The sequence below is a fragment of the Drosophila suzukii genome, unplaced genomic scaffold, assembly GCF_043229965.1.
Source record: "Drosophila suzukii unplaced genomic scaffold, CBGP_Dsuzu_IsoJpt1.0 scf_12, whole genome shotgun sequence".
In the NCBI taxonomy this organism is placed as follows: domain Eukaryota; kingdom Metazoa; phylum Arthropoda; class Insecta; order Diptera; family Drosophilidae; genus Drosophila; species Drosophila suzukii.
The window spans coordinates 125,517-197,605 of record NW_027255899.1 but is presented as its reverse complement, the minus strand read 5'-3'; the positions used below and the strand labels follow the sequence as shown (position 1 = coordinate 197,605).

The window sequence follows — 72,089 nt, the reverse complement described above, 5'->3', positions numbered from 1 at the left end:
CTTTGAACGGAAAAGTTTGGGCTTCGAACGGAAGCTTGTGTTTACTTGTTTAAACAAAGGCAAAGGCAATGTCGCTGAAGGCAAGGGTAACATAGCTGAGATTGAATTCAAAAATTTGTTTATAAATTCCATAAGTGGAACCGTTTTACGGGTTGGATAACTTGCATGTGCGACAAAGGGTGCACTGTTGCTTGCTTGTATGTGCGACAAAGGGTGCACTGAAAACAGATCCTTTCTCTTAGTTCATTGATGTTTTAGGGTGTATATGAAAAGCTGATGCTGACGACAATCTGGGCCGAAGTTTTCCTGACTTAGGCCACGTGAAACAGTACACTCGACTTTCAAAAACGTACCTGTAAAGCGCAAATTTTATAAGAATCGAGGTTTTTCCACGAAATATTAGTAAAACTTACTTTTTTAGTCCACAGCAACCTACTGGTAACAGAAAACCTTAACAAAGGCCGAGGATGTCTGTTATTTTATTTAATACTGAGGTCGGGTTTAATTACTGAAGAAAATTTCTTCAGAAGTGAACGATCCTCACACGGCCAAGGTCCAAAACGGACGTTGTAAGACCAGAATTACTCAGGAAACTTCATCACACGCGTTTTCCAGTGTTGTAAAGACGGAACTTAATTTTACGGCAGTTTTGAATGCTGGCGGAAATTTTAAAGTATACTTAAAATTTTGCAGTTGAAAATTTTAACGACAAGCTCCCTGCAAAAGCCCCTCGCCAAAATCACTTTTGGGGATGTAATCAATTAAGAGATATTCGCTCTTGGAATATTAACTGTAGCGAATATTTATTGTTTCAAGTCCTTCGCGTGGAACTTTCCAACAAATCTTCTTTTCGAGGAACAGGGAAAGAAAAGTGAGGTTGGCACCTGGGTAGAGTTTTCAAAGAGGTTTCACGTTCAAGAACCAGTGCTCTTAATTGAAAAACTGTTCCTGTTGACTCATACAGTATTTCCTGTAGAATGTCTGGAAGGCGATTAGCTCTAAGAATTTCGAACAAGGCTGTTTCGGACAACAGTTCGGTAACTTTATCCGGTAGTGCGGCGATAACAACATAAAAGCCGTCAAGAGACTCGCTAGATCGCTGTTTGCGTTGTTCGATCCCTGATCGTAAGTTCTGATCGGTCCTCGAATCCTTAAATTGAGCCTGAAGAGCCATGCAAAGGGGTTGCCATTTAACGCAACGCACCTTCTTCCATCAAATAAATTACTAGCAAAGCCAGCTAGTATGTAAGTCTAAGCCACCATTCAAGAATTGCAATGCAATAGCCTCAACACGGTGAAGGATATCGTCTATAGACGAAGAACCCTTTCCAGGAAACTTAAGTATCCAATTGGCTATTGTCTTAATTTCGACAATATAATTTGCGATCTTCGACCATTTTTGGAAGCACCAGACTTGCAAGATAACCCTGAGTTATCCAAGTTATTCTAATACTGAAGATAATGTTGTGGACTGTTCGAATTGACATTGTGTTAGCTTATCATTTGATCTTTCAAGAACTTAGCTAAAATGATTCACTTCTCTGACATGGTTGCAGGCATCGCTTCCACTGTAGCCCTTTAAGTTACCCAGCCATGCTTAGCTAGCTTAAAAACCGTTACTGGGGGAATGGGAGTTATAGCTACTCCTTTTGGAGTAGATGCACTAGAACCAGATGCACACAGGGCACAAGGTCCTTCCTGACTTGTCAAGTTAATGGCATGCTCATTACTGGCATTTCAACACAAAAGTACTTAATTTAATTACAGAAAAATTATTTAAACCTAATTGTTAAAAAAGGGAATTATTTAATTTTGTAAGTGAAAGAAGTGGAATATAAATGTGAATATAAAGAGTTAATCAATCATTAAAGTTTGGAAGCCATGTAGTCAATTCAAAAGATAAGAGTCAAACATCAGCCGAGTATTACAAGGGATATGAAATGTAGAAAACAAAGGAGTGAGGAGTAGAATAACTCCCCACAAATTGCAGCGGCAATTATACACGGTGGCCTGCACCTACCAGAAACGCGCGAATTAGAGCGTAGAAAGAGAGTTTAGAGAATGCTATAGGAGTTTCAGCAGGACAGAGCCAAGACATAGGACTCCAGGTGGTAGCCGTGGGTCTAGGACAAAGAGGCCAAACAGGATCCGGAGTGGAGGGTACCAGCGGGACGTGTGCAAAAGAGAAATGACGTTTCCCGGATGCCCTATATAAGGCCGCTGAGCTCTGGGAGATGCATCAGTCGATCACGAGTAGTCAATCCGTCAAGATCAGTCAGTTATCGAAGTCAAAGAACCAAGTCAACTAGCAGTACGTGAACAACAAGGCAAGTCGTCTTAAGCACCGCCGTGGAAAGCTTACAAGGAGGAAAATCGGTACGTCGAGGCGTTCGGGATTGTGATTTCAGGAATCTCCGAAGTAAGGCACTGGTAGCTGAGGTCCAGAAGGCATCACGTAGCGACTCGTTTCATACTTTGTCACTACCGCACCCTGGCACATCGCCCGGCGGGTCCGTCAGGGTCAAGCACTAGAGTCCTGCGACGAGGAACCGTGAGCTCGAGGGCAAATTTGTCTGTGTGCCTTGCATCGATTTGTGGTTTCAAGAGGCGTTGTCTTGGAGATCCCAGCAATTACCGTCGAGGTCCGGGAACAGCATCCGAACGAAACCCCGAGTGCCAGAGAACCACACTACCAGCCAGAAAGGGCGAGCAGTCGACCGGTGGAGGCATTCAAGAGGCGTTGCCCTGGAGAGGCCCAAGAAGAAGGCAAGAGACAACATCTTTCTGTATCTCACGATCGCAATGTCAATGAAAATTATAAAATACTCAAGCAAAAGTGAAAAAAAATGTTCTCTATTGGACGCGAAGCACAGCCAAAGCTGAAAGGCAAACTAACTTTCCGTCACTCACTCAAATTAACTTTTAGGGTATGCCAGCTAAATCACTGTTAGAAGACGGGATAGCCGTAGCACTTACATCCACGTAAAACCAACAAACAACGCCTCCTAATCACAATTAGCCTAAAAATTTTTGTTTGTGGGCGTTAGAGTGGGCGTGGCAAACTTTTTTTGGATCAATCGATAGGTATTAACAAGATTAATACATTTCAGTTAAAAATTGGGCGGTTTGTGGGCGTCAAAGTGGGCGTGGCATCTTCGCGTAAAAAACTTGCACTGCGTACAGGGCTACGGAATCTAAATCTGAAATTCCAATTCTGTATCTTCTATAGTTTCTGAGATATCTGAGATATCTGTGGGCGTTACAGTGGGCGTGGAAAACTTTTTTTTGGGTTAATCGATAGGTATTGATGAGGACAATACATTTCAGTTACAATTTTTGTTCTATCATCAAAACTGTAGGAGCCACAGTTTTGGGCGGCTTGTGGGCGTGAGAGTGGGCGTGGCACATTGCTGAAACAAACTTGCGCTGCGTAAGAAGCTCAGCTCATGCCAAATCTCAATAGCCAAGATCTTATAGTTTCCGAGATCTCAGCGTTCATCCAATCGGACAGACAGACGGTCAGACGGACATGAATATATCTACTTTATGGGGTCGGAAACGCTTTTTTCTGCCTGTAACATACTTTCCAACGAATCTAGAATACCCTTTTACTCTACGAGTAACGGGTATAATAATGTTCAACTGCTAGTGTAGGCAATAAATAAATTATTGAATCCACAGAGCTATACAGCTAAACAAGAAAAAGGGAGAAACAAAAAACAGTACGAACTTCAAAGTCTGAAATATAAGCCTAGTCACGTGGAAGTGACTGTCCTCTTCAAAATATTTTGTAATCGGGCTATGGCGGTTTCGTCCCATTCGTTGGGCGCCAAAATAAGATTATTATGATTTAAGCAGCAACGAAAGATGGTGGGTGCAGCTTCCAGTGGGGCACGCGCTAGTTCCGGCTCTTGTTTTCGTCGGTAAAGGGAGTGAGTTTCCAATTTAATCCAGAGTGCTACTTGCTCGCATATGCGACGAGGAACCGTGAGCTCGAGGGCAAATTTGTCTGTGTGCCTTGCATCGATTTGTGGTTTCAAGAGGCGTTGTCTTGGAGATCCCAGCAATTACCGTCGAGGTCCGGGAACAGCATCCGAACGAAACCCCGAGTGCCAGAGAACCACACTACCAGCCAGAAAGGGCGAGCAGTCGACCGGTGGAGGCATTCAAGAGGCGTTGCCCTGGAGAGGCCCAAGAAGAAGGCAAGAGACAACATCTTTCTGTATCTCACGATCGCAATGTCAATGAAAATTATAAAATACTCAAGCAAAAGTGAAAAAAAATGTTCTCTATTGGACGCGAAGCACAGCCAAAGCTGAAAGGCAAACTAACTTTCCGTCACTCACTCAAATTAACTTTTAGGGTATGCCAGCTAAATCACTGTTAGAAGACGGGATAGCCGTAGCACTTACATCCACGTAAAACCAACAAACAACGCCTCCTAATCACAATTAGCCTAAAAATTTTTGTTTGTGGGCGTTAGAGTGGGCGTGGCAAACTTTTTTTGGATCAATCGATAGGTATTAACAAGATTAATACATTTCAGTTAAAAATTGGGCGGTTTGTGGGCGTCAAAGTGGGCGTGGCATCTTCGCGTAAAAAACTTGCACTGCGTACAGGGCTACGGAATCTAAATCTGAAATTCCAATTCTGTATCTTCTATAGTTTCTGAGATATCTGAGATATCTGTGGGCGTTACAGTGGGCGTGGAAAACTTTTTTTTGGGTTAATCGATAGGTATTGATGAGGACAATACATTTCAGTTACAATTTTTGTTCTATCATCAAAACTGTAGGAGCCACAGTTTTGGGCGGCTTGTGGGCGTGAGAGTGGGCGTGGCACATTGCTGAAACAAACTTGCGCTGCGTAAGAAGCTCAGCTCATGCCAAATCTCAATAGCCAAGATCTTATAGTTTCCGAGATCTCAGCGTTCATCCAATCGGACAGACAGACGGTCAGACGGACATGAATATATCTACTTTATGGGGTCGGAAACGCTTTTTTCTGCCTGTAACATACTTTCCAACGAATCTAGAATACCCTTTTACTCTACGAGTAACGGGTATAATAATGTTCAACTGCTAGTGTAGGCAATAAATAAATTATTGAATCCACAGAGCTATACAGCTAAACAAGAAAAAGGGAGAAACAAAAAACAGTACGAACTTCAAAGTCTGAAATATAAGCCTAGTCACGTGGAAGTGACTGTCCTCTTCAAAATATTTTGTAATCGGGCTATGGCGGTTTCGTCCCATTCGTTGGGCGCCAAAATAAGATTATTATGATTTAAGCAGCAACGAAAGATGGTGGGTGCAGCTTCCAGTGGGGCACGCGCTAGTTCCGGCTCTTGTTTTCGTCGGTAAAGGGAGTGAGTTTCCAATTTAATCCAGAGTGCTACTTGCTCGCATATGTATATAAAAAAGCGGTCGGCACACACCTTCACTAGTCAGCTTTGCATTAGCGTGCGTGTAAAAACACGAAGTTGGCGCGGAGCGCGCTGAAGCGTGACGTTTCTCAGCTTTGCACTGAGCAAAAATAGTTTGAACAAAATTAAGGGGAATATTTCTTTCAATTATTTTAAAACGTAAGAAAGAGCATAAAACAAATAAAATACAAGATAACAAAAGAAAACCCATGAATTAAGAACCATAAAATCAGAGAATTTAACAAATTATGAAACAATACACAAAAATAATAATCGGAATTATTTTTTATTTCATAAAATAAAACATAGATACAAACTAAACAAGAAAGGTTATTTCCTTGCAGTTCTATTTATTAAATTTAATAATACAAAAATGATGTTCCCAATATTATACATATATGTCAGAAAACACCGAAGATATAATTTGTTTCATATTATTTTCCCACCAATTTTTCGATCGTTCCTATGGCAGCTGTATTATATAGTCGTCAGATTTTGATAAAACTAAATTCGAAATTCAAAACTAATAAAAAAATGTTATTTCCAAGCGTAGAAGTTTATATTTTAAAGAACACCGAAGATATAATTTGTTTCATATTATTTTCCCACCAATTTCCGATAAGATAAGATAATGTTGTGGACTGTTCGAATTGACATTGTGTTAGCTTATCATTTGATCTTTCAAGAACTTAGCTAAAATGATTCACTTCTCTGACATGGTTGCAGGCATCGCTTCCACTGTAGCCCTTTAAGTTACCCAGCCATGCTTAGCTAGCTTAAAAACCGTTACTGGGGGAATGGGAGTTATAGCTACTCCTTTTGGAGTAGATGCACTAGAACCAGATGCACACAGGGCACAAGGTCCTTCCTGACTTGTCAAGTTAATGGCATGCTCATTACTGGCATTTCAACACAAAAGTACTTAATTTAATTACAGAAAAATTATTTAAACCTAATTGTTAAAAAAGGGAATTATTTAATTTTGTAAGTGAAAGATGTGGAATATAAATGTGAATATAAAGAGTTAATCAATCATTAAAGTTTGGAAGCCATGTAGTCAATTCAAAAGATAAGAGTCAAACATCAGCCGAGTATTACAAGGGATATGAAATGTAGAAAACAAAGGAGTGAGGAGTAGAATAACTCCCCACAAATTGCAGCGGCAATTATACACGGTGGCCTGCACCTACCAGAAACGCGCGAATTAGAGCGTAGAAAGAGAGTTTAGAGAATGCTATAGGAGTTTCAGCAGGACAGAGCCAAGACATAGGACTCCAGGTGGTAGCCGTGGGTCTAGGACAAAGAGGCCAAACAGGATCCGGAGTGGAGGGTACCAGCGGGACGTGTGCAAAAGAGAAATGACGTTTCCCGGATGCCCTATATAAGGCCGCTGAGCTCTGGGAGATGCATCAGTCGATCACGAGTAGTCAATCCGTCAAGATCAGTCAGTTATCGAAGTCAAAGAACCAAGTCAACTAGCAGTACGTGAACAACAAGGCAAGTCGTCTTAAGCACCGCCGTGGAAAGCTTACAAGGAGGAAAATCGGTACGTCGAGGCGTTCGGGATTGTGATTTCAGGAATCTCCGAAGTAAGGCACTGGTAGCTGAGGTCCAGAAGGCATCACGTAGCGACTCGTTTCATACTTTGTCACAACCGCACCCTGGCACATCGCCCGGCGGGTCCGTCAGGGTCAAGCACTAGAGTCCTGCGACGAGGAACCGTGAGCTCGAGGGCAAATTTGTCTGTGTGCCTTGCATCGATTTGTGGTTTCAAGAGGCGTTGTCTTGGAGATCCCAGCAATTACCGTCGAGGTCCGGGAACAGCATCCGAACGAAACCCCGAGTGCCAGAGAACCACACTACCAGCCAGAAAGGGCGAGCAGTCGACCGGTGGAGGCATTCAAGAGGCGTTGCCCTGGAGAGGCCCAAGAAGAAGGCAAGAGACAACATCTTTCTGTATCTCACGATCGCAATGTCAATGAAAATTATAAAATACTCAAGCAAAAGTGAAAAAAAATGTTCTCTATTGGACGCGAAGCACAGCCAAAGCTGAAAGGCAAACTAACTTTCCGTCACTCACTCAAATTAACTTTTAGGGTATGCCAGCTAAAACACTGTTAGAAGACGGGATAGCCGTAGCACTTACATCCACGTAAAACCAACAAACAACGCCTCCTAATCACAATTAGCCTAAAAATTTTTGTTTGTGGGCGTTAGAGTGGGCGTGGCAAACTTTTTTTGGATCAATCGATAGGTATTAACAAGATTAATACATTTCAGTTAAAAATTGGGCGGTTTGTGGGCGTCAAAGTGGGCGTGGCATCTTCGCGTAAAAAACTTGCACTGCGTACAGGGCTACGGAATCTAAATCTGAAATTCCAATTCTGTATCTTCTATAGTTTCTGAGATATCTGAGATATCTGTGGGCGTTACAGTGGGCGTGGAAAACTTTTTTTTGGGTTAATCGATAGGTATTGATGAGGACAATACATTTCAGTTACAATTTTTGTTCTATCATCAAAACTGTAGGAGCCACAGTTTTGGGCGGCTTGTGGGCGTGAGAGTGGGCGTGGCACATTGCTGAAACAAACTTGCGCTACGTAAGAAGCTCAGCTCATGCCAAATCTCAATAGCCAAGATCTTATAGTTTCCGAGATCTCAGCGTTCATCCAATCGGACAGACAGACGGTCAGACGGACATGAATATATCTACTTTATGGGGTCGGAAACGCTTCCTTCTGCCTGTAACATACTTTCCAACGAATCTAGAATACCCTTTTACTCTACGAGTAACGGGTATAATAATGTTCAACTGCTAGTGTAGGCAATAAATAAATTATTGAATCCACAGAGCTATACAGCTAAACAAGAAAAAGGGAGAAACAAAAAACAGTACGAACTTCAAAGTCTGAAATATAAGCCTAGTCACGTGGAAGTGACTGTCCTCTTCAAAATATTTTGTAATCGGGCTATGGCGGTTTCGTCCCATTCGTTGGGCGCCAAAATAAGATTATTATGATTTAAGCAGCAACGAAAGATGGTGGGTGCAGCTTCCAGTGGGGCACGCGCTAGTTCCGGCTCTTGTTTTCGTCGGTAAAGGGAGTGAGTTTCCAATTTAATCCAGAGTGCTACTTGCTCGCATATGCGACGAGGAACCGTGAGCTCGAGGGCAAATTTGTCTGGTCCGGGAACAGCATCCGAACGAAACCCCGAGTGCCAGAGAACCACACTACCAGCCAGAAAGGGCGAGCAGTCGACCGGTGGAGGCATTCAAGAGGCGTTGCCCTGGAGAGGCCCAAGAAGAAGGCAAGAGACAACATCTTTCTGTATCTCACGATCGCAATGTCAATGAAAATTATAAAATACTCAAGCAAAAGTGAAAAAAAATGTTCTCTATTGGACGCGAAGCACAGCCAAAGCTGAAAGGCAAACTAACTTTCCGTCACTCACTCAAATTAACTTTTAGGGTATGCCAGCTAAATCACTGTTAGAAGACGGGATAGCCGTAGCACTTACATCCACGTAAAACCAACAAACAACGCCTCCTAATCACAATTAGCCTAAAAATTTTTGTTTGTGGGCGTTAGAGTGGGCGTGGCAAACTTTTTTTGGATCAATCGATAGGTATTAACAAGATTAATACATTTCAGTTAAAAATTGGGCGGTTTGTGGGCGTCAAAGTGGGCGTGGCATCTTCGCGTAAAAAACTTGCACTGCGTACAGGGCTACGGAATCTAAATCTGAAATTCCAATTCTGTATCTTCTATAGTTTCTGAGATATCTGAGATATCTGTGGGCGTTACAGTGGGCGTGGAAAACTTTTTTTTGGGTTAATCGATAGGTATTGATGAGGACAATACATTTCAGTTACAATTTTTGTTCTATCATCAAAACTGTAGGAGCCACAGTTTTGGGCGGCTTGTGGGCGTGAGAGTGGGCGTGGCACATTGCTGAAACAAACTTGCGCTGCGTAAGAAGCTCAGCTCATGCCAAATCTCAATAGCCAAGATCTTATAGTTTCCGAGATCTCAGCGTTCATCCAATCGGACAGACAGACGGTCAGACGGACATGAATATATCTACTTTATGGGGTCGGAAACGCTTTTTTCTGCCTGTAACATACTTTCCAACGAATCTAGAATACCCTTTTACTCTACGAGTAACGGGTATAATAATGTTCAACTGCTAGTGTAGGCAATAAATAAATTATTGAATCCACAGAGCTATACAGCTAAACAAGAAAAAGGGAGAAACAAAAAACAGTACGAACTTCAAAGTCTGAAATATAAGCCTAGTCACGTGGAAGTGACTGTCCTCTTCAAAATATTTTGTAATCGGGCTATGGCGGTTTCGTCCCATTCGTTGGGCGCCAAAATAAGATTATTATGATTTAAGCAGCTTCCAGTGGGGCACGCGCTAGTTCCGGCTCTTGTTTTCGTCGGTAAAGGGAGTGAGTTTCCAATTTAATCCAGAGTGCTACTTGCTCGCATATGTATATAAAAAAGTGGTCGGCACACACCTTCACTAGTCAGCTTTGCATTAGCGTGCGTGTAAAAACACGAAGTTGGCGCAGAGCGCGCTGAAGCGTGACGTTTCTCAGCTTTGCACTGAGCAAAAATAGTTTGAACAAAATTAAGGGGAATATTTCTTTCAATTATTTTAAAACGTAAGAAAGAGCATAAAACAAATAAAATACAAGATAACAAAAGAAAACCCATGAATTAAGAACCATAAAATCAGAGAATTTAACAAATTATGAAACAATACACAAAAATAATAATCGGAATTATTTTTTATTTCATAAAATAAAACATAGATACAAACTAAACAAGAAAGGCTATTTCCTTGCAGTTCTATTTATTAAATTTAATAATACAAAAATGATGTTCCCAATATTATACATATATGTCAGAAAACACCGAAGATATAATTTGTTTCATATTATTTTCCCACCAATTTTTCGATCGTTCCTATGGCAGCTGTATTATATAGTCGTCAGATTTTGATAAAACTAAATTCGAAATTCAAAACTAATAAAAAAATGTTATTTCCAAGCGTAGAAGTTTATATGTTAAAGAACACCGAAGATATAATTTGTTTCATATTATTTTCCCACCAATTTCCGATCGTTCTTATGGCAGCTATATGATATAGTCTTCAGATTTTGATAAAATTTAATTCGAAAATCAAAACTAATTAAAAAATGTTATTTCCTAAGCTAGGTTATATGTTAAAAACACCAAATTTTTTAAAATATTTTTTCCGAATATTCCTATGGGAGCTGTAAGATATAGTTGTCCGATCCGGCTGGTTCCGACTTTTATACTACCTGCAAAAGATATACGACTTTTGGGAAAGTTTCAGCCCGATAGCTTTAAAATTGAGAGACTAGTTTGCGTAGAAACGGATGAATAGACGGACATGGCTAGATCGACTCGCCTAGTCATGCTGACCAAGAATATATATACTTTATGGGGTCGGAAACGTAGCCTTCACTGCGTTGCAAACTTCTGACTGAAATCAATTTACCCTCTGCAAGAGTATAAAAATCCACAAAAACGTAAAAAGACCAAATTTATCTGGATTGGGGCATCAGGAATCTCCGAAGTAAGGCACAGGTAGCTGAGGTCCAGAGGGCATCACGTGGCTACGTCATTGAACACGAAGCACAGCCAAAGCTGAAAGGCAAACAAATTAACTTCCTGTCACTCAAATAAACTTGTAGGGTATGCCAGCTAAATCAGTGTTATTAGACCGGATGGCCGTAGCAATTACATCCACCTAAAACCATAAAACAACGCCTCCTTATCACACGTTGCCTACACAAGATGATTATTTAGTTAAGTTTCAGTGTTATAAAATTAGCTATATCGCATTCAGATAACCCAACAAAAAAATTATGTTCAACTGTTAGTGTAGGCAATAAGTAAATTATTGAATACTCAGAACCATACAGCTAAACCAGAAAAAGGGAGAAACAAAAAACACTCAGAGCTTCAAAGTCTGTAACAGAAACCTAGTCAGATGGAAGTGACTGTCCTTTTCAAAATATTTGGCGGTTTTGCCGCATTCTTTGGGCGCCCAAATAAGATTATTGTGATAAGAACAGCAACGAAAGTGGGCGTAGCTTTAAGTGGGGCACGCGCTAGTTCCGGCTGTTGTCTTCGTCGGTAAGGGGAGTGAGTTTCCAATTTAATCCACAGTGCTACTGGTTTGCATTTGTGTATAAATCATTCATATTTAAATTCTCTGGCGAACTGACTTTGAGGGTAACTGTAAGGGGAACAGAACTTAGAATGGGGTAAAGAGGGAAAGAGTACCTCAAAAGAAGGGTGCTGCTTAGATGAACTGGCAGCAGCTGATGTGTGTATGTCGGTGTCAGCAGCGAGGATGTTATTTGCCGCTGACATTGCCCACCCTATCGTGATCACCGTAGCCGCATAACGATTAACTCCTAATCATCTTCAATAATGAGAGCTTCCATTGAACAAAATTTAGCATATCATGTTTATAATATGATAAATACGAGGGCAGTCCGATAAGTACTTAGCTTTGTACATTCTCGTAGACGGCTACTGTCGAAATTTCGTAGTTACTCGTTTCGTTTACTCGTAGAGTAAAAGGGTATACTAGATTCGTCGAAAAGTATGTAACAGGCAGAAGGAAGCGTTTCCGACCCCATAAAATATATATATTCTTGATCAGGATCACTAGCCGAGTCGATCTAGCCATGTCCGTCTGTCCGACTGTCCGACTGTCCGTCTGTCTGTCTGGATGAACGCTGAGATCTCGGAAACTATAAGAGCTAGGCTATTGAGATTTGGCGTGCAGATTCCTTAATTTCTTACGCAGCGCAAGTTTGTTTCAGCAGAGTGCCACGCCCACTCTAACGCCCACAAACCGCCCAAAACTGTGGCTCCTACAGTTTTGATGCTAGAATAAAAATTTTAACTGAAATGTATTGTTCTCATCAAGTCCTATCGATTGACCCAAAATTGCCACGCCCACTTTAACGCCCACAAGCCGCCTAAACCTGTGACAAAATTTTCATGCTAGATAAAAAATTTTAACTGAAATGTATTGGTCTCGCCAATACCTATCGATTGATCCAACAAATTTTGCAACGCCCACTCGAACTCCCGTAACGCTTAAATCTGTCTAACGCCGGTAGGTGGCGCAAATCGCGCAGCGAAATCAAAGAGATCTTGGATGCTTTACGATTTTCAACGTGGTCGCACGTCGGTTTTTGATGAGACACGCCCAGGTGCCCCGAAGACGGCTACCACGGAGGATAACTTGACAAAAATCCACGATCTCGTATTGGCAGACCGCCGATTGAAGATACGCGAGATAGCTGAGACAGTAGGCATGTCAAAAGACCGCGTGGGTCATATCCTGCATGAAATGTTGGGCATGAGAAAGCTGTCGGCGCGATGGGTGCCGCGTTTGCTCACTCCGGACAACAAACGCAACCGTGAGACCACTTCAGAGCAGTGTTTGACGCTGTTGTAGCGCAATCCGAAGGAGTTTCTGCGTCGTTTCGTGACTGTCGACTAAACATGGATCCACTGGTACACACCAGAGACCAAGGAACAGTCGAAACAGTGGACTTCACCCGGCGAACCAGCTCCGAAGAAGGCGAAGACTGTCCCATCGGCCGGAAAGGTGATGGCCACCGTTTTTTGGGATTCACAAGGTATGATCTACATCGACTACCTGGCGAAGGGCAAAACGGTCACAGGGCTGTACTATGCCGAATTAAAGGTCCGATTCGCCGCAGAATTGCAGAAAATACGGCCCTATTTGGCGAAGAAAAAAGGGCTCTTCCATCATGACAACGCACCGGCCCATACTTCCGCCCTCGCCAAGGCCAAACTGGTCGAATTGGGCTACGAATTGGGCCACCATATTCTCCAGATTTGGCTCCGTGTGACTTCTTCTTGTTTCAAAACTTGAAAAATTCACTCGCTGGACAGAAATTTGACTCGAATGAGGATGTTGTCACCGCCACAGAGGCCTATTTTACAGACCTCGAGAAAACGTATATTTCAGACGGGTTAAAGAAGTTGGAGCATCGCTGGGTCGAGTTTATAGAGCTAAAAGGAGATTATGTTGAGAAATAAACCACTTTTCCTAAATTTTCGTTTTTCTTTTGGATGCTAAGTACATATCGGACCACCCTCGTATAGGAAAAGTAGTACTAACAAAGATGATAATTCAAGTTACAAAGTTGTGTATCACGTTAAGTTTATATTGAGGCTAAGCTCATATTGAAGAGGTATATATAAGTTAAAGCAAGCAAAATAGAATTTAAGCATTAAAACATTATAAGAAGTATCAGATTTAATATATTCCCTGAGCAAGTATATAATGGAGGAATTCGTTTTATAATATCAAGATCATTGGAATATTATTGTATATAGTCAATCAAAACATGTAGGATATCGAACGGTGCCGATCACTTACCCACCATATCTAACGTTGAAAGCGCTTTCAATAAATTGCATTATTGTCTGAAATTTTGTATATAAATTTAAAAAACTTCACATCAATTAACTGTGGGTAGTGCATAATTATTTCCTTGATTACACTAGGTCTTGGATAATTTACTTTAACTTCTTATTAGATCTTTTATTTTAGTTAATTAACTTATATAAGAATTTCATTTAGCTTAGGTATATGAATTTAGTTGATAATAATTTGTTTATTTATGTTGTTTGTTGCTGGTTTGGGCCTGCCCACTTGTTCACTTTCAATAACGGGTGCACTGTGTTATAAGACTTCAAAGTGGTGCACTATGTTGTTTTCATGTAAGTGTGAGAAAGGTGTTACTGTTGTTTGTATGTATGTGGCCCCATTAATTCCGCAGTGATGCAAATGTTCTTGGGACAACGACGTGTTCAATTATTATGTGTAATGTTTATTTTATATTATTATTTGGAATCAGAAATACAAAAACTTAAGTTGTAGTGTTACATTTGATGATGTACAAAGGGTATGCTTATTGGCATGCGTAGCGCATGAGATCTTGGCACCGACTGACTTTATTAGAGTTTTATTCTCTCTCGCGCTCTCTGGATCATTAAAAACGACGACCACTCCTGGTCTCTCTGATTGCTTGCTCTTCTGGTATTTTGCGACCATCCCTGTTTCCTACATGTGTGAACAGCGCCTAATATAGTATATACCAAACCTTCAATATTAGTGTAGAGTAAGTCCTTTTTATAATGTTACCAGACTCTACAAATGTAAAGTAGTCGAGACAGAGTCGTACTCAAGAGCAGAACGTGCGCAGAACACTTATAGATATAATTTCTATATGTAACCTTATATCCAACACAACTATCCTAAAATAAACCTACACCACTCGAAAAGCTACCCTTCTCAGTTCAGAAGTGGGATCAGTGTGGTTGGATATGTGTGAAGCGGAGGAGTTGGGCCAAGAACTCTAAGAAAGCAGCAAGAATCGTTGGCGTGGAAAGTTTGCAATGGGATGTGTTCCCAGGTCTATGTGACAGCTTAAATTGCAAATTACGGATGTGTTCCAGTTCTACGTGGCAGGCGGATTCAAGGAAAGCAGATCGGGAATCTTAGTGAACCCGTGGAGTCAAGCACATCAGTTAGATCAGGATTCTTAGTGAGCCTGTGGCCGCAGAAGTCTCAAGAGCAGCAGAAGTCTCAAGAGAAGCCAAAGCACATACACACAAAGCGGTTGTGAGTATTGGTGAATTTTACAAGTCGATGCAAGTCAGAATTTTCTAGAAGCCGGAGCACATACATGCATACAAGGAGTTTGTGTGTATTGGTCAAGGGAGAAAGCAGATGCAGAACTTTGTGACGTACAAAGAGAACTGCCAACCTAGTCGCTAAAACAACATTAAAATGCCGAAAATAGCAGAACTTAAAGGCGACGTGTTAAGATTCCTGCTGAAATCTAGAAACGTGTCAGTTTCGGGCACCAGAGCCGAATTGGTTCAAAGACTAATACAGTTTGAACAATCGGAGGACGTAGAACCGCCAGCAGCAGTGGGTATCAACATGCAGCAAGAAGGAACGATGTCAGCACAGTCAGCGGCAATTTCACAATTGCAAAACGACATGTAGGAACTAAAGGACATGTTAGCTCAATTAGTTACCGTTCAAATGGGAAACGCAGCACCAGCACATGCAGGAAATCAGCAACAGCTCCAAATAATCGATTTGGATATCAACGAGGTTAACAACGAGAGCATTCCTGTACAGGCTACTAGCAACGTGAGGCAAGCTTCAGTCAAGGAAATTGCCAACACCTTGCCAGAATTTGATCCCAACGACGACAACGCCATTTCAGTCAACCAGTTCATCGATCGTGTCAACAAAGTGGTTGATGCCTACCAGTGGGACGAGAAGTTCCTGTTACTCGCCATTTATACAAAGCTTAAAGGTCCAGCCAAGATGTGGCTTGATTCATCACCCATTCTACACACTACGTGGAAAAGCTTCGCCGAAGCTATACAGGATGAGTTCGGAGCAAATCCAGACGAAGCAGAAGTGCATTTCAACATGGCCAATGCAACCAGGCGACCAAAGGAGACGGTAAAGGAGTACTGTTTCAGGATGTCAGCTCAGCGAGGCAGCGATCATCAGATATGTTCGCGCGGGTCTACAGCATCGTGAATTGCAAAACAGTATTGCAGCAATTCATTTCGCCACAATGAAACAGCTTCGTGATGCAGCCGAATTGTATTTCGTTAATCGAGGTCGGTCAAGTACGAGCAAGAAAGAGTATTCAGAGAAAGCCAGCAACTTCGAGCAGAAGCCAGAGAGCGATCTTAAACCACCAAGGTCAAAGGAATCCGTAATATGTTACAACTGCGGAGAAAGGGGACACTTTGCTAATTCGTGTCCAAAGGAGAAGAAAAAGTCACGATGTACCAAATGCAACAAGTTCCACGAGCCAAATGGAAGTTGCCAAGCCGCCAATGTCATGCGTTTAGGAGCCGCAAATCAGGACAAACTTTTCACGAGGAAAATCTGCGTACACTCGCACGATTATAGCGCCTTCATCGACACAGGTAGTCAAGCCAGTCTCATCCGACAATCGGTTGCCGAGCAAATTAACGCCAAGCGCCACAAGTGCTCTATGAAGATTAGAGGCATTTGCGGAGGTTCATGTATCCTCACAGAAGCGATGACTGTGGATATGGATATCGATGGGAAGACGATTACAGCGAAAGTGTATATAGCAGACAACGATCTATTGTAGGAGGACTTTCTGTTGGGACAGGACGTCATCATCTCCGCTCATCTCGAGCTCAACTTTGAGTCAGGCGATTCTAAAATCGAACGAGCAGTCCATCAGCCAACAACCCCTGTAAGCACCAATATCGGGAAGCTGCTAGAAAATTTAACTTAAAATAAGAACGACAAAGAATGTAAGCAAATGCGCAGCTTACTGGAGAACTTCGCCGATGTTTTCTCGACAGGATTGGAAGGCATAGGAAAGACAAGCGTGGTCAAAGCAGACATCACCGTCGAAAGCAATCAGGTAGTAGCGCAAGCCCCATACCGAGTATCCGAGCCAAAGAAAGAAATCGTAAGCAGCATGGTCGACGAGCTGCTAAAGCAGGATATCATCACGTTGTCAACATCAGAGTACGCCAGCCCGGTGGTGCTCATCAAGAAGCCGAATGGTAGCGATCGAATGTGCGTCGATTACCGTCGCCTAGACAAGCTGATCAAGAAGGAGAATTTTCCAGTGCCGAACATCGAAGAACGTCTGCAGCAGGCGAAAAGGTTTAAGTACTTCTCATCCCTAGACCTCAACAGTGGATACTATCAGATAGAGATAGTCCCAGAGAGCCGAAAGTTTACTGCCTTCATCACCACAGATGGATTATACGAATTCAAGCGACTTCCGTTCGGATTGAAGAACGCACCTGCGGTTTTTAATCGACTCATGGCAGAGTTACAAAAGAGAGTGCAGAAAGGCGACATGATACACTACATGGACGACATCCTTATTGGCAGTCAAACATTTGATGATATGTACGAGAAGCTTGAGAGGATCCTAAAAGTTTTAAAGGAGTGCGGATTAACGCTAAACCTGGACAAATGTGAGTTATATAAGCAGTCAATAACATTCCTTGGTCACCAGATACACGCAGAAGGAAGCAGTCCTGCAGAAATTAAGACGAACGCCATCAGAATGTTCCCAAAACCAGCCAATGTTACCGATGTGAGAAAGTTTTTGGGTCTCACTGGTTATTTCCGCAAATTCGTTCCTGGGTATGCCATCATTTCAGCGCCATTAAGAATCCTATTGCGCAAGGATCAGCCGTTTTCTTGGAAAGCGCCACAAGAAGAAGCCTTCGACGAATTAAAAAAATGTCTAATATCAAATCCAGTTGTCACCAGCTATCGTCTAGACGCAGAGCATGAACTACATACCGATGCCAGCGCCGTTGGTTTAGCCGGAGTTTTGCTACAACGTGAGGAGGACCAGCTGAAACCTATCGCTTATTATAGCCGAGCTACTTCTAAGCCGGAGAAAAATTACCACAGCTACGACTTGAGGCTCTAGCCATCGTGGAATCGTTGGAGCGATTCAAATACTACATTTATGGCAAAAAGATAAAGGTTATCACCGACTGCAATGCTCTAAAGACGTCGATGGAGATACCCCGGATTGCAAGATGGTGGTTACGCATTCAAGAATTCGACATAGATATCGTTCATCGAGCAGGAACACAGATGAACCACGTGGACGCACTCAGTCGAGCTCCGTTCGAAGATGCTCGAGAGATGGATACCGCAAGTCTGAAAATAGCAAAAACGATAATCGACGAAGAGGACTGGCTATTTTCCATACAACTACAGGACGAGAAAACACAAAAAATTGTCGCAAACATGAAATTGGAAAAGAAATCTGAAAGCGACGAGTATGTGATCGAGCAAGATCGCTTGTTTCGAAAACATGGCAACAATTTATTATGGGTTGTGCCGAAGCAGTTAAGATTCCACATTTTACATGAATGTCACGATAAGGCCGGACATATGAGCACGGATAAGACTATGGCAAGAATTCTAAACTTATTTTGGTTTCCCCGAATGCGAAACTATGTCAAAAGCTACATAAAATCCTGTGTGGGCTGTACGTTTTATAAAACACCAGGTGGAAGTCAGGAAGGTCAGTACCACTACGATGACATCAAGCCGATTCCCTTTTCCACGATACACATGGACCACCTGGGGCCATTTCCAAAGAGTTCCAAGAGAAACGAGCATATTTTGGTAATAGTCGATGCATTCACCAAATTCACCATTGTACGAGCGGTCAAAAGTACAGCAACTAAACACGTCCTAGATGTCCTGCAAGATGTAACCAGCTACCTGGGAATGCCAGATCGAATTGTAACAGATCGTGGTACAGCATTTACATCAAAAGATTTCGAGAAGTACTGCAAGTCAAACAATGTGAAGCACATTTTAAATGCTGTAAGAACACCCAGAGCCAATGGTCACGCAGAGCGCACAAATCGCATCATTTTGTCAATGTTGTTACCTTCCAATGACATCGATAAGCGTTGGGATGACAATATCCGATCAATCCAGTGGAGCATTAATACCATGGTAAATAGTACTACTAAATGCTCTCCCTTTCAGCTCCTGTATGGGTATGAACCTCGAGATATCCTAAAGAACGCGATAACCAACATTATTCAAAGCCAAGACCAAAAGATGCTAACCGATGCGGAATTGGATCAACTTAGAGCAGATGCTGCGAGAACTGTCAACGATCACCGAGCTGCCGCCAAGAAACGCTACGATGCCAAACATGCGAAGCCAACTGTTTACAGCCTTGGAGACCTTGTGCTGGTCGAGAATGAGCCATTCAGCACGGGCACATCACGCAAATTGGAGCCGCGCTACAAAGGACCTTTTATAATCACCAAGGTCCTGCCGAACGACAGATATCTTGTAGAAGATATCCCTCACGCACTACGAAAGCAGAGACACTACAAGTCGGTGTATTCGTCCGACAAGATGAAGCGCTGGTGTGAGCTGCCACCGGAGGAGCCCGATGAAGATGACGACTTTGAAGATGATCCACCCCATGAATCCTGCGAGGACGCAGAGATTTGTCAGGAGAGGCCGACTGTGAACAGCGCCTAATATAGTATGTACCAAACCTTCAATATTAGTGTAGAATAAGTCCTTTTTTATAATGTTACCAGACTCTACAAATGTAAAGTAGTCGAGACAGAGTCGTACTCAAGAGCAGAACGTGCGCAGAACACTTATAGATATAATTTCTATATGTAACCTTATATCCAACACAACTATCCTAAAATAAACCTACACCACTCGAAAAGCTACCCATCTCACATGTATGAGCGACAAACGATGGACTAAGTATATTGTGTGCATCTGAGACAAAGGGTGCACTGAGAATAGAGCCTTTCACTAATTGCACGGACGTACATGAACTTGCACAGGTATGTATGTTTAGGTTTTTCAGAGTGTATGTTGAAAAGCTGATGCTGACGATAATCCGGGCAGAAATTTTCCTAACTTTAAGCTGTAGGCTTACCTGTACTGCGCAAACTTTTATGAGAATCGGGGTTTTTAAACGAAATATTAGTAAAGCTTACCTTTTTAATCAACAGCAACCTACTGGTAACAGAAAACCCTAACAAAGACCGAAGATGTCTGTTATTTTTGCCGATATAATTTTGGTAGATCACTGAGTTTGGGTTTAATTACTGAAGAAAATTTGTTTAGGAGAGAACGAACCTCACACGGTCCAAGGTCCAAAACGGAAAGGCCGAGTAATCTATATGCGCAAGTCAGCAAGTCTGGCTTATCGAAAAATTGTAGGAACGCGTTTTTCAGTATTTTAAAGACGAAACTTGGTTGAATTTTATTCGGCCATTTTAGTTTCTAACGGCAATTTTGAATGCAGGCGAAAATTTTAAATTGTAGTAAAAATTTTGTCTGTTGAAAATTTTAACGACAAGCTCCCTACAAAAGGCCCCCCACCAAAACCACTTGCGGGGATGAAACTTTAAAACAAATGTACTTTTTGAGGAACAGGGAAAGAAAAGTGAGGTTGGGACTTGGGTAGAGTTTTCAAAAATGTTTCACGTTCAAGCACCAGTGCTCCTAATTGAACAACTGTACTTGTTGACTCATACAGTATTTCCTGTTGAACGTCCGGAAGGAAGTGAGCTCTAAGAATTTCGATCATGGCTGTTTTGTCCAACGGTTCAGTAACTTAATCCGCTAGTGCGGCGATAACAACACAAAAAGCCGTCAAAGGACTCGCTAGATCGTAAATTCTGATCGGTCTTTGAATCCATAAACTGAGCCTGAAGAGCCATGCATAGGGGTTGCCATTTAACGCAACGTATGTTCTTATGGTATCGCCAACACCACTCACTTGCTGTTCCCTCAAATAAATTACTAGCAAAGGCAGCTAGTAAGTCTAAGCCACCATTCAAAGTTTCAATGCAACAGCCTCAACACGGTGAAGGAAAAGGTCTATAGACAAAGAACCCTTTCCAGAAAACTTAAGTATCCAATTGTTATTGTAGTTATTCCGACAATATAATTTGCGATCTTCGACCATTTTCGGAACCACCAGACTTGCAAGGTAACCCTGAATTATCCAAGTTATTCTAATACTGAAGATAATGTTGTAAACTGTTCGAATTGATGTTATTTTTTCTTTTTCTTCTTTCTTGGACGTTAATGCACTATGGTCAGTACAAACAAGTGGCCCTACGATACCAACCAATGCTTGTTACGCACGGAGCCCTTCACCGTTTTGGGCGCGTAAACGAAATCGCGGACAAAAAAAAAGACAATGTAACAATAGACAATTAAAAATACAGGTCAAAATACGAATAGACAAAATACATCAAGTAAAACTAATTAGTTACTAGGGAGGATAGTTTTATTGATTTAAAGATAGGAAGTGAGTCGGCAGTAGATATTAGATGATACAGTCTATTATAATCATTGCAAAGTACTCTAAAAGGTTCATGCATTGCATAATTAGAGATACAGTGATTTAATACTAAAGGAATATAGTTTCTAGTGAATCTATTTGGCACATTAAAATGCATGCGACACAGTAACGCGGGACCCTTTACATCACCATGAATAAGATTTCTAATAAACGAAATACCAAGCATAGTTCTACGGTTAGCATACGATGGTAAGTTAATTAGAAGTAGTTTACTAGAGAAGGATGGTACTATTAGGCTTGTATCCCAGTTAAGTCTCCGTAAGGCAAATATTAAGAAGTTTTTTTGCACAGACTCAATCCGGTCTATATGCACCCCATATTGGGGACAATATTGTTAAGTCCTGTTGTGATAGATTGTGTTAGCTTATAGTTTGATCCTTCATGGACCTAGCTAAAATGACTTACTTCTCTGACATGCTTGCAGCCATCGCTTCCGCTCTAGCCTTGCCTCAGACTCAGCCATGCTTAGCTATTTTGCCTGCAGCAGTGGAGCTGTGTTATTTCAGGACTTACCATGTTCAGACTTGTATCCTCCAGGCGCTTACTTTGTGATCGGGTCAAAACCGATATTGGGGGAATGGGAGTCTTAACTACTCCTTTTGAAGTAGGTGCACCAGAACCAGATGCACACAGGGCACAAGGTCCTTCCTGGTTTGTCAAGTAACTGTCATGCCCGTTACTGACATTTCACCATCAAAATACTTAATGTAATTACAGAAAAATTATTTTAACCTAATTATTGGAAACAAAAACGAATTATTCAATATTTTAAATGAAAGAAATGGAATAAAAATGTGAATATAAATGTTAACCAATCATAATAGTTTGGAAGCCATGTAATCAATTCACAAGATAAGAGTCAAACATCAGCTAGGTATTACAAGGGATTATGAAGTGTAGCAAACAAAAAAGTGAGGAGTAGAATGATTCCCCAAGAATGGCAGCTACCAGATACGCGTCGATTTTGGGTGTGGTAACGGCACGGCGAAGGGAGTTTGAAAAAAGAGAAGTTGGAGAAAAAGAGTTTGGAGAAAGAGAGTTTGAAGAACCAGAGAACGAGAGGTGGGGGAGAGATAGAGAGAGTATAGACTTCGATGGCAGAGACTTTGAACCAGGAGATGAAGCGCCACATCTCAGCAGCAGGAAGGGCGCGCCAGCGTCCCACATGCCACAGGAGGATTAGCAGGACAGAGCCAAGACATAGCACTCCAGATGGTAGCCGTGAATGTAGGACAAAGAGGCCAAACAGGATCCGTAAGCTTTGTATCTGGAGTGGAGGGTACCAGCGGGACGTGCGCAAAAGGGAAATGACGTTTCCCGGATGCCCTATATAAGGCCGGTGAGCTCTGGGAGATGCATCAGTCGATCACGAGTAGTCAATCCGTCAAGATCAGTCAGTTATCGAAGTCAAAGAACCAAGTCAACCAGCAGTACGTGAACAACAAGTCAACAACATCAAGGAAAGTCGTCTTAAGCACCGCCGTAAAAAGCCTACAAGGAAAAAAATAGCTACGTCGAGGCGTTCGGGATTGGGATATCAGGAATCTCCGAGGTAAGGCAGAGGTAACTGAGGTCCAGAAGGCATCACGTGGCTACGTCATGGCGACTCGTTTCATACTTTGTCACTACCGCACCCTGGCACATCGCCCGAAGGATCCGGCAAAGTCGAGCAATAGAGTCCTGCGACGAGGAACCGTAGCCTCGAGGGTAAAATTTGTCAAAACCCAGTGTGCCTTGCATCGATTTGTGGTTTCAAGAGGAGTCGTCCTGGAGAGCCCAGCGATTTCCGACAAAAACACCGGGTGACAGAGAACCACACTACCAGCCAGAAAGGGCGAGCAGTCCTGGAGAGGCCCAAGAAGAAGGCAAGAGACAACACCTTTCTGTATCTTACGATTGCAATGTCAATGAAAGCATTAAAATACTTACGCGAAAGTGAAAAAAACTGTTCTCTATTGAACAAGAAGCACAGCCAAAGCTGAGAGGCAAAAGGCAACAAACTAACTTTCCGTCACTCACTCGAATTCACTGGTAGGGTATGCCAGCTAAATTAGTTTTAGAAGACGGGATGACCGCAGCAAATACATCCACGTAAAACCAATAAACGACGCCTCCTTATCACAATTAGGCTACACACGATGATTTTTTAGTTCCATTTCGGAGTTTTAAAATTAATTATACCACATTCAGAAAATTCAACAAATTCAAGTTCCGGCTCTTGTCTTCGTCGGTAAAGGGAGTGAGTTTCCAATTTAATCCAGAGTACTACTTGCTCGCATATGTAAATAAAACAGCGGTCGGCACACACCATCACTTGTTTGCCTTGCATTAGTGTGAGTGTAAAAAACACGAAATTGGCGCGGAGCGCGCTGAAGCGTGACGTTCTCAGCTTTGCACTGAGCAAAAATAATTTGAACAAAATTGGGGGTTGTTGAAAATATTAGTATATGCACCACTGTATATCTTATTCTTCTTTGGTTTTTTGCGCGAAAGTAACGGTGCGTTCTTTTTCCTTCTCTTCCTTAAGTTATCGTTCTGCCTGCGTGCAGCATTTTTAAGTTCAGTCTCTAATAAATCGTCAAACTCAATAGGTTATGGGCCCAGCAAGCTTATAAAACTTGCGCGTAATAATCGAAGAGATTAAATATTTAGAGATTCGGTGGTGTTTCAGTAAAATAAACAAAATGAGTTCACAATACTCAATAGAAAAACTGGATAGTGAAAATTATAGGTCATGGGCAGTGCAGATGAAAAGTTTGCTAATACACTCGGAACTTTGGTCAGTTGTGTGCGGTCGTGAAATTAAAAACGAAAGTGGAACAGTAGAACAACAGACAAACTTTGATATAAAAGATGAAAAGGCCCTCGCGAGTATTTTGTTGTGTATTAAGCCGTCGCAGATTAACTATGTTAAACACTGCACATCATCAATGGAAGCTTGGAAAAAGCTGGCTAGTGTTCACATGCCTTCTGGACCGGCCCGTAGAATACAGTTATTCAAACAATTGCTGTACATGAAGATGTCAGAGACAGACAGTATCACAGTGCATTTGAGTAATTTTAGTGACGTAATTGAAAAACTACAAGAAATTGATCAAACAGTGCCAGATTAAATGCTTGTAATAATTTTGTTGTCAAGTCTATGTGATTTGTACGAAAACTTCGTAGTCGCCATTGAAACGCGTGATTCTTTGCCTTCCTTGAGTTCTCTAAAAAATAAAATTACTGGAAGAGGGAGAACGACGAAAAGTGAGTGACAAAACGGCCGTTGGAATGGAGCAGAAGATGTACGCGTCGCGCGCCGAAAAAGGAAGAGACAAGTATAAGAAAGACATGAGAAATGTGGAATGCTGGAACTGCGGTCGTCATGGACATGTTTCGGCAAAGTGCAACTCAAAAGAGAAACTCGCAAGATCGGAAAAAGACAACAATAAAGAGAAGAAACGCGAAGAGAACAAAAAGTCTTACTCAGTTTTCGCTGCAGCAGCAGGTCAAGTAGGACTAACGAAAAATATTTGGTGCGTGGACAGTGGGGCAACAGCCCATTTATGTGCAAACAAATCATTATTTGTTTCAATCCGTGAACATAAAGAAAAAATAATACTAGTTGGAGAAAATTACATTGAAGGTGAAGGCATTGGAACAGTGAAACTATACTGGCAAGAGAACATTATTAAATTGGTTCATGTGTTGTTTGTAAAAAATCTTTAGTGTAACTTTATTTCCGTGTCAAAAGCAACGAACAACGGGTTCGAAATATGTTTTTCGAAAAATAATGCAAGCGTCAAAAATAAGAATGGTGAAACTGTGTTGAAGCAAACAAAAAGAATGACTTGTTTATTGTCGAAAATGAAAAGAAAATGGCTTTTGCTGCAAACGGGAAAATAAACCAAGTAATAACGTGGCACAACAGATTCGGACATTTGAATTTTCAAAGTTTAAAAACCATGATTCGAAAAGAATTAGTGTATGGTCTGGATGGAGTTACCGGTGACATAAATGACTTTGTTTGCAAGACGTGTGCGAAAAGCAAGATTTGCGTAAAACAGTTCCCAAAAATGTCGGAAAATCGTTCGAGTAAAGTGTTGGGTCTGATTCATACGGACGTATGCGGTCCTATGAGTACTGTTTCTAAAGCAGGAGCGCGATATTTTGCTACATTTATCGACGACAAGACGCGTTACGTATCGGTGTATATGCTAAAAACAAAAGATCAAGTTTTCGACAAATTCAAAGAATTTAAATTGTTGTCTGAGAACCAAACTGGACAGCAGATTAAAGCCATACGGAGCGACAATGGTAGAGAGTACATCAATGGTGCGTTTGAAAATTTTTTGATAAGCCATGGGATTAAGAGGCAGCTTACCGTTCCCCATACTCCGCAGCAAAACGGTGTTGCTGAGCGTGCCAATAGGACGCTAGTGCTGATAAATCACTGTGGGGGGAAGCGATAATGACAGCGATGTACTTGAGAAACAGATCTGAAACGTCTACATTACCAGATATGACTCCGTACGAAGCATGGTTTGGGAAAAAACCCGGAGTGTCCCACCTGAAAGTTTTTGGTACAAAAGCCGTAGTTCTAGACAAGACAAGGAAAGGAAAATTTTCTCAGAAAGGGATAGAGCATATCTTGGTAGGTTACTCAGAAACTGCCAAAGCATATAGGCTCTTCAATCCTGATACGCAAACTATCAAGGAAGCCAGGGATGTTGTGTTCCTTGAGCACGATATGATGAAAAACGAGGATGTATCGTCCGTAGAGTTGACAGAGAACTCAAACATATTAAATATGCAGACAAATGGTGAGCAAGATAAAAACAACGAAGATCCAGAAAGGGATGAACAGTCAGAGGCTAATGATGATGAAGACAAGTTAGTTGAGAACGTCAATCGAGTCCAGAGAGGCCCAGGGAGGCCGAAGTTAATCCGTACGGGAAAGCCAGGACGACCACGTAAGGCATACAATAAGCTAAACGCTATTGGAGTTGCCAACATCCAAGTGCCGAGCGGAGTCAAGGAGGCGCTGAGCATGGAACATGCAGAAGAATGGAAGGCTGCGATGCAGAAGGAGTATTCTCAACTACAGTCCAGCAAGACATGGAGTCTTGTTGATCTTTTTGCTGGCGAAAGGACTGTTGGGAGCAAATGGGTCTTTGCCATCAAGGGTAACCAGTATGGCTACGTGGAACGATTCAAGGCTCGCTTAGTCGCAAAAGGTTGTGGACAGGAGTACGGAGTGAATTACACAGAAACATTTTCCCCCGTGGCACGGTCTTCCATCCGATTGGTGATTGCACTGGCTGTCGAAAATAAAATATTTGAGCACCAAATGGACGTCTCAGCTGCGTATCTCAACAGTGATCTACAAGATGTAGTATACATGCGGCAGCCTCAGGGATTCGTGGACACTGCGTATCCAAAGCGGGTGCTAAGGTTGCACAAGTCGTTGTACGGTCTGAAGCAGAGTGGACGGGAATGGAAATAGAAATTGGATAGTACTCTTCAGCATATTGGTTTTGTCCAGTGCCCTAGGGAGCCATGCATTTACACCAAGAAAATTGGCGGAAATCTTAACATTATTGTTGTATATGTTGATGATCTAATTACAAGGTGAGTTCTAAGGTAAACAGGACTTTTTTAATCTAGCGCCCTCTAGTGGCGCCATCTATATGTCAACTTGTGCGTTAGAATCTGCTATCGCTTATCGACTTCCAGTAAAAATTTCATGACATTTCATCTATTGGAAGTGAGGTTATTGCGTTTAAAGTGTCAGTATGTTTTTGTCTTCGGTGCGAAAATGAGCTTCGAACAAAGAGCCAACATAAAATTTTGTTTTAAAATTGGTAAAACTTTTACCGAAACGTTTCAATTGATGAAACAAGTTTATGGCGATGATTGCCTATCCCGTAGCAGAGAGCACGAGTGGTTTCAACGTTTTCAAAGTGGTCGTGAGGACATAAATGACGATGAACATGTGGGCCAACCAAAATCCGTGATCACCGAAAATTCCATCGAAACCGTGTGTGAATTCATAAAAAATCAGCCGAAATCATCATTGAAATTCATGGAAATTGAATTGAACATCTCCAAAACATCGATTTATCGCATTTTGACCGAACATTTGGGCTTACAAAAGGTGTGTGCACGGTTTGTTCCGCACAAATTGACTGCCGTCCAAAAATTGCTCAGAATTTAACATTCGAAGGACATCTTTAAAGAGGCAAAAAAAGATCCAAACTTCCTTTACAAGATTGTGACTGGTGACGAAACATGGTGTTTTCAATATGATCCCGGAACGAAACGCCAGAATGCTGAACAGAAGGCGCCGGACGAGCCGAAACCCAAAAAATCGCGCCTGGTGAAGTCAAAAGTGAAGACAATGCTGATTCGTTTTTATGATTCCAAGGGTATTGTCCACAAAGAATTTGTTCCACCCGGCCAAAACGTTAATGCGGTATTCTACCTTGGAGTTTTGAAGCGCTTGGTGCGCCGTATTCGACGTGCTCGGCCCGAATATTGCGAAGATGGAAGTTGGCGTTTGTTGCACGATAATGCGCCGTCTCATCTCAGACTATTTGGAATAAAACAAATTGATTTTGCCGAAAAAACTATTTGTTCTGTCTTTTTTTTAAAAGTCCTGTTTACTTTGGAACTCACTTTGTATTTCTTGTTCCAGAAAAGAAGACCTTGTCAACATTAAACTTCAAATCATACAGGAATTTGATGTAGTAGATAGCGGAGAGCTGAACCATTTCCTGGGCATGGAAATCGAACGAAATGGAGAGACGATTAGTCATAAGCAGTATATCGACGGGCTGTTACGAGTATGGCATGGAAGACTGTAAGTCGAATGCCACACCTTTAGAGGTTGTTTATCTGAGCCTGTGTACTGTGGATGACTGCCCAAGAGCTAACCAAAAGCAGTATCAATCACTTATTGGATCATTGCTGTACTTAGCCATGACCACAAGACCAGACATTGTACATTCCGTGGCAAAGTTGGCACAGAGGTGCAGTGACCCCCATAAGGAACATGAGGTGGCTGCTAAGAGAGTCCTTCGCTACCTAAAAGGAACTTCGGGCTTGCAGTTGCATTATGCTCGATCTGGTATGCCTGTTCACTGCTATGTCGATGCAGATTGGGCAGGAGACAGCATTGACCGCAAATCATTCAGCGGTTGGGCGTTCTTCATGGCTGGAGCAGCTTTTTCGTGGGAGTCAAAGAAACAGAGCATCATAGCACTCAGTAGCACAGAGGCAGAGTATGTAGCGCTTTCAACATCAGCTAATAATAATATCTGAAAAGGGGTTTTAAGACGGCGTCAACATAGATGATCTACAGTGACAATCAGAGCGCTAAATGTCTAGCTAAGAATGCTATTTTTCATGCAAGAAGTAAATATATAAATATTAAGTATCACTATATAAGAGATTTATATAAGAAAGAAATCAATGATAATGAATATGTACCAACCGAAAATATGATTTCAGATGTGTTAACTAAGAACTTAAGGGGTTATATACCTTTTTTTTCAAAAAAACGAAAATTTTTTTTTTTGCTGAATCCTAAAGTATAACATTTTCCCAAATTTTCATAGAGATCCGACTAATAGTTCTACGATGACTTGTAAGTTTGTCTGCTCGACTTCAATAGTTGCATATACTCAACGTAAAACTTTGAATGCGATTATCTCAAAGTCGTGTTTTTCCAAAAGTGCCTTTGCTGTGACCGCGATTGCACAAGAACTATTTGATCGATCTTATTCATTTTTTTTTTTAATTATTCGTAATGATTGTGCCGAGTTCGTGAACGATTTAGTTTTTATGCGCCAATTTTGATTTTGCAGATCAGAATTTTTTAATAAAATTATTAGAACTCGAAAAATCAACTTTTTAGAAAAATCGTTAATGTATGCAGAAAAAACGAAATATTCTTGAAAATAATCGTTCACGAACTGGAAATAATACTGTCCGGCGAATCTGGACTGGCCCCGCTATCCAGCTGCACCAGCGGCACCGCTCTACCGCTCTCCCGCTCTCTCGCGCTCCCGCTCTCCTGCGCTGTTCCTAGCTCCCTCCATGAAGTTTCCGCTGCGCTTTGGAGCGCAGAGGGGAGCTTAGACTAAGTTAGTTTGATTTCTAGAGTTCACCTGAATAAACCGCGGTCGTACCCCCGCCTACTTTCGAAGTTCACTTTTTCTCGAGTTCTTATTTTTCGATCAAGGGGCAAACGCGTTCGAGTGGTTTCTGCCCTACAGCTTCCGCAGCACCAGCAGCAAACGCACCAGCAGCAAGCCAGCGAAGCAGCCCGCCGACGCCGCCAGTTTTCCCGCCGTCGCCTCCCACGCCATTCCACCAGCGCCACCACGGTACCCCGCTACCCCTCGGCGTACATTTTGGTCCTTCGAGCCGGATAAGATAAGTAAAGCTTTTCGTCTTATTAATTGCCGGTCTGCAGTCAGCCACTCGAAAATATAATTCGTTTGACTTTCTGTACGATTAATTTTACAATTAAAAATTACTTCGCCATTTTTTTCTTCGATTTTCCTTTTGCTACGTGCGGCCATATTGCCAATTTTTTCCGACTCCTTTTTTTAATTGCATTTGGCCGCTCATCCATACTTACATACACATATACAAAATCGAGAAAAAATTCCAAGCTTAGAAAAAATATTGTGCAAATATAAGCCAAGCATACAGTGAGAATTATTAAATTTCTAGTGTTCTGCCAATTCAGGCCCCCAAAACTTTTCAAGATTTTTCTCACTGTATATCCGCAGCCGCTAAAATACTTGCACATATTTTTTCGTTTTTCCAAATACAGTCAACACACAATAAATCGAAAACTTCCACAACAACACATACCCCGCCGGCAATAATTATTTAATAAATTTAAAACCGGCGAAAATTACATACATGCAAATATCTACATACATACAAATATCTACATACATATAAATATCTACATCCATACAAATATCTACATACATACAAATATCTACATATATACAAATATCTACATCCATACAAATATCTACATACATACAAATATCTACATATATACAAATATCTACATACATATAAATATCTACATCCATACAAATATCTACATACAGTCACATATAATTTTTAACTCCACCATCCCGTTCCGACTAATAAATGTTTTCCGTCGGCCATCTTGTCAAAAATAATAAAATAAAAAATTACACCAACCAAAGTGAAAATTTTTTGGTCATTGTGTTTTATTTACCATCAAACTTTTTAGTATTTTTTTCGGTATTTGGTATTTACTCCGTAAAATTTATTTTATTTAAACGAGAAAAATACTAGCACTCCACCGCATGCAGAGCATCTTCCGTCAACCAATTTTTTTGGTATATTTTTAGTATTTTTCCCTCGGAATATTAAATCAAATTAAAGCAACACTCCAATATTAAATAATCAACCGATCGCATCCTCCGGCCAACAACTTATTGGCATAACTTGGTATTTTTTCTTCATTCAGAAGTTTAAATAAAGGCGAAATATTAGAATTACTTCACCGGGGACTACAGATTAACACATATTTGGTATTTTTGCCCCTCAATTTATTTCAAACGCAAAAAATACCAGCACTAAAAAAAAACAAATACATACCAAACTTGATCCCAATTACAATATACATATACCAAAAAGGTTAAATATTATAGTAATATTTCTCCACGGGTGATATACGAACTCCTCACTCACCGTTCCTAATCCGTATTATTGGGTTTAATTCCGCAAAGTAACCAGGTCAGTACTTGCTTCCAATTTCTATTTCTCCGATCCACTACTTTTTTTGTCGACACCTCGTTCCACTGTTCCAGAAGTTGGCCAGGATTCCTATTTATCCGGCATAAATAAAGGCGAGCAGATTCTGACCCAAAAAAAGGTCATTTCTCTTTAAATGTCCGCTGGAAGTGATAACAACAAGTTGTCTATTCCACCTGCCGTAGTCCCAGGCATATCCGTAGATCCGCCCACACCCGAACTAACCGCCAAGACCTCGTCGCCTCGAAAAAGGGTCACCCGTGCAAACGTCAAAATGGCATTAACACCTTCCCAAATCGCTCTAAGCAAATTTACTGAGGTATCAGATCGGCTGAGTGAGTTTGAATCCAGAGCAAACACTCCTTCGCCGATCCCTCCTACTCTGCCCATGCTGAACATCCGCCGCGAAGAAATACGCGCGTTATGGGACCGCATCAAGGCAGAATACGATGAATGCACCGGGTGCATAGCAGAAGCCGGAGACAGTGCAGCTGATAGTTTGCCAGTTCTCAAGGCCAAATACGGCTACTGCTATTTCGTTTACGAGAGATGTGGGGCTCAGATCGCGGATTTGATAGCCCAGGCTCCCCAAGTTCAAGCTGTTCCTACCCAGACTTACATTTCCTCTGGATGTCGGCTGCCTCCGTGCGATACCGAAGTTTTCACCGGAGATTATCTGCAGTGGCCGACCTTTAGGGATTTGTTTACGTCCATTTATACGAACAATCCAAGGCTGACGCCAGTCGAAAAATTGTTTCACCTAAATGCCAAAACAAGCGGCGATGCACACACGATAATGTCGAACTCCCCCCTTACTAACGACGTCTTTCGCTCAGCTTGGGCTAACCTAACTGAGCGTTTCGAAAACAAGCGGTTGTTAGTAAATAGCCAATTAAATATACTTTTCAATGTGCAGTCCGTTAATCAGGAATATGGGTCAGCTATCCGTGAACTTCAACGTACCATCCAGAGTTGCCTTACGGCTTTAGAAATGTCCGGAAATTGGGATTTCCTCTTAGTGTACATGTGCTCCTCCAAACTTCCTAACCTCACGCTATCCTTGTGGGAGCAGTCCCTGCACAATAAGGCAGAGATTCCGACGTGGCAGGAACTGAACGCCTTCCTTACGGAGCGTCACCGGACCTTAGAAGCTGTAGACGACGTACGGCCGTCAGGCTCGAGTCAATCTCTGCCAAAAACATCCGCCCCCACTGCAGCGCCTCGAAGAATAAATTCTTACGAGACAAGGGTAGCACCCAAGCCAAAAGGATGTGACCTTTGTAAGAAGGAAAACCATCCTGTCCGCACATGTGCACGGTTCCTCCAGATGACGGTCGACGAGCGGTCGGCATATATAAAGAGGAAGCAGCTGTGTCTGAACTGCTTGGCACGAGGGCATCAGCTTCGTGATTGTGAAAGCACTCATAGCTGCTTTACGTGCCGCGGCCGCCATCACACCTTACTACACAGAGGCAACTCCTCCCAATCGCCTTCGAATCCCTCCCCAAGACCCAGATCAAGACCAAGTACACCAGTTGCCACCGCTTCCCGGTCCACGGACTCTACAGTCCAAAATTACTTCGCGACGGGGTATAGATCCGTCTTGCTGGGCACCGCCATAATTGACATATGTCACCTGGGGTCGAATTTTAAAGCTCGTGTCTTGATAGATTCAGGATCAGAGGCAACCTTTATTTCTGAGCGGCTGTTCAAACTAATTAAGTTGCCTCACCAGGTAATCCGAGCCCAAGTATCAGGCTTAAACCAGACAGTATCCGCTGAATCCAAAAAGCTCTGTCAGTTTACCATCCGTTCTCCGACCAGGCCTGGCTTGCAAATAAACACGACGGCCTATGTTCTTCCTCAATTAGCTGGAAACCTTCCATCTTGTCCGATTCCGCAACAGTTTCTACGGGATCTTCCCGAACTGTCACTAGCGGATCCAAAGTCCTACGAGAGCGCACAGATAGATATTCTGTTCGGGGCCGACATACTGCCATCCATTCTCCTAAGCGGCACCAAAGAAACCATTTTCGGGTGGATCCTAACAGGTCCCGTTCCTGCTCCAAGGGAAAATCAGATTTCCGTTTTTTCCACACGAATCTCCCACACAGTTGACACGGCCCTGGATAGACTTCTCACCAAACTTTGGGAGGTGGAGGATCTGCCAGTAAAAGTGACAAAATCTTCCGATTTGACATGTGAGGAAAATTTTCTCCGAACGACTATGAGAGAAGATAACGTTGTCCCCAAAACGTAAAATCCGCCCTCGGCCACTCCAGATCCTCCGCGTTGGGGACAGTCAGTCAGGGACAGTCAGCTGAAAGCCAAATACGACTCCGTGATTCAAGAGTATCTCGACCCCAATCACATGAAAGAAGCCCGTCCTACCCATAATTCTGCCAGTTATTACCTTCCGCATCATGCCGTGCTCAAGCCGGAAAGTACAACCACCAAGTTACGTGTGCTTTTCAATGCCTCCAGCCCTTCAGAGAATTGGGTCAGTTTAAATGATATCCTTCATGCTGGCCCAGTCTTACAGTCCGATCTAACTATCCAGATCCTGAAGTGGCTATACTTCCGATACGTCTACAGTGCCGATATCGAGAAAATGTATCGGCAGATATGGGTAGATCCGAAACATTCCCCGTTCCAGCGCATCTTATTCCGCAACAGCGAGGGGCACATTCGAGATTTCGAATTACAGACGGTAACTTTTGGAGTCAATTGCGCGCCATTCCTGGCCATTCGAGTCCTGCAACAGCTGGCAACTGACGTGCAGCTCAGCCATCCAAGAGCGAGCAACGTCATTCGAAATCATATGTATGTAGACGATGTCCTTTCGAAAGCTGACTCCGCCGAGGACGCTAAGTTTATTGTTCGCGAGCTACAAAGTGCTCTAGATTCCGCGGGGTTTCCATTGAGAAAGTGGACCTCCAACAACAATGAAATATTAGCTTATATCCAAAGCGGTCATCTTCTGACAACCGACTTCCTCGAGATTGACACTGAGAGCACTGCCAAAACTCTCGGCGTACGATGGAAGGCGACGTCCGATGAGTTCTTTTTAGTCCCACCAGATTTAGCAACGGAAATCTCCCACACGAAACGCCAAGTCCTTTTCCAAATTGCCAAGCTGTTTGATCCAGCAGGCTGGCTCGCTCCATTTGTTGTGTGTGCCAAAATCTTTATGCAAGAGATTTGGCTTCAGGATCTAGGCTGGGACGATAAACTTCCAATTGAGCTGTGCCAAAGGTGGAACAGCTTTCTCCAGAGCTATTCGGTCCTAGACCAGGTCAGAATACCCAGATGGGTTTCCTTCCGTCCAGAGTTCCGCGTAGAGCATCACGGATTCTGTGACGCCTCGCAAAAGGCATACTGTGCTGCGATCTATGTGCGCGTAGAAGTGGGTCACAAGACGATGGTGCACTTGCTCACGGCCAAGACGTGTGTGGCGCCAGTCAAAACGGTGCCCTTCCCAGGCTGGAGTTATCTGGGGCTCTCCTTTTGTCAGAGATGGCCGACGCCATTCTTCCTAATATGCCGAGGCTGACCTCAAAATTCTATTGTTGGACCGATTCCACGATTGTGCTAGCATGGTTAGCCAAACCAGCGTGCCATTGGACAACGTTCGCTGGTGGATACCCCCCTTTGGTGGCATGGACCCACTTGGCTGCAACGTCCACGCGATCATTGGCCCAGCCAGGGAACCGACATGCCGGTGACTGAGATCGAAAAGCGTGCGTTAAAGTCCATGTGGCGTCTATGCCGACAGAAGATTTCCTAGATCGCTTTTCCAATTTAGATAGAGCTTTGCGGGTCCTCGCGTATGTCCATCGATTTGTCCAAAGATGTCGAAGTCGATCGCCGCTTTCCGGGGTCCGTCTAGAGGCCCAGGACGTTACCGCCGCGGAAGAACTCATGACAATTTGCACTCAGCGCAGGTATTTTTCTGAAGAATACCGCTGCTTAAGTCAGAAGCGTCCTGTGCCCGCGGCAAGTTCGATTCTCACCCTGAACCCCTTTCTAGATCAGAAAGGGGTAATCAGGGCATGCGGCCGCGTAACGACCTCCGACAGTTTGCGGTATGATGAACGACATCCGATAATCCTGCCGTACGAATGTGCACTCTCGCGGCTTCTGGTAAAATTCACGCATCTCATTACGTTACATGGTGGTAACCAGTTAATGGTGCGTCTCACTCGGTCCAGATACTGGGTTCCGAGAGTAAAGAACTTGGTGAAGGCAGTGGTTAACTCCTGCAAGGTCTGCGTTATCCACAAAAAGAGATTGCAAGTCCAGATGATGGGAAGTTTTCCGAAAGAGCGAGTGCCTTTTTCCCGTCCGTTCACGTACACAGGGATGGACTACGCCGGCCCGTTTGACATAAAAAATTATACCGGAAGAGCTTGTCTCATTACGAAAGGGTATGTGGTGGTTTTCGTTTGTTTTTCTACAAAAGCCATCCATCTAGAGCCTACATCCGACTAAACGACTGAAAAGTTTCTTGCCGCTTTCGCTCGTTTCGTCTCTAGAAGAGGGTGTCCTCGCCAAGTCCAGTCCGACAATGGAAACCCTTCGTCAGCGCCTCCACCGTGCTTTCCCAAGACTTCCTGCAAGCCGTTAAGGAGTCTGTGACCGATGCGTATAGTCATCAGCACCTCACCTGGCAATTCATTCCTCCTGGGGCACCCCATATGGGAGGCCTATGGGAAGCTGGTGTCAAGAGCTTCAAGACTTTGTTTTACAAGTCCACCGCTACGCGGAAGTACACCTTTGAAGAGCTGTCCACCTTCCTAGCGAGAATCGAAGCTTGTCTGAATTCCAGACCGCTATCTCCCATGTCCGAGGATCCAACTGATCTCTTAGCGTTGACACCAGGGCACTTTCTTGTTGGTGGACCTCTTCTATCCATAGTGGAACCTGAAGTAAAGGGCGAATCCAAGTCCATTCTGAACCGGTGGCAGCACTTAAAGTCTCTCCATCAACAATTCCGCACTCGATAGAAGGATGAGTACCTTAAGGAGCTCCACAAGCGCAACAAGTGGCAAGTCCCCACAGAAAATCATTAAGGATGACAATTTGCCCTCCAATGAGTGGCGACTCGGAAGAATAGACTCCGTTTTTCCGGGAGCCGATGGTAATGTCCGCGTAGTCGACATTCGTACGACACGCGGCATTGTCAAACGTCCAGTGACCAAGGTGGTTCTTCTTCCAAGAGAGCCGCCCAAAACTACCTCGTAGCGAGCCGCGTTTCTTACACACCTTAGTCCGTAGCCATTATCCACGTTAGTGTTAATCAGCCCTGTTTGTTTTTTCTTATCCACACTCTAAACAGGAAAATGGCTCCCCGTCCACGTTGCGCTCAGGCTCTGGATAGCAGACGTACTCGAGGTACTCAGTCCTACCGATGCCGAGTCTGCCGCGGAATCCATCCTCTTCGGAAGTGTCAGAGGTTCCTAAAGCTGAGCGCAGAGAAGCGGCTGCGGGCAGTTCTTATTAACAAGTACTGCGCGAACTGTCTCGCACACGAGCACTCCACTGGGAGCTGTCGTAGCGGTGACCGGTGCAGAACGTGCAACCGGAATCATCACACGCTGCTGCACATGCACGACCTTGTTTCCCGGAAAAAGTCCGGCTCCAAGCAAAAGTCCCGCTCCAAGCAACAGCCCGCTTCTCCGCAGCGTTCGCGCCGGCAAGATCCGCCAACTCGCCAAACGCCTGCTCCTCCACCGCGCTCAGCATCCTCGACACCAGCTCCGTCGCTCGCCGCACTTCTCCAGCGTCATAGCGCTAATGTCCTCCCGACTGCTGTGGTGATCGTCGAGACCGGAGAGAAGAAGTTCGACACCGCCGCACTCATCGATCCGTGCACCCCGACAAGCTCCATCGATGCATCCCTGGCCGCCGCGATGCGTTTGCCGACAACGAACGTGGGCGATGAGAGCATATGCACGGCGACGATTCGTCCGAAGGTCGACGAGGCCATCAAGCTGGAGGTGGTCCTCAAGATCGAGCCGAACGTGCGCATCCGCACCCCCATCCGTGCGCTCAGTGAGAGCTTCGTCCAGAAATTTAAGGAGCTTCCGCTCGCGGATGAGCGTTTCCACCGGCCAGCCACTATTTCACTGATCCTGAGCGCGGACGTCTACCCGAAGGTGATACAGCCGGGCTTCCACATGGTCGACGAGGGACTGCCAGTAGCCCAGAAGACGGTGTTCGGGTGGATCCTATCCGGCGCCTGTACGCAGGCTTGAGGCGTAGGCGACTGGCCGAAGTTCCGTCTCCTTTATTTTTTTGCAACGCTAGCGATTGCAAGGGGGGCGGAATGTTCAGGCCCACTATCCGGCGTATCTGGACCGGCCCCGCTATCCAGCTGCACCGCTCTACCGCTCTCCCGCTCTCTCGCGTTCCCGCTCTCCTGCGCTGTTCCTAGCTCCCTCCATGAAGTCTCCGCCGCTGTCGTACCTCCGCCTATTTTACCAGTTAACTTTTTTTCGAGTACTTCTTTTCGATCAAGGGGCAATACGCGTTTCGAGTGGTTTCTTCCCTACAGCTTCCGCAGCACCAGCAGCAAGCCGCCGAAGCCCAGCGCAGCAGCCCGCCGACGCCGCCATTTTCCCGCCGTCGCCTCCCACGCCATTCCATCAGCGCCACCACGGTACCCCGCTACCCCCCGGCGTACATTTTGATCTATTCGAGCCGATAAGATAAGTAAAGCTTTTCGTCTTATTAATTTCCGGTCTGCAGTCAGCCACTCGAAAATATAATTCGTTTGACTTTCTGTACGATTTGTCCAAAATCTTAGTCCGATTAAATCTGACAACGGCAATTAATAAATTACTTCGCCATTTTTTTCTTCGATTTTCCTTTTGCTACGTGCGGCCATATTGCCAATTTTTTCCGACTCCTTTTTTTAATTGCATTTGGCCGCTCATCTATACTTACATACACATATACAAAATCGAGAAAAAATTCCAAGCTTAGAAAAAATATTGTGCAAATATAAGCCAAGCATACAGTGAGAATTATTAAATTTCTAGTGTTCTGCCAATTCAGGCCCCCAAAACTTTTCAAGATTTTTCTCACTGTATATCCGCAGCCGCTAAAATACTTGCACATATTTTTTCGTTTTTCCAAATACAGTCCACACACAATAAATCGAAAACTTCCACAACAACACATACCCCGCCGGCAATAATTATTTAATAAATTTAAAACCGGCGAAAATTACATACATGCAAATATCTACATACATACAAATATCTACATACATATAAATATCTACATCCATACAAATATCTACATACATACAAATATCTACATATATACAAATATCTACATCCATACAAATATCTACATACATACAAATATCTACATATATACAAATATCTACATACATATAAATATCTACATCCATACAAATATCTACATACAGTCACATATAATTTTTAACTCCACCATCCCGTTCCGACTAATTAATGTTTTCCGTCGGCCATCTTGTCAAAAATAATAAAATAAAAAATTACACAAACCAAAGTGAAAATTTTTTGGTCATTGTGTTTTATTTACCATCAAACTTTTTAGTATTTCTTTCGGTATTTGGTATTTACTCCGTAAAATTTATTTTATTTAAACGAGAAAAATACTAGCACTCCACCGCATGCAGAGCATCTTCCGTCAACCAATTTTTTTGGTATATTTTTAGTATTTTTCCCTCGGAATATTAAATCAAATTAAAGCAACACTCCAATATTAAATAATCAACCGATCGCATCCTCCGGCCAACAACTTATTGGCATAACTTGGTATTTTTTCTTCATTCAGAAGTTTAAATAAAGGCGAAATATTAGAATTACTTCACCGGGGACTACAGATTAACACATATTTGGTATTTTTGCCCCTCAATTTATTTCAAACGCAAAAAATACCAGCACTAAAAAAAAACAAATATATACCAAACTTGATCCCAATTACAATATACATATACCAAAAAGGTTAAATATTATAGTATTATTTCTCCACGGGTGATATACGAACTCCTCACTCACCGTTCCTAATCCCTATTATTGGGCTTAATTCCGCAAAGTAACCAGGTCAGTACTTGCTTCCAATTTCTATTTCTCCGATCCACTACTTTTTTTGTCGACACCTCGTTCCACTGTTCCAGAAGTTGGCCAGGTTTCCTATTTATCCGGCATACATAAAGGCGAGCAGATTCTGACCCAAAAAAAGGTCATTTAACTTTAAATGTCCGCTGGAAGTGATAACAACAAGTTGTCTATTCCACCTGCCGTAGTCCCAGGCATATCCGTAGATCCGCCCACACCCGAACTAACCGCCAAGACCTCGTCGCCTCGAAAAAGGGTCACCCGTGCAAACGTCAAAATGGCATTAACACCTTCCCAAATCGCTCTAAGCAAATTTACTGAGGTATCAGATCGGCTGAGTGAGTTTGAATCCAGAGCAAACACTCCTTCGCCGATCCCTCCTACTCTGCCCATGCTGAACATCCGCCGCGAAGAAATACGCGCGTTATGGGACCGCATCAAGGCAGAATACGATGAATGCACCGGGTGCATAGCAGAAGCCGGAGACAGTGCAGCTGATAGTTTGCCAGTTCTCAAGGCCAAATACGGCTACTGCTATTTCGTTTACGAGAGATGTGGGGCTCAGATCGCGGATTTGATAGCCCAGGCTCCCCAAGTTCAAGCTGTTCCTACCCAGACTTAAATTTCCTCTGGATGTCGGCTGCCTCCGTGCGATACCGAAGTTTTCACCGGAGATTATCTGCAGTGGCCGACCTTTAGGGATTTGTTTACGTCCATTTATACAAACAATCCAAGGCTGACGCCAGTCGAAAAATTGTTTCACCTAAATGCCAAAACAAGCGGCGATGCACACACGATAATGTCGAACTCCCCCCTTACTAACGACGTCTTTCGCTCAGCTTGGGCTAACCTAACTGAGCGTTTCGAAAACAAGCGGTTGTTAGTAAATAGCCAATTAAATATACTTTTCAATGTGCAGTCCGTTAATCAGGAATATGGGTCAGCTATCCGTGAACTTCAACGTACCATCCAGAGTTGCCTTACGGCTTTAGAAATGTCCGGAAATTGGGATTTCCTCTTAGTGTACATGTGCTCCTCCAAACTTCCTAACCTCACGCTATCCTTGTGGGAGCAGTCCCTGCACAATAAGGCAGAGATTCCGACGTGGCAGGAACTGAACGCCTTCCTTACGGAGCGTCACCGGACCTTAGAAGCTGTAGACGACGTACGGCCGTCAGGCTCGAGTCAATCTCTGCCAAAAACATCCGCCCCCACTGCAGCGCCTCGAAGAATAAATTCTTACGAGACAAGGGTAGCCCCCAAGCCAAAAGGATGTGACCTTTGTGAGAAGGAAAACCATCCTGTCCGCACATGTGCACGGTTCCTCCAGATGACGGTCGACGAGCGGTCGGCATATATAAAGAGGAAGCAGCTGTGTCTGAACTGCTTGGCACGAGGGCATCAGCTTCGTGATTGTGAAAGCACTCATAGCTGCTTTACGTGCCGCGGCCGCCATCACACCTTACTACACAGAGGCAACTCCTCCCAATCGCCTTCGAATCCCTCCCCAAGACCCAGATCAAGACCAAGTACACCAGTTGCCACCGCTTCCCGGTCCACGGACTCTACAGTCCAAAATTACTTCGCGACGGGGTATAGATCCGTCTTGCTGGGCACCGCCATAATTGACATATGTCACCTGGGGTCGAATTTTAAAGCTCGTGTCTTGATAGATTCAGGATCAGAGGCAACCTTTATTTCTGAGCGGCTGTTCAAACTAATTAAGTTGCCTCACCAGGTAATCCGAGCCCAAGTATCAGGCTTAAACCAGACAGTATCCGCTGAATCCAAAAAGCTCTGTCAGTTTACCATCCGTTCTCCGACCAGGCCTGGCTTGCAAATAAACACGACGGCCTATGTTCTTCCTCAATTAGCTGGAAACCTTCCATCTTGTCCGATTCCGCAACAGTTTCTACGGGATCTTCCCGAACTGTCACTAGCGGATCCAAAGTTCTCCGAGAGCGCACAGATAGATATTCTGTTCGGGGCCGACATACTGCCATCCATTCTCCTAAGCGGCACCAAAGAAACCATTTTCGGGTGGATCCTAACAGGTCCCGTTCCTGCTCCAAGGGAAAATCAGATTTCCGTTTACGGCCCTGGATAGACTTCTCACCAAACTTTGGGAGGTGGAGGATCTGCCAGTAAAAGTGACAAAATCTTCCGATTTGACATGTGAGGAAAATTTTCTCCGAACGACTATGAGAGACGATAACGTTGTCCCCAAAACGTAAAATCCGCCCTCGGCCACTCCAGATCCTCCGCGTTGGGGACAGTCAGTCAGGGACAGTCAGCTAAAAGCCAAATACGACTCCGTGATTCAAGAGTATCTCGACCCCAATCACATGAAAGAAGTTTTTACAAAAAAACAAGGAAGAACGCTATAGTCGGGTACCTCGACTATCAGATACCCGTTACTCAGCTAAATAGAGATATGCAAGTAGCAAAGCGAGATTAAAATGCGCCATCTACCGGCGGTATACAGATTTAAGCGTTATGCGCGTTAGAGTGGGCGTGGCAAATTTTGGATTTTTGGATCAATCGATAGGTATTCTCGAGACCAATACATTTCAGTTAAAATTTTGTATCTAGCATAAAAATTGTGGGCGTCACACGTTTTCGCGGTTTGTGGGCGTTAGAGTGGACGTGGCATATTTGCGTAACAAACTTGCGCTGCGTATAAGGCTACGGAATCTAAATCTGAAATCCTAATTCTTTATCTTTGATAGTTTCCAAGATATCCAAGTTCATATTTACGATTTTTTTAAGTTTGTGGGCGGTTTATGGGCGTTAGGGTGGGCGTGGCAAACTTTTTTTTGGTCAATCGATAGGTATTGATGAGAACATTACATTTCAGTTAAAATTTGTATTCTAGCATCAAAACTGTAGAAGCCACAGTTTTGGGCGGTTTTTGGGCGTTAGAGTGGGCGTGGCACTCTACTGAAACAAACTTGCGCTGCGTAAGAAGCTCAGGAATCTGCAAGCCAAATCTCAATAGCCTAGCTCCCATAGTTTCCGAGATCTCAGCGTTCATCCGGACAGACAGACGGACATGGCTAGATCGACTCGGCTAGTGATCCTGATCAAGAATATATATACTTTATGGGGTCGGAAACGCTTCCTTCTGCCTGTTACATACTTTCCGACGAATCTAGTATACCCTTTTACTCTACGAGTAACGGGTATAATAAAATAAAATGTTTAATTCGAGGTTCCAGAACATTATTAAGCTAAGGCAAATTAAAATCCGTGCTATTATAGCCAATATATGAGCTTTGATAGTTGAAATAAAAAACAGTTTCTGTAAAACTGCAAAATTAAAATCAGTACCAAATTATAAAAAAATTAAATAAAATTTTTACCTAGAGGTTTCAGAAAATTATTAACCTATGGCAAATTAAAATCCGTGCTAGATTAGCTGTTGAAAATATTAGTATATGCACCACTCTGTATCTTATTCTTCTTTTGTTTTTTGCACGAAAGTAACGGTGCCTTCTTTTTCTCTCTCTTCCTTAAGTTATTGTTCTGCCTGCGTGCAGCATTTTTCAGTTCAGTATCTTATAAATCGTCAAGCCGAATAGGTTATGGGCCCAGCAAGCTATAAGACTTGCGCGTAATAATCGAAGAGATTAAATATTTAGAGATTCGGTGGTGTTTCAGTACAATGAACAAAATGAGTTCACAATTCTCAATAGAAAAACTGGATAGTGAAAATTATAGTTCATGGACAGTGCAGATTAAAAGTTTGCTAATACACTCGGAACTTTGGTCAGCTGTGTGCAGTCGTTAAATTTAAAACGAAAGTGGAACAGTACAACAAGAGACAAACTTTGATATTAAAGATGAAACGGCCCTCGCGAGTCGCAGATTAACTATGTTAAACACTGCACATCATCAATGGAAGCTTGGAAAAAGCTGGCTAGTGTTCACATGCCTTCTGGACCGGCCCGTAGAATACAGTTATTCAAACAGTTGCTGTACATGAAGATGTCAGAGTCAGACAGTATCACAGTGCATTTGAGTAATTTTAGTGACATAATTGAAAAACTACAAGAAATTGATCAAACAGTGCCTGATGAAATGTTTGTAATAATTTTTATTTGTACGAAAATTGCGTAGTCGCCATTGAAACGCGTGATTCTTTGCATTCCTTGAGTTCTCTGAAAATAAAATTACTGGAAGAGGGAGAACGACGAAAAGTGTGTTACAAAACGGCCGATGGAACGGAGCAGAAGATGTACGCGTCGCGCGCCAAAAAAGGAAGAGACAAGTACACCTATCCCTCGCTTTGCGTCGATTCGTTTTGCGTTTTTTCGAAGTTGCGTCGCTTCTTAATTATAACTAATTTTCATTATGCGTCGTTAGATTTTCGATGTTGCGTTGTTTTGGGATGAAGTCGTTATATATATATGTTAAAAAAAAAAAAGTTCAGCAAACATTGCACCAATTTTTTGAAAGAAAGCCGGCCTACGACAACAGACACTAAAGACTCGTCAGAGAGTGATTAATTCTAATTTTATTTCTCATAATTGAGTATGTAATTGAAGATTTTATTTTGTTTTAAATGAATAAGTTTTTTTTTTTTTATATGTATAATATGTAATAAAATAAAATGTTAATTTAGTTTTTTTTAATGATCTCTTTGCTGAATTTTCCTTTTAAAAAGTAGTATTTTTGTAACCCTGGAACCCATCTTCAAACTTTACATGGTTTGCTATAGAAAATCCTAATTCACTTTGCGTCGTTTCAATTTGCGTCGTATTTTTTTGGAACGTATCCCCGACGCAAAGCGAGGGATAGGTGTATAAGAAAGACATGAGAAATGTGGAATGCTGGAACTGCGGTCGTCATGGACATGTTTCGGCAAAGTGCAACTCAAACGATAAACTCGCAAGATCGTAAAAGACAACAATAAAGAAAAGAAACGAAAAGAGAACAAAAAGTCTTACTCAGTTTTCGCTGCAGCAGCAGGTCAAGTAAGACTAACGGAAAATATTTGGTGCGTGGACAGCGGGGCAACAGCCCATTTATGTGCAAACAAATCATTATTTGTTTCAACCCGTGAACATAAAGAAAAAATAATGCTAGTTGGAGAAAATTACATTGAAGGTGAAGGCATTGGAACAGTGAAACTATACTGGCAAGAGAACATTATTAAATTGGTTCATGTGTTGTTTGTAAAAAATCTTTAGTGTAACTTTATTTCCGTGTCAAAAGCAACGAACAACGGGTTCGAAATATGTTTTTCGAAAAATAATGCAAGCGTCAAAAATAAGAATGGTGAAACTGTGTTGAAGCAAACAAAAAGAATGACTTGTTTATTGTCGAAAATGAAAAGAAAATGGCTTTTGCTGCAAACGGGAAAATAAACCAAGTAATAACGTGGCACAACAGATTCGGACATTTGAATTTTCAAAGTTTAAAAACCATGATTCGAAAAGAATTAGTGTATGGTCTGGATATAGTTACCGGTAACATAAATGACTTTGCTTGCAAGACGTGTGCGAAAAGCAAGATTTGCGTAAAAAAGTTCAAAAAAAAAAACAAAAGATCAAGTTTTCGACAAATTTAAAGAATTTAAAGTGTTGTCTGAGAAGCAAACTGGACAGAACATTAAATCCATACGGAGCGATAATGGTAGAGAATAAATCAATTCCCCATACTCCGCAGCAAAACGGCGTTGCTGAGCGTGCCAATAGGACGCTAGTGGAAATGGCAAGAAGCATGATGGTTCATTCCAGTGCTGATTAATCACTATGGGGAAAGCGATAATGACAGCGATGTACTTGAGAAACAGATCTGAAACGTCTACATTACCAGATATGACTCGGTACGAAGCATGGTTTTGGGAAAAAACCCGGAGTGTCCCACCTGAAAGTTTTTGGTACAAAAGCCGTAGTTCTAGACAAGGCAAGGAAAGGAAAATTTTCTCACAAAGGGATAGAGCATATCTTGGTTGGTTACTCAGAAACTGCCAAAGCAAACTATCAAGGAAGCCAGGGATGTTGTGTTCCTTGAGCACGATATGATGAAAAACAAGGAACTATCGTCCGTAGAGTTGACAGAGAACTCAAACATATTGAATGTGCAGACAAATGGTGAGCAAGATAAAAATAACGAAGATCCAGAAAGGGATGAACAGTCAGAGGCTAATGATGATGAAGACAAGTTAGTTGAGAACGTCAATCGAGTCCAGAGAGGCCCAGGGAGGCCGAAGTTAATCCGTACGGGAAAGCCAGGACGACCACGTAAGGCATACAATAAGCTAAACGCTATTGGAGTTGCCAACATCCAAGTGCCGAGCGGAGTCAAGGAGGCGCTGAGCATGGAACATGCAGAAGAATGGAAGGCTGCGATGCAGAAGGAGTATTCTCAACTACAGTCCAGCAAGACATGGAGTCTTGTTGATCTTTTTGCTGGCGAAAGGACTGTTGGGAGCAAATGGGTCTTTGCCATCAAGGGTGACCAGTATGGCTACGTGGAACGATTCAAGGCTCGCTTAGTCGCAAAAGGTTGTGGACAGGAGTACGGAGTGAATTACACAGAAACATTTTCCCCCGTGGCACGGTCTTCCATCCGATTGGTGATTGCACTGGCTGTCGAAAATAAAATATTTGAGCACCAAATGGACGTCTCAGCTGCGTATCTCAACAGTGATCTACAAGATGTAGTATACATGCGGCAGCCTCAGGGATTCGTGGACACTGCGTATCCAAAGCGGGTGCTAAGGTTGCACAAGTCGTTGTACGGTCTGAAGCAGAGTGGACGGGAATGGAAATAGAAATTGGATAGTACTCTTCAGCATATTGGTTTTGTCCAGTGCCCTAGGGAGCCATGCATTTACACCAAGAAAATTGGCGGAAATCTTAACATTATTGTTGTATATGTTGATGATCTAATTACAAGGTGAGTTCTAAGGTAAACAGGACTTTTTTAATCTAGCGCCCTCTAGTGGCGCCATCTATATGTCAACTTGTGCGTTAGAATCTGCTATCGCTTATCGACTTCCAGTAAAAATTTCATGACATTTCATCTATTGGAAGTGAGGTTATTGCGTTTAAAGTGTCAGTATGTTTTTGTCTTCGGTGCGAAAATGAGCTTCGAACAAAGAGCCAACATAAAATTTTGTTTTAAAATTGGTAAAACTTTTACCGAAACGTTTCAATTGATGAAACAAGTTTATGGCGATGATTGCCTATCCCGTAGCAGAGAGCACGAGTGGTTTCAACGTTTTCAAAGTGGTCGTGAGGACATAAATGACGATGAACATGTGGGCCAACCAAAATCCGTGATCACCGAAAATTCCATCGAAACCGTGTGTGAATTCATAAAAAATCAGCCGAAATCATCATTGAAATTCATGGAAATTGAATTGAACATCTCCAAAACATCGATTTATCGCATTTTGACCGAACATTTGGGCTTACAAAAGGTGTGTGCACGGTTTGTTCCGCACAAATTGACTGCCGTCCAAAAATTGCTCAGAATTTAACATTCGAAGGACATCTTTAAAGAGGCAAAAAAAGATCCAAACTTCCTTTACAAGATTGTGACTGGTGACGAAACATGGTGTTTTCAATATGATCCCGGAACGAAACGCCAGAATGCTGAACAGAAGGCGCCGGACGAGCCGAAACCCAAAAAATCGCGCCTGGTGAAGTCAAAAGTGAAGACAATGCTGATTCGTTTTTATGATTCCAAGGGTATTGTCCACAAAGAATTTGTTCCACCCGGCCAAAACGTTAATGCGGTATTCTACCTTGGAGTTTTGAAGCGCTTGGTGCGCCGTATTCGACGTGCTCGGCCCGAATATTGCGAAGATGGAAGTTGGCGTTTGTTGCACGATAATGCGCCGTCTCATCTCAGACTATTTGGAATAAAACAAATTGATTTTGCCGAAAAAACTATTTGTTCTGTCTTTTTTTTAAAAGTCCTGTTTACTTTTGAACTCACTTTGTATTTCTTGTTCCAGAAAAGAAGACCTTGTCAACATTAAACTTCAAATCACACAGGAATTTGATGTAGTAGATGGCGGAGAGCTGAACCATTTCTTGGGCATGGAAATCGAACGAGATGGAGAGACGGGCAGCGTGACGATTGGTCATAAGCAGTATATCGACGGGCTGTTACGAGAATATGGCATGGAAGACTGTAAGCCGAATGCCACACCTTTAGAGGTTGGTTATCAGAGCCTGTGTACTGTGGATGACTGCCCAAGATCTCACCAAAAGCAGTATCAATCACTTATTGGATCATTGCTGTACTTAGCCATGACCACAAGACCAGACATTGTACATTCCGTGGCAAAGTTGGCACAGAGGTGCAGTGACCCCCATAAGGAACATGAGGTGGCTGCTAAGAGAGTCCTTCGCTACCTAAAAGGAACTTCGGGCTTGCAGTTGCATTATGCTCAATCTGGTATGCCTGTTCACTGCTATGTCGATGCAGATTGGGCAGGAGACAGCATTGACCGCAAATCATTCAGCGGTTGGGCGTTCTTCATGGCTGGAGCAGCATTTTCGTGGGAGTCAAAGAAGCAGAGCATCATAGCACTCAGTAGCACGGAGGCAGAGTATGTAGCGCTTTCAAAATCAGCTAAGGAGGCTGCTTACGTCCAGAAAATAATATCTGAAATGGGTTTTAAGACGGCGTCAACATTGATGATCTACAGTGACAATCAGAGCGCTCAATGTCTAGCTAAGAATGCTACTTTTCATGCAAGAAGTAAACATATAGATATTAAGTATCACTATATAAGAGATTTATATAAGAAGAAAATCATTGATATTGAATATGTACCAACCGAAGATATGATTTCAGATGTGTTAACTAAGAATTTAAGTAAAGTTAAGCACATAAAATGTATAAGTTCGCTAGGGTTAAACTGAAAAAGAGCACATCTAAAATATACCGCGGTGAGAAGGAGTGTTGAAAATATTAGTATATGCACCACTGTATATCTTATTCTTCTTTGGTTTTTTGCACGAAAGTAACGGTGCGTTCTTTTTCCTTCTCTTCCTTAAGTTATCGTTCTGCCTGCGTGCAGCATTTTTAAGTTCAGTCTCTAATAAATCGTCAAACTCAATAGGGGTATATTTCTTTCAATTATTTTAAAAATACGAAATAACAAAAGAAAACCAAAGAACTAAGGACCATAAAATAAGGGAATTTAACTTAATTATGAAATAATACACAAAAATAATATTGGGAATTATTTTTTTTTCATAAAATAAAACATAGAAACAAAATAAAAAATCCAAAATACGTAAAAAAACCAAATTTTAAAACAAATGGGAAGAAAATAATATATTTTAGTTTTCTTCAGAGCTTTAGAGTTGTTCCAAATTGGCTTCCTCGTTATATTTTTTGATCCGCAAATGTGAATGTTGGTGAATGGGCGACATTGCTTTGCTAAAGCTAACGCTTCGACATATGACGCATTTTTTAAAGCTAAATTGTCTTTATTCGAAATTGTATGGGCAACATGTAATATAATATATTTTGCCTTTAGCTCCTACAATTTTCCTTTACGCCCCTAAATTAAATCCTTAAAGGCTGAATGTTAAGGCAATAATGTCTTTTTATATTATATAATTTACTAATTGGAAAAATATAATTACATATTACGCGTTCTGCGTCCCCATAAATATTTTCTATAATGACATATTGCGTTTCCCAATATTGATCGAATTTTATTTTTCTCATTGTGAATAAAAAATGTTGAGCAGCGTGATCTTTCTCTGTCGACGGCTGTTGCATCTGTCATCAATTCAAGATCATAGAAATGTATTGTATTCACGATCTCGTATTGGCAGACCGCCGATTGAAGAAACGCGAGATAACTGACAGGTGACAGCTAGGCATGTAAAAAGACCGCGTGGGTAATATCCTGCATGAAATTTTGGGCATGAGAAGGCTGTCGGCGCGATGGGTGCCGCGAAACAGTAAAATTCACCCGGCGAAGAAGGCAAAGACTGTCCCATCGGCCGGAAAGGTGATGGCCACCGTTTTTTGGGATTCACAAGGTGTGATCTACATCGACTACCTGTAGAAGGGCAAAACGGTCACAGGGCTCCACTATGCCGAATTATTGCGCCGATTCGCCGCCGAATTGCAGAACATACGGCCGCATTTGGCGAACAAAAAAGTGCTCTTCCATCATGACAACGCACCGGCTCACACTTCCGCTCTTGCCAAGGCCAAACTGGTCGAATTGGGCTACGAATTGGGCCACCATATTCTCCAGATTTGGCCCCGTGTGACTTCTTTTTGTTTCCAAACTTGAAAAATTCACTCGCTGGACAGAAATTTGACTCGAATGAGGAGGTCGTCACCGCCACAGAGGCCAAGTGTATCGAGCTAAAAAGAGATTATGTTGAGAAATAAATCGCCACTTTTCAAAAATTTTCTTTTTTTTTTGGAGGCTAAGTACTTATCGGACCACCCTCGTTGCAAACACATTGAAAATCACAGTGTAAGTGTTTACTTCACATCGAAAGTCGACTAGTGTTCATTCTTAACAAAAGACCTTAACAGCTCGTAGAAGTTAAGAACAGCTAAAAACCAGCTAATAACAATTAGTAAGCATCAAGTAAACAGATACTAAACAGCTAGTTACCAGCTAATAACATCTAGTAAACATTTTGTATACACCTAATAACATAAAGTAACAGCTAATAACAACAAGTAATCAACAAGTAAATATAATAACCATCTAATAATAGCTCATAACAGTTAATAACAGCTAGAAATCAAAGTCCAAGCAGATCAACCCCCCATAATGAATCACGAAAACCAGGTGAGTATTGTAACTAAAGAGTTTATTTAAATTATTCAAAATCTTAGACAATGATGCCTAACTCATACAAATAGAGTACAAATAGAATAGAACTAGAAAACTAGAACTAGAAAAATAGTTGGCAACTTTGGTTTTTTGCACGAAAGTAACGGTGCGTTCTTTTTCCTTCTCTTCCTTAAGTTATCGTTCTGCCTGCGTGCAGCATTTTTAAGTTCAGTCTCTAATAAATCGTCAAACTCAATAGGGGTATATTTCTTTCAATTATTTTAAAAATACGAAATAACAAAAGAAAACCAAAGAACTAAGGACCATAAAATAAGGGAATTTAACTTAATTATGAAATAATACACAAAAATAATATTGGGAATTATTTTTTTTTCATAAAATAAAACATAGAAACAAAATAAAAAATCCAAAATACGTAAAAAAACCAAATTTTAAAACAAATGGGAAGAAAATAATATATTTTAGTTTTCTTCAGAGCTTTAGAGTTGTTCCAAATTGGCTTCCTCGTTATATTTTTTGATCCGCAAATGTGAATGTTGGTGAATGGGCGACATTGCTTTGCTAAAGCTAACGCTTCGACATATGACGCATTTTTTAAAGCTAAATTGTCTTTATTCGAAATTGTATGGGCAACATGTAATATAATATATTTTGCCTTTAGCTCCTACAATTTTCCTTTACGCCCCTAAATTAAATCCTTAAAGGCTGAATGTTAAGGCAATAATGTCTTTTTATATTATATAATTTACTAATTGGAAAAATATAATTACATATTACGCGTTCTGCGTCCCCATAAATATTTTCTATAATGACATATTGCGTTTCCCAATATTGATCGAATTTTATTTTTCTCATTGTGAATAAAAAATGTTGAGCAGCGTGATCTTTCTCTGTCGACGGCTGTTGCATCTGTCATCAATTCAAGATCATAGAAATGTATTGGCGTTGCTCTTCATACTTAATTTACTTGGTGTGAAAATGGATTGCCTTGTCTTGATAAATAATATTATTCTGTCTGTACCAAGGCGCAGGACGACTGATACATCCCAATACCATTGATAAGGGATGAAATTACGACCGTGCAACAACTCACAAGTAGCCGACGTACCTCATTGTATAAAATACTTTCGCTTCTTTTATACCTGTAGTTTTAATTGCAGTCAAAAATATATTTTGTAGGATCATTTAGTATTTTTAAAATTTTTTTTATTACTGTAAACATATTTAATCAACTTAATGTTTCTCAGATGTTGGATTATTTTTAAAGCATACATTTGTTCCATCCCACATAAGCAATTGCTGATTAAATTTTGTGATAGAGGTGTTTGGACCTGGTAATATCTGTTTTAAGTTGCCAACTAATTTTCTAGTTCTAGTTTTCTCGTTCTATTCTATTTGTACACTATTTGTATGAGTAAGGCATCATTGTCTAAGATTTTGAATAAGTTTAATAAACTTTTTTATTACAATACTCATCTGGTTTTCGTGATTCATGATGTGGGTTGAGCTGCTTGGACTTTGATTACTAGCTATTATTTACTGTTATGACCTACTATTAGATGGTTACTCTCTGCTTAGTAGATGTAAACTAGTTGTTTACTTGTTGTTATTAGCTGCTTACTACTTACTAGAACGCCTAGAAAGAAACAAAAATATGAATGTCAATAAACGATTTGAAACTACCTATAATTGGGAAAGTAGTTGAAATCGCTCCGACGTAATACAGTAAAAATAAAAACACTGTAAATATCCCATTTTCTATCACCATAACAACACACCTATATGACCATTTGTATTTTTTCTCCAAAATTTCTGTGACTTTCACTTATAAATTTGTCACAGTGTTTTTTGTTTGTAACAGTTATAAATGGTTCGCAAATAAAAAAATACGTTCCCAATAATTTTTTTGGTTGTTTTTTTTATTAAGGTATAAAATTCCAAGAATTCTTTCCATTACCTTGACCTTTGCGGCTGCGTCGAGACATTTTCGCAGTCCTTTACACCTCCACGTTTTGTATTGTTGGTAACAGCTTATAATAGTTCGCAAATAAAAAATACTTCCGCAATTATATATTTTATGACGTTTTTTATGAAGGGATAAGGGATAAATTCCATGCATTTTTTTCATTATCTTGACATTTACGCCTGCGTCGAGGCATTTTAGCAAGCCTTTACACCCCCACGTTTTGTATTGTAGACAATTAAGATGACTCTGGGATTATGGTACGGTTACCAATGGGTGGTTTGCTTAATGGGACTTAAATTATCGGTGACAAATTTATAAGTGAAAGCCACAGACATTTGGGACAAAGGACACAATTGGTCATTTTGGGGTGGGTACACACATTTGTTATGGTCATAGAAAATGGGATAATCACAGTGTTTTTGTTTATACTGTAATACGCCGAAGTGATTTCCATTACTTTCAAATCGGTCATTTTGGTGTGGGTACACACATTTGTTATGGTCATAGAAAATGGGATAATCACTGTGTTTTTGTTTTTACTGTAATACGCCGGAGCGATTTCCATTACTTTCCCAAGTTTCAAATCGTTTTTTGACATTCATATGTTTGTTTCTTTCTAGACGTTTTATTGTAGCTAAGAACTATAATTATGGGATGTAAAGCTAGATATCGTAGTTAAGGATAATTTTGTTATAGGACTTGAGAAACAATCGATACCTACAAAAAATGGAAGGATAGGAAAGAAGGAAATAATTTATTTTTACAATATACTAGTTTAAGTGGATGATATTATTATATTCTGTTAATATCTGTCAATATGAATCAAAATTGTTTATGAAAACAGCTTCTACTCGTAAACAGCTCTGAAAGCTAGTGAACAACTAATCGGGTTCCTTTGATTTCTTAATTAGATTTACAATCAGTATACATCTTTCCCCAACATAATCGGTCATGTTCCTATCAGATATCAATCTTCAGATATTTTGGTTTTGCAATCTTTCTCGCGTTCCCGATAAGTACTTAGCCTCACCGTCCGATGGCGTCACTATCGCAAGAGAAATTTACTATCGTGTAGTACATTCTCGTCAGGGCTACTGTCGAAATTTCAGCCGAATCGGACTCGTAGTTTTGTTTTGACTGCGTGTGGAATCGGACGTGTCCGCGGATTTTAGAAAAATGGAGAAAGAGCAATATCAGTCTGTGATTCGATTCTTGTGACAAAAATTCACGATCTCGTATTGGCAGACCGCCGATTGAAGAAACGCGAGATAACTGACAGGTGACAGCTAGGCATGTAAAAAGACCGCGTGGGTAATATCCTGCATGAAATTTTGGGCATGAGAAGGCTGTCGGCGCGATGGGTGCCGCGAAACAGTAAAATTCACCCGGCGAAGAAGGCAAAGACTGTCCCATCGGCCGGAAAGGTGATGGCCACCGTTTTTTGGGATTCACAAGGTGTGATCTACATCGACTACCTGTAGATGGGCAAAACGGTCACAGGGCTCCACTATGCCGAATTATTGCGCCGATTCGCCGCCGAATTGCAGAACATACGGCCGCATTTGGCGAACAAAAAAGTGCTCTTCCATCATGACAACGCACCGGCTCACACTTCCGCTCTTGCCAAGGCCAAACTGGTCGAATTGGGCTACGAATTGGGCCACCATATTCTCCAGATTTGGCCCCGTGTGACTTCTTTTTGTTTCCAAACTTGAAAAATTCACTCGCTGGACAGAAATTTGACTCGAATGAGGAGGTCGTCACCGCCACAGAGGCCAAGTGTATCGAGCTAAAAAGAGATTATGTTGAGAAATAAATCGCCACTTTTCAAAAATTTTCTTTTTTTTTTGGAGGCTAAGTACTTATCGGACCACCCTCGTTGCAAACACATTGAAAATCACAGTGTAAGTGTTTACTTCACATCGAAAGTCGACTAGTGTTCATTCTTAACAAAAGACCTTAACAGCTCGTAGAAGTTAAGAACAGCTAAAAACCAGCTAATAACAATTAGTAAGCATCAAGTAAACAGATACTAAACAGCTAGTTACCAGCTAATAACATCTAGTAAACATTTTGTATACACCTAATAACATAAAGTAACAGCTAATAACAACAAGTAATCAACAAGTAAATATAATAACCATCTAATAATAGCTCATAACAGTTAATAACAGCTAGAAATCAAAGTCCAAGCAGATCAACCCCCCATAATGAATCACGAAAACCAGGTGAGTATTGTAACTAAAGAGTTTATTTAAATTATTCAAAATCTTAGACAATGATGCCTAACTCATACAAATAGAGTACAAATAGAATAGAACTAGAAAACTAGAACTAGAAAAATAGTTGGCAACTTAAAACAGATATTACCAGGTTCCAATACCTCTATCATAAACTTGAACCAGAAATAAGATTAAAAAACGCTCCTATGTTAGGCAATGATGCCCTCGAAACATGTTATAATGTTAATGTGAGATAAACAAATTAATGCTTTAAAAATAATCTAACATCTGAGAAAGTATTTTATTCAATGCGGTACGTCGGCTAATTGCGAGTTGTTGCACGGTCGTAATTTCATCCTCTTGAGATATAGATCTTATCAGTCGTGCCGCGCCTTGGGTCTTGGGCATGTGATTTTTATCACTGTCAGGTAATGATAGTTCACAGCAGGTTGGTTTTTCGTAAGTGAGGTGTATGATCTTTCTCATTTTTATAGTTCATGATTCTGGGATGGAATGGCTAACACAGCTAAGAAACATTAACTTGTGTGATTTGATCATTCCTGATAAGACACTATAACAACTCGTTAACAGTTAGTTATCATCTAAAACCATGGACCTTACAGATACTATACAGATAGTAACCATCCGAAACCAAGTACTTTACAGGTACTTTACAGATAGTAACCAGCCAAATCCAAGACTAAACAGATAGTAACCATCAAAATACTGCTAGGTAACAACTAAATACAACGTTTCCCACGTGTCAAGTGCATGTCGGTATGACTTATGACCCTTAAAAATGTTATATATCTGGATAATCTTCAAATTCAAAATCTATTATCTTCAGGTTAGAACAGTGGAGACGAAATTTCTACGGGACCCCACTTCAACTTTTTTGTACCATTAAAAAATTTGTTGGGTCAAATTGTAAACACGAACTAGTATTGATGCTAACTTGGCGATGTTTTTGAACAAACCAAAAATGACCAAACTCTTAAACTGGAAATGACGAACATAACCTCAAAAACTCGCCATGTAACTTCCAGCGATTTTGCAAAAATTAGATGTACGATATTATTAAAAGTGGTGTAATCCTTCCAACCGCATTCCGGTGTTAGGATTAATATGTTAACCCCAAATTGGGATATGGGAGTCAACACAGATAGAATGTGAAATTGTCGGCTAACCGCGAAAAACCAAGATTTAAAATAATTGGATTTACGCTAAATGGAAAATTAATCACAAATAATTTATCAAACTTGAAAGTTCACTTGAATTCTGAGTCATATCCATATGATAATCTGAATGTTGATTTTAGTAAGAATCAGTATGCTCACCTATATGAAATGTGTGCAAGATATCAATCTAGTTACCATAATCGTGACTCACAACCATTTTTGACCCCAAATGAATTTAAATTGCAGGTCCATATTATTGTGGTTGATCTTTCATATCAAAACGAATCAGTGAAAACTGGTCCTACACTATGTGAGAATTTCAATAGAACTGAAGACACCAAGTCATGAAAAAACCCAAGCCTATTGTCTCCTCATACATGACCGTTCAGTTGAATATAACCCGTAAAGCGGATTAGTACAACGAGTTGTTTAACATTAGAAAATTGTTGAAAGATACTGTTACGATTGATGTTTAATGTTTCTTTGATAATAATAATAAATATATTCTAAAGGAAATTGGAATTGTATTCGAAAAAGGTTCAAGCTTGCATAAAAGTTTTTTAATATAACCACCATATGATATTACGTTGCTAAATACAAAATCTCGTAAGACTGCAATTTTGTTAACCAATACGCATCACAAAATTTTTAGAACGATGGAGAAAACAATTTTTACGCAAGCTCGGTACGGTACTTGGTTCATCCACACAGCAGATAGCGCTTGCAACTGAATACGAGGGTCAATCCAACTGGCAATTCTACAGAACTTGAGAAAAGAAAAGGGAACATGAGCTTCAGCGACCGGAACAACATGGTTCCTTTTTCTTTTCTGTCCATTGCGACCCCATTTCTTAAAAGTTAATTAATGAACAATCGTGAAGTGTAAACATTATAAGCTAATAAATTAAAGGTTGAATTGTTATATTTGAACATCAGGCCTTTAACTACTCCCAAGAACCGCTCATACTATGACAGCCGTGTAGATCATTTTCGGCACGGCGTCACAACTGAACATGCAGGACCATGAGGGGAACCAGTAAGCCCCCCTGCTAACCCAAGCCTACAATGTTATTCTTCCACAGCCTCCTATGCAACGCGACAGAATATCTTGTTAGCTACCGCACGTTCTATTGTCTGCCACCCCCAGAGCGGCGCTCAAGAATCAATAACTGCCCTCATTGATCAGGGGTCGGGAACTACAATAATCTCAGAGCATACAGTCCAAGCTCTGCAGCTTCCACGATGCAGAATCCGCGCTTCGATCGCCGGTGTCAGCCAAACTACTGGTCAACGGAGCAACTTTACGGCAAGATGCTGCATCCGAACGTCGCTAAGCCCAACGTTCAATCTGAATGTCGACCCTGCGTACGTTTTGAACTCGCTCACCTCACATCTACCAAACCACTCGTTTTCGCCTCAAAATTGGAAACACATCAACGGGCTCCAGCTATCGGATCCTCAATATCACTTAAAGCGCATAGATCTCAGGTTTCTGCAATTAGAGCGGCGTTATCAACGGGATGCGGACAAACAGCGCATTGTATTCGACGCATCGGCGAAGACCTCAAACGGTCGATCTCTAAACGATGTATTGTCCGTAGGATCCACTCTACAAAATGATCTCCCTGCATTGTTGCTAAGTTCGAGACAGTACCGACATGTTTTCACCGCCGACATCCAGGGCATGTACTGTTGCTTCGACGTACATCCAGACTTCACGCAGTACCAGCGGATTGGGCGGCGAATGGAAACATCAAGGAATATTGTCTCTGAACTGTAACTTTCGGTACCGCTTCTGCACCATTCACCGGCATCAGAATCATTCGTCAACTTGCAGAAGATGAACGCGAAAATTATCCACTGGCGGAAGAGGTCTTTCGGTAATTTTGCAGTCAAATAATGAGCGAGCCAGTGATCATCGTCCTGCAGTGACGTGTTGATGTTGTTACAGGCGGCTGCTCAGATATATGATGGACGTTGATGCACTACGAGCAGTACAAACAAGTGGCCCAACGACACCAAGCACGTGCTTGTTACGCGCGGGGCCCTTTTATCAATTTGGGCAAAAAATACGAGTTCGCGAGGAAGATACAAAAAACAAATAGAGACGGGACACAAATGAAAATAAAAGAAGCATCTAAGAATGAAGCAAATGAGTTAAAATATTAGTTTTTAATACCGGGATAGAAGTTGAAGTGCAAATTAAATGATAAAGGTTGTTATAATTATTACATAGAACGTAGAAAAATTAGATGTACATCGTGGTAAATTTAGGGGATAATAATTTCGTGTTAGTCTAACAGGAACTTTGAAAGTTAGGCGGTTTACAAGTTCTACAGAATCAATATCACCTCTTATAAGATTTTGCATAAAAATAGTACCAAGCATTGTTCTACGATTTGCAAGGGTAGGTAAATTAAGCAATAGTAATCTACTCTGATAGGAAGGTAGCCTTATGTTTTGATCCCAGTTCAAACTACGAAGGGCAAAAAGAAGAAATTTTTTTTATACCTACTCAATACGGTCAATATGCACTTGATATTGTGGACTCCAAACCGAAGAACAATATTCCAAAATAGGACGGACAAGGGAGGTAAATAATAATTTGGTTGTATAAGGGTCATCAAATTCTTTTGACCAACGCTTTATAAACCCAAGAACACTCATGGCCTTGCTGACAGTGGACATTATGTGGCAGTCAAATTTAAGTTTTGGGTCCAGAAGAACGCCTAAGTCATTAACTGAATATATACGGTCGAGTGACGTATTTTGAAGAGAGTAACTAACAAAAGTAGGAGTACCCCTATGAAAAGTGATAACGTTGCATTTAAGACAGTTCAAATTTAAAAGGTTATACTCACACCATCCCTGAAAACAATCAATATCTGACTGTAAGTTGAAACCCGACGCTATATCATTATGTGATAAACAAAGCTTAACATCATCAGCATACATTAGTACACGAGAGTGTGTTATGATAGAGGGAAGATCGTTAATAAACAAAGTAAACAGCAAAGGGCCCAAATGACTACCCTGAGGCACTCCAGATGTCACATAGATCAGTTTTGAGGCAGCGTTCTGGAATATAACCCTCTGAGTCTTACCATTCAAATAACTTGAAATCCAAGTTTATAGATTACATGGAAGCCCAAGCTGATTTAATTTGAATAAGAGAAGAGAGTGGTTGACAGAGTCAAAGGCCTTACTAAAATCAGTGTATATAACATCAGTCTGCATTTTATTCTTAAATCCATTTATTACAATAGATGACAATTCCAGAAGGTTGGTGGTGGTCGATCTTCGCTTAACAAAACCATGCTGACACGGTGATATTAGCGAGGAACATAAATGTTGCAAATGAGAAGTAATAATACGTTCAAATGCTTTAGGAATTACCGACAATTTAGAAATACCTCTGTAATTCTGGGCATCCGCCTTCGCACCCTTTTTGTGAAGTGGAATGATAAAAGAGTCCTTCCAGATAGTAGGAAAAACTGACGATGAAATAGACAAATTAAAAAGTTTAAGAATCGGTTTACATATGGTTGACGCACAAAACTTAAGCACACACCCGGGGAGTCCATCAGGACCGGGAGAATAAGTTGGCGTTGTTTTTTCTAAGTCTCTTACGAGAGAAATTTCCGTAATTTCAGGGGTAAAGATACAATTTGCCTTATTTAAGGGATTAGGGTTGTTAGAATTTGACCAAGCAGCCGAACTATAAGTAGTTTGGAAAAACTCGGCAAATAAATTAGCAATTTCAGAATCCGTCGATGCCTCCATTGAGTTAAAACGTACCGATGAAGGCAATGCTGACGACTTACGCTTGGCATTGACAAAGTTATAAAACTGCTTCCGATCATTTGAAAATTCAAATTTACATCGACTTAAATACATAGAATAGCAATGGCTATTGAGAACATTAAAATCCGATCGAGCCACCACATATTTCGAAAAATCAGATGGCTTACCCGATTTCTTATACTTTTTATAAGTGTTTGTCTTAAGGTTTTTAAGTCTTTGAAGCGCATTGGTAAACCAAGGTGGCCTGTTTGTCTTTGAAGGAAACCTATCAGGAACGCATTCATTAAAAAAGGTATTTAACACTATATAGAAGTGTTCAGTGGCACTTTCAATATCCATACAATTGTACAATTCTGTCCAATTATATTGAGAAATCATGTCGTTAAGTTTTTTATAGTTACATTTTCGAAAACATCTCACTTTAGTTTGAGAAACTAAAGGAGAGAGGGTATCAACGCATGGGAGGCAGATTGTCAATTCCATTGTTGGATGATATCGGTCTTCAGGTACAACAAGAGCGTCAATTCTAGATACCGTGACTTCAGACGGGTCTGAAACAAACACAAGATCTAGTTGTCTATTTAATATATAACATTAATATAGGAACATGTAACAAATATTGAGAATGATTGCAAGGAAACTTTCACACTAACAAATTCAATTTCATTAGGAGTATCAGAGTGAATTCTCTCGGATGTTAGGCTAGTGCTAACGGCAATCAGCACACCGCCTCCCCTACGTGAGGAGCGATCGGTCCTATAGGCATTAAAATTGTTTGACAGAACTTCATTGACAGATATCTCTGGTTTCAGCCAAGTTTCCGTAAAAGCCAAAATATCAGCAGTAAATGCAGAGGAGTCAGCATAAAGCTTGGGTAGCTTGATATTTAGTCCCCTAACATTTTGATAAGCCAAAAATAAACTTTTTAGTTTTTTGGCGCAGTGGAAGGTCTGTTACTTGTTCTCGGTTTATTGGGAACAAATCCTTTTATTACTAAATCATCATTAAGCCAAAAGCTTTCAGAAAGTAGTACCTTAAACACATTAGGCGGAGCAAATATTTTAAACGACGATATACTACGAGCATATGAAAATCTAAATTGTTCCACTGAAATTTTCTCGGATGGGAATTTTTCACGAATAAATTCCAAAACATCCTCAGATGTGGTATCTGGGGTCAATCTCGAAACAAATAATTGTTTTTTATGTGGAACAACTGATAATTTCTTACGTCCCCCAGCAGCAGATTGCACCTCACTAAGCTGAGAGCCAGAAACGGTAACTTCTGTACCTATAGGTACGGTCGGCACCGTAGCCGGCACTGAAGGTTTTTTTACCACCCGACTTCGAGAAGCAGTGACTTCACCTAAAACAGCTGTATCCATAGGCGCAGTGGGTTCACTTACCACAGTGTCAACAGAGACTGCTGCAGCCACCAAGTTCGGATTTAGGGTGGATACCGTGACCGTATTAACTGCCGCTAAGCTGGTTTTTTTACGTTTAGGCGACTCAGTTAGTAATTTTTTATTATTAAATTGGGCACAAACGGAATTGAACCCCTCATTGAGCTGTTTAAAAGCACTAGAGAGATTCAAAAGGCTATCTCGAGTCTGCTTCATAAAGCCGCTCATCTCAACAACCATTTCCTTGCAGGATCCACATGACCACATGAGTCCAGAATTCTGATCAATGAAGTCTTTGACTCTACCAGTAATCCTGCGCATTTAACGTGCATTATCGACTCGCAGAGCCAGCAGAAAATAAAAGGGTCTTTAGTTGAAGACGAAAGAGTACAATTTTTCTTAGAGCAGACAAGGGCCATTTTAAGGAAATTAAATAAAATAAAATAATATATAAAAAATACCTCGAGTAAATTTGGCACTGGGATCAAATTCCAAAACCACAAAGGCACAAAACACGAAAAAAAATAAGAGCGCTAGATCGCGTAATAATTTAAATGTTAGAGAGCACGAGAGAAAAAATCTTCTATCGATTGAGCGTTGCTTGTGGGACACTGACAACTTTACGCAGGAACAGTTACAATGTGAAGCAAGCAAGAGAGAGAGAGAGAGAGAGAGAGAGAGAGACAAGAGAATAGCACACAAAAAGTCTACCAGAAATTTGGCAGGTTCAGAGAGAGTTTAAGTTACAGTTGTAATATAGAGCGGGAGAGAGAGTGAGAATCAAAGAAATTTAGCAAGTTTAGTGAGTATAAGAATTACACTAACAAAGCTAGGAGATTAAACAAATCTAATATAAATGTTAAAATAACTATAATCACTGGGAGATCTAGTAAAAAACACTAAACACACTAACCCAGCGGTTAGACTGAGCTTTGTTAATAAACAAACACAAAACACTCGCAAAAAATCACAGAATAGACAAAAATTCAGAGCACAAGAGTAAACACAACCGTTCACAAGCGACGTTCTCCTTGCTAAGGTTTGGCAACTGGGACAACATGTTCATGTGATTGGAGAAGACCACGCGTGGGTTGTTATAAAGCTAAACTTATGTGTCCCATGCCACCCAATAAGTAGCGGCCATCAAAGGAATGTGACGAATATCGCAATCTCGACCAGCTGGAAGAGATTTCTTGAGGAAATGAAACCCTTTAATACTGTCCATCCGCTCATTTTCATGAATTAGTGGAGTTAAGGCGTCATCATAACATGGTGGAACATGAGGGGAACTCTTGCTTGTTGGTTATACAGCATATCACTCAACACTCTATCTAAAACAAATTGCGATCGTCTCTGTTTGTGTCCCCAACACCGACAGAGCACAGTCATCAATGCCAACACACCCGGTCGACTGACAGCGCTTCCCCACACCACACACACGCAAATTTCAAGAAGGTCTTATTCAGTTGGCAGGGATGAACCAAGTACCGTGGGACTGAACATGCCGCCCGCCAATGCGAAATTAGCATGATACATGTATTGTTCAGGATTCTGGATCTAAAAATGGCTTGTACTAGTAGCGGCTAAGACAAAGAGAAGAGAAATGGCATACGGATGCAATTGAATACCAAGGGAGAAACAGCTGGTTCATGGTAGCATGAGATCGGGAGTCGACAAAGCTTGGAGATGGAGCTCTTTTGATTGCCTGATTTGGTTTTCAGTGTTACAACTCGAAGGAGTGAACCCTCTCCAGGATGGAGAATGGTAATTTTACCGAGCGACCATTGCGTTGGACGCAGTAGATCGTCCCTGATAAGTATTAATGAGTTGATTTCCAAATTCTCCGTTTCCTGACACCATTTTGAGTAAGTTTGAAGATGGGACAGCCAATCTCGGCTCCATTGCGTCGAAAGCTGACGGATAAAATTTTGATGGGACAAAAGTTGCTCATGGAACGACGAGTTTTGAGGGCGACAATAGGCAGATGCGAGCAGGTGGTCGCCAATGAGAATATGTGCCGGCGTGAGAGCTTCTAAGTCGTCTGGATCGGCTGTAAGCGACAAAGTGGCTGAGGGTTTAGGCAAGCTTCAATCCTGATGAGCACCGTGGCGAGTTCCTTGTAAGTTTGCTTGTGATTACCGACAATTCTCTTTCGGTGATGCTTGACGGACTTGACACTGGCCTCCCAAAGGCCTCCGAAATTGGGTGAGTATGGCGGAGTTAAATGCCATGTCGGGCAAGTTTTCCATTTAGAATCCAGAACTTGTACCTTGTGTGGGCTAGAGTAAGATAAGCGCCGCCATGCAGGAAAGCTTGATGTGAGTTCTGAATTACCAGCTCTGTAATGAAATTACGCTGCGATAAGATCATTGGATGCTTGCAATCGAAAGAACGGTTGGAATGTTTGAGACGACCGCGAACGCGTTAGATGCTGTCGTCAAGAAAGGGAGTGATATTCTTTAGGATGCCCTAAGGAGGAAAATGATTTTCTCCGAGGATCGCGTGATGTTCGGATTGAAAGGTTTCGGCTTGTACTTTTTTCACGACGCAGCGAAGTGCATTGTCCAGTTCCTCCGGCGACAGCTGATTGTAAGATCTGGTTTTCTTCGATTGAGCGTTGTGACAAAAGCGCAGTATGTATGCCATGACTCGAACGAGTTTGGTGCAAGTCGAAAAGCGCTCAATGATATTATATGTATACCTGGGTAGGTTGCGAATGAACCCGTATAGATTTTGCTTCTAGGGACTGCTCATCAAACTTTATATTCGGTAATTCTATGTCCAGCCACTCACTGGAGTGTTGATTCAACCATGAGGGTCTGTGCCACCAGAGATCAAAGGTGGTGAGTTCTGTCGGGGAGGGTCCTCTCGTAGCACTGTCTGCTGGATTATCCGCCGTGGGAACATGTTTCCAATGGTTTGGATCGCTGTGGTCCAAAATGTAGGCAACACAATTGGCGACGAATGTTTACATCTAGTGATCTTCTTTGGTCCAGTGAGGAACGATAGTGGCGTCCGTCCAGTATGTCACGGAGGTTTGAGCGTTTTTCTTACGATTTGTTGCCAGTACAGCGCCGCATAATTCGGTCCTCGGGATCATGAGAGGTTTCGCTGGAGAAATTTTGGGTCTTGCAGTGACGAAAAAGTTGAAAAATGGTGAGTCCGGTTGGGGTATGCGTATGTAAGCCGCCGCTGCCTAGGCGTGATTTGACCAGTCGCAGAAAGCGTGCAGCTGAATATCATGGCTAAAGGCTGGCGTATACGGTACGCTGCGAGGTATTCGGATTCTGCTTTGTTAGCGATGGAACTGCGCACTGGGTCGTCTTCACATAAGAAGTGCTTGTGTTTGTTCTTGGAATGTAGGTGTGCCATTGTGACTTCCTTAAGAATTAATTTTTCTGAAATGAGAATAGGAGCGATTAATCCTAAGGGGTCGAAAAATCTGGCGATGCTCGAAAGAATTTCCCTTTTAGTTGAACCCGTGGGAATGCTCGCTTGCAATTTGTAGGTGAAACAGTCTTGGTTAGGTAACCAATGCATGCATATTGTTGGGGCGATGCGGCTTGATCGTTGCAATAGGTGAGGCCCCAAGATCGAATGGTACCCAAAAAACCACGGGAGTATTTTTGCGCTTTTACGCGACGTGCGTAGATGTTTATTTGCACACTTGGAAATAAGAACTGCCTAAGACTAACTTAACTTAAGCGCTCCAGAGCAGAGCGGAAACTTAGGGGAGAGATGGAGAGGGAGAGCGGACGGCAGTGCGAGCGCGCGAGAGGTAGACATCTGGATAAAAACTGCCGCTCGACACTGCCTCCTGAAAATAAACGCCCTTTTGACGTAAACATTCTCCCCCCCCTTGCGAGGACACCCATAGCAAGAACCTCAGGATAGTAGGCTCAGGGATATGTTGGTGGTGTAGATCGGTCGTCCGTGTGTAGAAGAGTGCGGTGGGCCTTTCCACGCTTGTGGCAGTGATGACCACTTCGGCAGGAGTCCTTGGAATGATTGTGAGCCAAGCAATTGGAGCAGTACTTCTGGATATGTACTTCCTGAAGCCGATTCTGAGGGCTTAGCCGTAGAAAGTGGTGGCACTTCCGTAGAGGATGGATCTTTTGGCAGACTCGGCATTGGTAGGATTTAATACCTCGAGTACGTCTGCCATCCAAGGATGGGTATGTAACCCAATACTCGGATGGAGTATTCTTAGGAGGCACTTTTTGTACGGAAACTTGCGCTGAATAGGAAGAAATGATGTGTGGAACTGAGGCGGATACTGGCCTTGGAGGGTCGGATGGAATCGGCGGAGTAGTAGGGCCGCTGTTTCGATGCAGCAATGTGTGATGCCGATCTTGGCAAGTTAGACAGTTGTGAGCGCTTGTGCAATCCCGGAATTGATGGCTACTTGCAAAGCAATTGGAGCACAACTGCTTCCTTTGAATATAGGCTAGGCGATCGTCTACCGTCATTTGTAGGAAGCGTGGACATATACGCACGGGGTGGTTCTTCTTCGAACACAGATCACAGCCTTTGGGTAGCGGAACTAGCCTTGTGTTAAAGGAATTTATTTTTGGAAATTCTGCCACTCGATTTGTGGCTTTGGACTGGACGTGGTGGAAATTGGCAGATCGGAAGCTATCGACGGCCTCAAAAGTTCGATGGCGCTCCGTCAAATAGGAATCAAGCTCAAGCCACGTAGGAATTTTGGCTTTATTTTGGATGGATTGCTCCCATAATGAGAGAGTGAGCTTTGGTAGTTTTGTCGAGCACATATAAACCAGGATAGGGTCCCAATTCTCAATATTAACACCGGAAAATTTTAAGGAAGTTAAGCAACCTTGAAAAGGGCGTTGAAGTTCCTTTAAGGCTGCTCCCGACTCCTGTGCTATGGATTGCACATTGAAAAGTGTTTTCAGGTGACTGTTCACCTGCAATCGCTTATTTTCGAAACGCTCAGTTAGGTTATTCCAGGCTGAGCGAAAGCCATCATTGGTGAGTGAGGATCTTGAAACTATGGAATGAGCTTCGCCACTTGTTTTTGAATTTGAGTGGAATAATTTTTCAACGGGCGTTAGACTCGGATTGTCTATGTATATTGCCGTGAAAAGGTCCCGGAAAGTCGGCCATCGAAGATAATCGCCAGAGAAAACCTCTGTGTCGATAGGAGGGAGCCGACAGCCATAGGACGTGGAATTTTGGGACGGAGTTACTGGAGCTTGAGGTATTTGGGAGGAGCCTTTTTGGATTTGTTCCATCAGCTGCGCGGCAAATATTTCGTAAGTGGAGTACGTTTGGTAATACTTGGACTTTAGTATTGATTTTGTGTCTGCGGCGCTCTCGCCTGCAGCTATAATGCAGTCGGAGCTTATGTCGTATGCTGCCTTTACCGTTTGCCACAAGGAACTGAGGTGATCCCGACGGATTTTACAGGCGGATAACGTTGGGGTAGGAGCACCTGGAGCGTTCACAGTGGCCTCAAAGTGAATCAGACAGTCAGCTGTGGCCATAAATCGGGTTAAAGCGGATTTTACTGATGTCGCCATGACGTTAAATAATTTAGAAATTGGAATTTAGGAACCAATCAAGATTGAAAATATATACGGTCACACTGTCGGATAGGCAGAGTCAATAAATATTTATTATATCGGATGGTCGGACTTATGTAAAGAATTACGGACTTTAATATTGTATGTTTTGAAGACACATTTATTGTGAGCTCTTGACCCACTGTGCACTGGAGAAAATATCGATATACGTATGTATGTACACTGTACATATGTACATATGTGGGGTGCGAATAGCGGAATAACGTTGTGGGAATTGGAAAGACTTCGCTTATGTTTGTATGTCGGTGCGTTTGTTTGTCACCTGCACAACTAAATTGCAAACGATTTGCTGGAGTAAATTTGTGGAATTTGTAACTTTGTTTTTAATTTTGGAAATAGTTTAGCCGTATTTGTAGGTCGAGAAAAGTAGTTGGAGTGGACTGTATTAGAAAGAGTAGTTAGAGTGGACTGTATTAGAATGTTTATGTAAATATACACACGCAGCTGGAACACAGTAAAAAATAATAAGTGCAAATCTTAGGGAAAAATTGTATGATCCGGAATTTTTTACTGTGGCTGAGTTATATTTTACACACAATTGGAATTGAAAATATTTTTGAGAAATATTGTAGTTGAATAGTAGCACTGAAATATCTACTGGAATTGTTTCAAGTGTACAATTGTGGACAAATGAAACTGGAATATTGTCGGGCACTAGTAACGAGTAACAAGTAAATGCCGTTGCGTCGGATTAATCACTTTTGGATTTAGACAATATATCATACAGAAAGTTAGTCGAAATAGGGTTCGAAAAACTGGCTGTATGACCGGCAATTAGTAAGTGGAACTTATCTGGAATGTTTCAAGCCTGCTGGGACAAAATCAAAGAAAACTCCAGGAGAGGAAAGTCAAAAGATTTTGAAATCCGGCTTCGACCTGACCAAAATGTTGGGGCGGTGCGGCTTGATCGATGAAAAAGTTGAAGCCCCAAGATTGAGTGGTACCCAAAAAACACGGGAGTACTGTTGGGGTTTTTACGCGACGTGCGTAGGTGTTTATTAGTACACTTTGAAACATGAACTGCTTAAGACTAACTTAACTTAAGCGCTCCAGAGCAGAGCGAAGACTTAGGGAAGAGATGGAGAGGGAGAGCGGACGGCAGTGCGAGCGCGCGAGATGTAGACATCTGGATAAAAACTGCCGCTCGACACTGCCTCCTGAAAATAAACGCCCTTTTGACGTAAACACCTATGGTTTTAACTGTATCTGTCCCAGCTTCGTGAAGTTTGATTACATCTGTTTGATGAAGGAATGCGGACCAGGAGAACAATGTCGTTGCTATACCATTTTCTCAATTCCATATTTGCAGATTTTACAGCGTTCTGGATTTGTAAGCTCTTGTTTTGTGCTGCTGAGATAGTGTGATCACCAGAAAGTATATCGTCTACGTAAATTTCGTGCTTGTGAGGAGTTGAATAACTCCCCACAAATAGAAGCAGCAGCAGATGGCCGGCCGCTTACCAGATACGCGGCGAATTCGCGTAGTAACGGCGCGGCGAGGAGATCGAGAGAGTTTGGAGACCAACGAAGGAGAGCGAGAGAGTTTGGAGACCAATGAAGGAGACCGAGAGAGTTTGGAGACCAACGAAGGAGAGCGAGAGAGTTTGGAGACCAATGAAGGAGAGCGAGAGAGATTGGAGACCAAGGATGGAGATCGAGAGAGAATGGAGACTTCGCGGGCAGAGCAAGAGTGCCGTATGCAAAAGGGGATAACGGAACTCCACGGGACTTTGGACTCTCCCGTGAACTTTGGACCGGGAGAGGAAGTGCCACATCTCGGCAGTGGGGCGGCACACAGGCGTGCCACAAGCGGCCCGGGAATCAGCGGGACTGCAGCAGCGGGCGGAGCATCGTTTGAAAGCGGTACGTGAAGGAGAAGTGGGTCATCCAGGAGGCACGGACTTTGGACCCAGAGTGGAGAGATCCAGCGGGCCGTGCGCAAAGGGAAATAACGGTGCTTGGAGGGCCCTATATAAGGCCGCAGAGCGCTGGCAGTTGGATCAGTCGATCACGAGGAGTCAAACCTTCAAGATCAATTAAAGTACCAAATAAACAGTCAGTCAAGCAAATAATCTACGAGGGAGCTACAACCAAGCGAGTCGTCGGAAGCAGCGCCGTGGGAAGCATACAAGGAGCAAGATCGCCACGTCGAGACGTTCGGGATTAGGACATCAGGAATCTCCGAATTGAGACACAGGTGGCTGAGTTCTGAAGGGCATCACGCGGCTAAGTCAAGGCGTTTGTTTTCTAACTTTGTCACGACCACACCCTGGCGAGTCGCCCGGCGGGTCTGTCAGAGACAAGCAAAAGAGTCCTACGACGAAGAGCCGTCAGCTTGGGGAGGAAAGTTGTCTGCGACCCAGCGTACCTTGCCCGACCAAGCAGGACCTGGCGTGACGGACGAGCGGTAGATCGATTTGCGGTTTCAAGAGGCGGCAGCCTGGAGAGCCCTACGATTACCGGCGAAGTTCCCGAGCAGCGACCGCCCAGCTCCCCGAGCGCCAGAACGACGAAATACTGGTCAGAAGACAGCGCAGAGGACATCGACAGCGACGCCAGCAGACATTTCCGGCAGCCACGTTACCATCGCCGCGCGGAGCTCATTGGGGAGCGCAGGAGCGTCGCGGACGTCACGCATTAGGGTGAAGCCGGGTGGAACGTTCGTCTGCGCTAGGCGTAAAGCGAAGTGAACTGCTAGACAGCCTCCGGGCGGCAGCCTTGACTGTCAGCGCGAACTGAGCAAGAACCTAGCGGGACCGTCCGGGACAGAGCAAGGGACAGGTATTGCCTCGAAAGGCGTCAGCCTGGAGAGCAAGGCTTGTTCACCCTAGTCTGAGAACGGTGACGCTTCCCTAAGCCCATAAGGCCGAACTCTCTGCGGGTCTAAGGCGCTACAAGCGACCCCGAGGCAACGCGTCGGCAAGCAAGCAGAGGCGGCCACTACGAGCGTCCCGAGACCCAGGAGCCAAGCGGAAGCCGAGTCAACGCGTCGACAAGCCAGAAGGAGGAGCACCAGCAGCCGGCGGAACCAGAACAAGGAGATACAGAAGCCAACATAGCCACACACCCGCTGTACCAATACCACGAGAATAAATCCCACTGTTGCCATTTGAACCCATTGTTTTCTCACTGATCTACGGGGCAGTCACGTCATATAAATTTGGTGGGACGAACACACAATCTTCTGAGCTAGCCGCACGAATCTCGTAGCGAGCAGACTTACAAAAATCAGTTCGTTACATCTGGCGCCCAACGTGATTGTCCCAACAGTGAGAACAGCACAGTAAAAAATGGGAAAGAAGTGGATTTACCGCCTCAAGAAGGAAGACTTCGCCCATGTCGCACAGAGGCTCAATGTCGCCCTGGAGGGCAGGCTAGACGACATGAGGAAGGCACTATCGGAATACTACTCCGAAACAGAGAATGATCCACAACTCGTCGATATCTGGGCCGAGCTGGAGGCAACATACTACGACAGAGCCGGCCCAAGCATTACGCTAACGAACGCTGAAGGGGACAACTTTATGGCAAGCCTGAGCATTGACAACATGCAAAAAGAGGCCCACAGGAGAGAATCAAGCCAAGAAAAGAAAGCAGCAGCGCTAACCCCGAGACCAAGCCAGTCGGACTATGCAAAGGTCGCTAAACAGGTCCGTGAATGGTCGTTCAGGTTCGACGGGGCGGAAAAACCATTCGAGTTCCTGGAGCAAGTAGAATGGTCCGCCAACACGTACGGTTTGGAGCTCGATATGATCCCTCGAGCGATGCCGGAGTTGCTAAAAGGAAGGGCTTTGAAATGGTTCATCGCCAACAATAAGCAGTGGAGAACTTGGGCAGAATTCATTGAAAGTTTCCACACATATTTCCTGCCAAGAGATTTCTTCACCAGGCTGGCGGACCAGGTCCAGCAAAGGAAGCAAGGCTTCAGCGAGTCGTTCAAGGACTACATGATCGACATGCAGACGATGGTGAGGCCACTTAATTACTCCGCTAAAGAGACCCTAAGGATCATCAAGGAAAACTGCACCCCTAGTCTAAGGATCTTCCTAAGGGCATACAAAGTGTCGGACCTGGACACGCTGATGATATTAGCAGACGAGTACGAAGAACTTGAAAAGGAACGGGAAGTTTTCGCACAGGAGAACAAGTTCTCAAGGACCAAGTCGGCGTCACCAACACAGGTGACATGCAGAAGATGCGAGGAGACAGATAACCAGGACATACGAGGAAACGACCAATGGTCACCACCACACCAAGCCAGACGACAGCAGGCAACAGACGCACCACGCGGAGGTCATGGGACACCACCCCCACAGCAACAGAGACAGCCAAACAATACCTTGTGGAGGCCGCCAAGCAACACACAGAGGCCACAAGATGCCACCCATATCACAGACCCGCAAGAGGCCTGTCGGAAATGCGGTGGGAACGGACACTGGGCTAGAGGATGTCGTAACCAGCGGCTGCTGTTTTGCTGGATATGCGGCAAGGTGGGTGTTAGGAGCGTCGATTGCTGCCAACGATCGGGAAATGGCCAGCGATCTCAGCCGCAGAGAGGCGAGCGGGGATCGCACAATGCCACCTCTCCAAACTAACGGGCGAGCTAATCGAGGAGGAGCAGCAGTTGTCCGCAGCTGTGATGATTGGTGGGAAAAGCTACAAAGCCACAATCGACCCCGGAGCAACGGCAAGCTTCGTTAGCGAAGAATTGGCGGACAATATTGCTGCTCTAGGAAATATTACAAGGACGAGACGGCAAGTTAGGTTGGCAGATGGAAGGTGCGGCGGAATTAATGCGCAGCTCGAGGTGGAGGTCAAATTCGGCAACAAACAAGTGACCATGAGCCTGTTGATTTTACCCGGGGTAGTGGATCCATTAGTGTTGGGATGGAACTTCCTGAAACAAGTCGGAACCGAGATAAGGTGTGCTGGACACGAAATAATAATACCAGCCAGGAACCGACACAATGGATGGCTCGAGGAGAAGCTATCAGTAGCAGTCGTTCAACAAGTAAACGAGTTGGACGATACTACAGCGTTCCTTGAAACAGAGCTGGCAGACTTCAGCACAATGTCGGGAACATCGAATATGGCAGAACACCAGATCAAAATGAAGGACGACAAGCCAATCAAGCAGAGATACTACCCAAAGAACCCAAAAATTCAAGGGGAAATCAACGCAAAGGTGGACGAGCTTCTCCAAATGGGGTTCATAGAGCATTCAAAGAGCCCATACAGCTCCCCCATCGTGATGGTGAAAAAGAAGACAGGCAAGTGGAGACTGTGTGTCGACTTCAGGCAGATCAACGCGAAGTCAGTGAAGGATGCCGACCCAATGCCCCGCATAAACTACATCCTAGATCAACTAAGAGAAGCGCGGTACATCAGCAGTTTGGACCTGAAGGATGGATACTGGCAGATCCCACTAGAAGAAAGTAGCAGGCAATATACAGCATTTACGGTACCAGGCAAAGGTCTGTTTCAGTGGAGGGTAATGCCGTTCGGACTTCACTCGGCGTCGGCAACGTTTCAGCGAGTCTTGGACCAAGTAATTGGCCCCGAGATGTCACCTCACGCATTCGCTTACCAGGATGACATAATAGTGATCGGTCGCACGCTGGAAGAACACAAAAGAAACCTGAAGGAAGTGTTCCGGCGTCTAAAGGAGGCAAATCTGAGGCTGAATCCAGAAAAATGCCAATTCTTCAAAAAGGAGCTGCTGTACCTGGGTCATCGAGTGACTAGCGAGGGAATAGGAACAGAT

General features: G+C 42.5%; 1 protein-coding gene and 1 pseudogene across 1 annotated transcript; both read left to right on the top strand.

The window, feature by feature from the left end:
- The first annotated feature begins 31,506 nt into the window (after positions 1–31,506).
- Positions 31,507–36,235, top strand: LOC139354646 (uncharacterized; annotated as a pseudogene).
- An 11,165-nt stretch (positions 36,236–47,400) lies between these two features.
- Positions 47,401–49,394, top strand: LOC139354651 (uncharacterized). The gene is made up of 2 exons (XM_070998897.1): positions 47,401–47,915; positions 49,259–49,394. Exons 1-2 carry the CDS (start codon positions 47,401–47,403, stop codon positions 49,392–49,394), a joined length of 651 nt encoding a protein of 216 aa, XP_070854998.1.
- The last annotated feature ends 22,695 nt before the right edge of the window (positions 49,395–72,089 follow it).

What these genes read in the sequence shown, in the direction of transcription:
- LOC139354651 (XM_070998897.1), top strand. Translation starts at nt 47,401, where the DNA reads ATGGAAATCGAACGAGATGGAGAGACGGGCAGCGTGACGATTGGTCAT. An exon ending in CTCAGTAGCACGGAGGCAGA is followed by an intron (nt 47,916 to 49,258) that starts GTATGTAGCGCT and finishes GGGCATGAGAAG; the next exon opens with GCTGTCGGCGCGATGGGTGC.